This window comes from Triticum urartu, chromosome 2A (genome assembly GCF_056163025.1).
Source record: "Triticum urartu cultivar PI428250 chromosome 2A, HENAU_Tu73, whole genome shotgun sequence".
NCBI lineage: Eukaryota > Viridiplantae > Streptophyta > Magnoliopsida > Poales > Poaceae > Triticum > Triticum urartu.
The window spans coordinates 680,423,043-680,495,131 of NC_141874.1; the positions used below are offsets into that span (position 1 = coordinate 680,423,043).

The following is a 72,089-nucleotide window of genomic DNA, read 5'->3' on the forward strand; positions in this document are numbered from 1 at the left end:
CCGCCGGAATTCGCCGAGCACAAGTTACATGTCCGATCTGATGCAAAGCCGGTCAGGCAGCCCCTGCGCCGCCTATCAGAAGAGAAGAGAAGAGTTGTCGGAGAAGAGATAGCCCGACTCCTAGCAGCCGGCTTCATTATGGAAGTGTTCTTTCCAGAATGGCTAGCAAATCCGGTCCTGGTACTGAAGAAGAACAAGCAGTGGCGAATGTGTATTGACTACACGAGCCTCAACAAGGCCTGCCCCAAGGACCCATTTGCTCTACCAAGAATCGATCAGGTGATAGACTCCACAGCCGGATGTGAGCTGTTGAGTTTTTTGGATGCATACTCAGGATATCACCAAATCAAGCTGAACCCGGCTGACAGACTGAAGACCGCCTTCATTACACCGTTTGGAGCCTTCTGCTACCTCACCATGACGTTCGGCTTGAGGAATGCCGGCGCCACCTTTCAGCGTTGCATGCAAAAGTGCCTCCTCAAGCAGCTCGGCAGGAACGTCCATGTCTACGTAGACGACGTGGTGGTGAAGACGGAAAAGCGTGGAACGCTGCTGGAAGACCTCAAGGAGACCTTTGAGAACCTACGCCGATTCCAGATCAAGCTCAATCCCAAGAAATGTGTCTTCGGAGTACCAGCCGGCCAGCTCCTTGGCTTCCTGGTCTCTGAACGCGGCATAGAATGCAACCCAGTAAAGATCAAGGCCATTGAGAGAATGGAGGTACCCAGCCGACTGCTGGATGTGCAAAGGTTCACCGGCTGCTTGGCGTCCATTAGCCGATTCATCAGTCGGCTGGGCGAGAAAGCTCTCCCCTTATACCAACTCATGAAGAAGACCACTTTTTTCGAGTGGAACCACAAGGCAAACGAAGCTTTTCTCCAGTTGAAGAAAATGCTGACTACTCCACCCGTCCTGGCGGCTCCGACTCCCAAGGAACCTATGCTCCTGTACATCGCCGCCACCAGCCGGGTGGTCAGCACGGTCATTGTAGTGGAACGCAAGGAGGAAGGCAAGGCACTACCTATCCAGAGACCGGTATATTACCTGAGCGAAGTACTGTCGACCTCCAAGCAGAACTACCCCCACTACCAGAAGATGTGCTATGATGTACACTTTACGGCCAAGAAATTGAAGCCTTACTTTCAAGAGCATCCAATCACGGTGGTCTGCACGGCCCCGCTTGCCGAGATCATTGGTAGCCGAGATGCTTCTAGCCGAGTGGCCAAGTGGGCCATAGAGCTGGCTCCCTACACCATCCACTACCAGCCCCGCACCGCTATCAAGTCACAAGAACTGGTCGACTTCCTCGTCGACTGGGCCGAGACCCAGTACCTACCTCCAGCGCCTGACTCCACCCATTGGCGGATGCATTTCGACGGCTCCAAGATGCGCACCGGCTTGGGAGCCGGCGTCGTCCTCACCTCTCCTAAAGGCGACAAGCTCAAATACGCACTACAAATCCATTTTGCCACCTCCAACAACGTCGCCGAGTATGAGGCGCTCATTCACGGGCTCCAGCTTGCCAAAGAACTTGGCATCCGCTGGATCTTGTGTTATGGCGACTCGGACTTAGTGGTCCAGCAGTCATCTGGCAACTAGGACGCGAAAGATGCAAACATGGTGAGTTACTGTTTCCTCATGCAGCAACTCAACGGGTATTTCGAAGAGTGCGAGTTCCTCCATGTGCCAAGAAACGACAACGACCAAGCAGACGCCTTGGCACGAATCGGCTCTACCCGCCAAGAAATACCATCCGGCGTCGCCCTTCAACGCCTCCTCAAGCCGTCTGTCAAGCCTTCACCAGAATCAGACTCCATTTTTGTGTCGGCTCCTCCCGAAGACGTCGGATCCGACTCCAGAGCCCCGGTAGTCGGTACGGGGATTTTGGCAGATAGCTCCAAAGCCGCCACAGTCGAGCCCGGCCCGGGGACTACGGCGGCGGACTCGAAGATTCCAGAACTCGACCCAAGGGCCGCGCCAGCCGGCCTGGGGACTTCATTAACCCAGCAAGCGGTTGTCGACTCCAACCCGCCGCCTCCCAGCCCAACCGCCCTCGTCCAAGTCGCAGTTCTGGCAGTCAAAGAAATAGCAGCACCCTCATGGGCCCAGCCCATCCTCAAATTTCTGGTGAGCAAAGAGCTGTCAACTGATGAGACCTCAGCTCGGCAAGTACAATGCCAGGCGGCAGCCTACACCATAGTCAACAGAGAGCTGGTCAGGCGAAGCATCACTGGTGTCTACCAGCGCTGCGTAGAGCCAGAGCAAGGCCAAGCAATTCTCAAAGACATCCATCAAGGCGAGTGCGGCCACCATGCGGCTTCAAGAGCGCTCGTTGCAAAAGCCTGTCGACACGGTTTCTTCTGGCCGACTGCCTTAGAAGAAGCCAAGGAATTGGTCCAAAATGCAAAGGGTGCCAGAAGTTCAGCTCCAAGCCGCACTAGCCGGCTTCTGCACTCAAGACCATCCCCATTGCCCGGCCTTTCGCAGTTTGGGGTCTAGACATGGTGGGACCATTCAAGATAGCACGAGGTGGCCTAACTCACTTACTCGTCGCAGTAGACAAGTTCACCAAGTGGATAGAAGCAAAGCCAATCAAGAAGCTGAACGGTCCGACTGCCGTAACATTCATCTCCGATATCACAATTCGGTACGGCATACCACACAGCATCATCATCGACAACGGCACAAATTTTTCCAAAGGCGCCTTGGCCCGTTTTTGCCCAACACAGGGCATCCGACTGGACCTATCATCCATCGCCCACCCACAGTCAAACGGCCAGGTGGAGCGAGCAAATGGCCTCATCCTGTCCGGCATCAAACCCCGGCTGATCGAGCCTCTGGAGCGCTCGGCTGGCTGCTGGCTCGACGAGCTACCAGCCGTCCTCTGGAGTCTGTGCACGACTCCAAACAAGTCAACCGGCTTCACACCTTTCTTCCTCGTCTACGGTGCCAAAGCAGTCATCACAACGGACATAGTGTTCGACTCCCCACGAGTCACCATGTACACCGAGGAGGAAGCAAAAGAAGCACGACAAGACAGCGTCGATCTGCTGGAAGAGGGCCGGCTGTTGGCACTCAGCCGGTCCAGCATCTACCAGCAGAGCCTGCGCCGATACCACAACAGGAAGGTCAAGCCAAGATCTTTCCAAGAAGGCGACCTTGTGCTCCGGCTGATCCAGCGAACAGCCGGCCAGCACAAGCTGTCGGCGGCTTGGGAAGGCCCTTTCATCATCAGCAAAGTACTGGGCAACGACTCCTACTACCTGATTGACGCTCAGAAGCCCCGAGCACGCAAGAGGGACGACTCCGGCAAGGAGACAGAGCGGCCATGGAATGCAAATCTCCTCCGAAGATTTTACAGTTGATGCAGTATGTACCACGCTACCTTTTGTATTAAAGTACCAAGACTTCGGGCCCCCCAAGACGAGCTCGGGGACTGCCCTCTTTTGTCTGTATGATAAAAATTATGCCTACAAGTATGTTACTCTTTTTTATGCTGTTTGGCACCGGGCTCGACAAGTCGGCCCGGGGACTTGCCGCCTTGCACTATGAAATGCTTCCTGCAGTCGGACAAGTAGTGTGTAAACGCCTAAACCGTCTCCTCTCAGAAGCCGAAGCTCGTAGAGCGACTGTACGGTGGGCAGAAGTAAGGTAGAATGGGCATTCGCATGAAAAATGGCTAAGGACTCAAAGCATAAAGCATAGTTCAAGACGGCTTCCAGCCTTTTTGCAAACCGACCCTCGAGTAGTCGGATTGCCGCCTTCTATCCAACTTGCTCAAAAACTCTTAAAAACGGCTAAGTACTTGCCTTCCCAAAGTAGCCAAGCATTTGATCTAGCGGCAGTCCGTAGAGCGGCTGTCCGATTGGCAAGGCAAGCAACTAAGAGAAAGCGGCAAAGGAAAAAAGCCAAAAGAGCAATGAGCAAGAAAAAGATAGAACTCGGATAAATATATTTACATAGCATAGGCCCTTGTCCGAATCTTCGAGCAGAAGTTCAAAATACACCCCGCGGGTGGAATTGTGCGAATTAACAAGTTCTTCAAAGACTAGTGAAGCAGATAAAATAAAGGTAAAGCGGCAGCTTAGGAAGCAGCAGACGGATTTGGAGGGTCGGAGGAGGCGGCAGCATCAGGCGTCGGGGCGGCCGACTGGCTAGTCTCGGCTTGATCGCCTCCGGCGGCAGTCGGGTCGGTCGCACGCGACTCGTTGCTGGAGGCGCGGTCGAGCTGAGGCTGGCCGTCTGCTCCATCTTTTGGTGCCTCCGTCTCGCCTCCGTCCTCCGCCTCGCCTTCCTCCTCGACGCTGGAGCCAATCACCTCCGCGGAGTCCTCGCCGTAGTCTGGGTTCATCCCAAACCACTCCAGCGGTACCTCCTCACCGTCTTCAGACCGCTCAGGGACGAAGATGCTGGTGTCGGTGTACTCGGCAATCGCCGCGGCATGCTTGACGAGGGCGTCTTCTGCAGCTGCCAGCTCCGGCTGGGCCTCCGACCGAAGTGTGGCTAGCCGGTCTAGATCCAGCCCCAGATACCACGCCTTGACGAACTCCAAGGCCCGGCGCGCTCCAGCTCGGGCCGAAGAACCCTTCCAGGCCTCAAGACGACCAGCCACGACCTCTAGCCAGTCGGCTGTCAGGCTGGGGGTGCACGGAGCCTGCATGTCCGGCCACAGGGCGGCAATTGCCTGGGCACCGACACGCTGAAGCCGGTGCGGCATCCGGTGAGTCGGCCGAAGGCGAGCCTCGATGCTCAGGATGTGCTCGTCAAGGGTTCGGGGGGCGTCGGCGGCAATCTCTGCGCACTCCGCCCTCCGACCTTCACGATCAGCCTCGATGGCTTGGATGGCGGCCTGCGAGTGCCCAGGAAAGAAGTCTGCCAAGATGGAAGAAACAAAGAAGCAAGTCAAAAACCAGGAGTCGGCACGACTTATAATCGGCAGCTCGAAGAAAGAATGTAAAGAAACTCACCATCAACGATGTCTTCAACCTCATGAAAGCCGGAGGCCAGCATCGCCTCCTTGTCAGACCAGGAGGAGCACTCGCTCGCGAACTCGGCCAGGAGGGCGGTCTCCGTCTCTTCCGCCTCCCTCTGCGTCTTCACAAGCGGCTCCTTCTGCTCTGCCAATTGAGTGGCCAGCAGATCGTGCTCCGTGGCGAGCTTGCTGCACTCCTCCCCTTTGGCGCACAATGCGGAGTTGGCTTCGCTCAGCTACTGTTGAAGAGCAGCGTTGGCTCCTGAAAAGAAGGAAGAAAGAAGGCATTAAGTCATCAATAAAGAGGATCGCCGGGGAGATCCGGCCCGACTGCTTAGCAGTCGGCCCGAATCTCGGGGACTACAGCCCGCGGGTGCGCCAGCGCGCCCCCGGAGAGAAGAAAAAGGACTTACTCCGGCTCTCCGACAAATCGGCGGTCCGCTTGCCCAGCTCTTCAACGTTACGGTTGAAGGCAGTGACGCGGAGGTTGTGGTAATCCTGCGTCAAGCGTTTCAGACAAAAAGTCAATACCCAGAGTTCATCAATTGGAGTTCCGGGCCGCCTGCTCAGCAGCCAGCCCGAAACTCAGGGACTACACCCAGTGGGTGCGCTGGCACGCCCCCACGGAGAGGAACAAGGAAACAAGGACCAAAGGAAAAAAACATACCCGGACGGCTGCCCGCGACGCCAGGTACGCCTTGGTGCAAGTCTGGAGAGCGTCGCCCGCAGCATGAAGCTTTGCCTGGACGTCTAGAAGTGCCTGGTTCAGCGGCCCTGTGCCGCCTCCTCCCACCCACCCAATGGGCGCGGTGCTCGTCGCTTCGGCGTCTGGGATCGCCGAGCTGGCAGTGCCGGCCTCCAGGGGGCGGGGTGCCGAAGTCGCCTTCTCCAGACGGCGGCGCGTCGGCGAGCCGACTTGGAGGAGTAACCTCGCCACGGCCTCGTCTTCGGTCGGCGGCACCGGAGGGTCCGCTGGCTACTTGCCTTGCGCACTCTCAGACGGCGGCGGAGGCAGCGGCGGAACGATCACGTCCGACGTAGAGGGGTCGCCGCCTTCCCTCTCCACGATGGGGTTCTCGCCGCCGGCTTCCCCAGACTGCCCCGTGAACTTCGGAGGCTTCGGCGCAGAGTTTAGTGGGGTGACAAACCCCGCCGATTGGCGGCGTGCGGCCTCCTCAGCCTGCCGCTTCGTCGCGGCGGCGGCTTCGGCCTTCGCCAGTTTTTTCTTGGCGGAGGCCTCCGCCCTATCGGCCTCCGCCTTCTCCAGGGAAACGGCCTCTTCTTCATTGCGCTTCTCCTGCGCATTCCGCTCTATTGCCTCCCGGAGGTCAGCAGCGGGCTCAATCCGCCGAGTGGTGGCGGACGTCTCCGCTGACCCCATGACGGAGGCGGCGGTGACCATCTCAAGAGTGAGGGGAGCCCTGAAGAAAGGGAAGCAAGCAAAAGACTCAGGCAAAGCCACAAAGAAAGAATAAAAGCATTGAGACAGAATACTCACGCGGAGACCAATGGCGGCTTCTTCACTTTCTTACGGAAGAGGATGGCCTTCGCAGCCGCCTCGTCCCGCTGGGTCGCCGCAGCCGAACCCTTGGGCTTCTTCGGCCGACTGCCGAACAAGGTCGGCACGGCCCTGCGCTTCTTCCCGCCGCCTGGAGCACCCGGCGCGGCAGAAGAGCCCGCGCCAGGCTGGCTGGCTCCTGGTCGATGGCGGGGGGCGACTTCTCCCTCGGCGTCGTCATCAGGCCAGTCGGCGAAAGTGGCCGAAGGCCTGAAGTCGCCTGCTGCTCCTCCTACTCCCTCGGTGTCGTCCTCCAGAGCCGCCGCCCCCAGATCGGGGTCGTCGACGTCGCTCTCCGCCCGGTCGGCGAGGAACTCGCGGGCCGGCCCCGAGGTGCCGGCTGGCGGGTGGAGGCGGGGATTCTGACCAAAGCCGACTGGTCAAAACAAACTCGGCAAGAAAGAAGACAATCCAAAGAAAGAAAGGAAAGGTAACTCACCACGGGCGGGGGGTCGCACGGGAGTATGGCTCCTTGCCGAACCGCCAATCTTCCAGAAGCTTGTTGTCCGAGAGGTAGTTTACCATGAAGGCCACCTCCTCGTGAGGCATGTCCTTGGTGCACATCCGACTCGGGTCGCGGTGCCCGCTCATTTCGCATATCATATGGAGGCGACCTTGGAGCGGGAGAACTCGGCGCGCCACGAAGGCGGCCAGCAGGTCTGGACCAGTCAAGCCCTCCGACTGCGTCAGCACTCAGAGTCGCGCGATGGCGCCGGCTCCCGCAGGCGTCAGCGAATTGGCCCGGTACGACCAGTTGGACAGTCTCCCAGCCGGCGGGCCGGCTTCGAAAGCCGGCAGGTTGACCCAGTCGCCCCTCATGGAGATGCTCCTGACGTAGAAGTACGATCTCTGCCACATCTTCACCGCCTTTATCAGCAAGATGGAGGGGAAGGGGTTGTCGGCCCCCGACCTTCGCACGGCGATGAAAGCGCCGCATTGAGCCGGCACGCCTGCAGCCTGGGTGCCGAGCTTGGAGAAGAAGAACTCCCCCCAGAGCTCGAGGGTGGGGAGGACTCCGAGGAAGCCTTCGCACAAGGCCACTAAGGCGGACAGCAGCACCACCATGTTGGGGGTGAGGTGGTGCGGCTGGAGGCCGTAGAACTCCAGGAAGGATCGGAAGAAACTGCTCGCCGGCAGCCCCAACCCGCGCAAGCAGTGCGAGCGGAAGATGCCCGCTCGCCCTCTTGCGGCGCGGGGGAAATCTCCCCGTTCGGTGCAAGATGCACCCGCACGTGATCCTCGCCTGGGAGCCGATAAGTCCGGTGGAGGAACTCAATGTGGTCGTCGTGAACTTCGGAGCCGTCCCAAGTGCCGGAGCGCACCGGGGGAGGCGCGGTGGCAGAGGAAGAACTCATCGCGAGCTGACCGCCGCGGCATTCGTTGGAGCTTGGGCGCGCGGCGGAGCGAAGAATAAGAAGGAGGAGAGTGAGGAGCAGTGAGAAGGAGGAGAGCGAGGAGTGGTGGGAAGGAGGCGCGCGCGTGCCCCCCTCTTTTCCCTACTTATAGCCTCGTGGGCTGCGAAGCCGAGGGGGCGGTCGTGGGATTTACTGCGCCCACGGCCCCACGACCCCCACGTTCCACGACAAAGTTACTGCGCGCAGTAACTCCACAGGAATCCCAACCGTCCGCCGGGGCCGCGGCGGATCCGCTCGGGCGCCGAGGCGCGGTAGTGGCGGGCCCCGCCTATGGGCCTGTCCCGTCGCACGCATAGGCTGGCAGAATGGCCCAGCCACGTGTCATCGCATGACAGGCCTAGAACGGGCGGCGGCCCGGAGGCTTAGCAAGCACGCTACTTGAATCCCGCCGCGACGTTCGAAATCTTGTGCGAGTCAGAGTTGGGCGAATCCGACTCCTTCTAGCCGGCGCGGCGGAAGTCAACCAAGAGCCATGTGTTGAGCAGCCGGAAAGAGAAACTGCTGAGGCTTCTTGACCGATCGTCCGCGGCGCCTCACCAGCTTCGGGGACTACTGTCGGAGTAATGGGCCACGGGTATCTCCGTGCGGCATGGCACTGTTGCCATACCGGCCCTAACATCAGCACCACAGGATCGAGTCCTGTACCCACGACGGCTTGTCTGTACGGCCCAAAGGCAGTGGGTCCTACCAGTCAGTGAGACCCCAGGAAACGGCAAGAGGACCACCAGTCGGACCCGTCGGAAGTCGGCCCCAGGGAGTCGGCCGAGCCCTCCCTCGGGGTCCATGCGCCATTAATCAAGATGTGATGGAGAGTGGCAATAGTGATCGCCCACCAGGCGGCGGGGCTGTCGCCACGACCCCATGATCAAGCCCGCGTCATCAGAAGCACGGCTACAGTAATCAGCAGCCGGCAAGACCCGCCCGCGACGGACGTGGCATGTCGGCTCCATACCAGGCCAGTCGGCGGGGCCCACCAGTCGGCGGGCCCAAGCGGTCGGCGGGGAAGACGGAGGCCAGAGGCGTTGACGGCTGGGCCCGCATCTAGCCGGATTACCATTGTACCCCTGGAGGGGTAGGCCTATATAAACCCCCAGGGCACCCATGCAAAAGTTTGGAACCCATTAGCTCTAGACCAGATCATATAGGAGGGAGAGAGCTAGCCTTGCCCTCTCCTACCTCCAGGAAACAGCTCAAGGAGCAATCGTGTAAACACTTTGCCATATTGATCATGCGGAGACCCCGCAGAGCAGCGGTAGGGGTATTATCTCCCCGGAGAGCCCTAAAGCTGGGTAAGATTCTCCGGCGTGCATGTCTTCGCCTCATCCCATTTCCAGGCACCGGTGATGTTCTACTCGCCCCCACCATGATAAGCCATCCTTTGGCATATGTCGCACCTAACCCCCGACACAGCCGCACGGTCTTCCGCGCGCAAGGAGCGCTCAATATTTCCATTTACTGTAATGATGCCACGTGGACCGGGCATCTTAAGTATGAGAGAAGCGTAATGCGGTATTGCTTAAAGCGAGCGAAAGCTTCGCGTCCGAGTAGTGCTTGATAGCCACTTTGGAACGGAGCGATGTGGAAGGTTAACTTTTCGCTGCGGAAGTTATCGGGAAAGCCGAATATAACCTCTAGTAGCAGGGAGCCCGTACAATGGGCTTCTGGGCCTGGCGTTACTCCTTTAAAGGTAGTATTGCTATGACTGATTTTTGTTGGGTCTATCCCCATTTTGTGGACTGTGTCCTTATATATCAGGTTTAAACTACTGTCGCCGTCCATCAGGACTCATGTGAAGTGGTATCCGTTAATTATCGGGTCTAACACCAAGGCAGCCCATCCTGCATGCCGGATACTTGCCGAGTAATCCCGATGGTCAAAGCTGATCGGTTTGGACGACCAGTGGCAGAACTCTGTGGTGATAGGCCCTGGGGCATGTGTCTCTATAGGAGTGCCGCTTTGTTTCTTCCCTTCATCACGTGTAACACGTTTACTGTTTTGACTTCTGGTGGGAATTTCTTCTGTTCCCCAGTGCTTTGCTTGCGAGGCTCGTCCTCGTCTTCGCTTGGCATATCCTGCCCCTTGTGTTCGGCATTGAGTTTGCCGGACTGCTTGAAGACCCAACATTCTCTATGGGTATGATTTGCAGGTTTATCGGGGGTGCTGTGGATCTGACATAGTTTGTCCAGAATCTTGTTCAGGCTGGATAGTTCATCTCTGTTGCCTTTGGAGGGCAGCTTTTGCTGACCTGGCCGGGAGCTTCTGAATCTGGCGTTTACCGTCATGCTCTTCGGGCTATCTTCTTTATTCCGGCGCTTGTTTTTGCTGCGTCGTGGCTTCCCGTTTCCGTCCCTAACTTCGGATGTACTTGGGTCGCTAGTGCTGCATCAGGCTAACCAGCTGTCCTCGCCCGCGCAAAAGCGGGTCATGAGGCTTGTTAATGCTGCCATTGTTCTCGGCTTTTCTTGGACGAGGTGTCTGGCAAGCCATTCGTCTCTAACGCTGTGCTTGAAAGCTGCTAAGGCTTCGGCGTCCGGACAGTCAACTATTTGGTTCTTTTTAGTGAGAAACCTGTTCCAAAGCTTTCGGGATGACTCTCCGGGCTGTTGAGTTACATGACTTAAATCTTCTGCATCCGGTGGTCGGACATAGGTCCCTTGAAAATTTGCCCGAAAAGCGTCTTCGAGCTCTTCCCAGCTTCCAATGGAATTTTCGGGGAGGCTTTTAAGCCAGTGCCGAGCTGGCCCTTTGAGCTTGAGGGGTAAGTACTTGATGGCGTGAAGATCGTCTCCTCGAGCCATGTGGATATGGAGGATGCAGTCCTAAATCCAGACCCCAGGGTCTGTCGTTCCGTCGTACGCCTCTATGTTTACGGGTTTGAATCCCTATGGAAATTCATGGTCCCGTACCTCGTCGGTGAAACATAGGGGGTGTGCGGCACCCCTGTATTTGGGTGTACCGTGGTGTTCGGATGTTTGTTGTGTTGCATTGTGTGCTGGAGCGCGCTTGCTTGGCCCGTAGATGGATCTGGTTGCACCGTCCTTTTGATGTGAGCCCTCACGTGGATCGCGTATTGGCTTGTGTGCAGCGTCGTTTGCCGCTCTATGTTGGCCACGAGGTCGTCTATCCGATCGGATGGCTGTTTTGTTTTTTGATTGCGGGGGATCTAAGGCCTCCTCATCAAATTCAGGTGGCAGCTTTCGCTTCGGGTAGCTTTTGTGTGGCGACTACCGCCGTACTTTGCTGCAGTGTTGAGTACTGCACTCCATCTAATTCTGAGTGTGTCTTGTGCAGCCCTGAGCCTTTACTTTTGCTTTTTCAGACTCCTCACAGTGGCAACAAGCCTTTGGTGGGTATTCTGTTGCTCCGGGTGCCTGTCCGGTGTGATGTCGTCCGGACTGTTATCTTCGATGGAGTCGGGCTGTTCGGTTTGATTCCCCGTGTTGCCGTGGTCGGACGATGGTTCACCCTACTCTATCGCTGGGTCTATATGATCACTGTTTCTGCCGAGGTGGGATTTGGAGCGGCGCTTACGCCGCCGCTTTGACTGCTTCTCGAGGGAACAACCCTTCGTTGTGTCCTTCCATTCCTCGTCGTCGTTTTCTTTGGGTGTGTCCACCATGTATACATCATATGATGAAGTGGGCGTCCAGTGCCCTGTGGGCAGTGGTTCCTGTTCGTCTCCTGCATCGTCGTCCATACCGTCGATGTCCTCGAGGTTGAAGTCGAGCATGTCGATCAAATCGTCGACAGTGGCTACTAAGTAGGTGGTGGGTGGGCGGCGAATTTCTTCGTCATCCGCATCCAAATCCTACCGGACATAGTTCGGCCAGGACTCTCCTGACAAGGAGAGAGACCTTAATAAGTTCAGTATGTCGCCGAAGGGCGAGTGCTGAAAGATATCCGCGGAGGTGAACTCCATGATCGGCGCCTAGTCGGATTCGATAGGCACGGGCGCAGGCGGCTCGGAGTCCGTGGCCGGGGAAGAATCCGGCAGTTTGGCATCACGGCTCTTGTGAAGGGTAAGGTCGATACTCGGCTCAATCGCCGATGATAATGCGGCCTCTGTGGCGGGGTCTATCCACCTGTCCCTAGATGGCGCAATTGGCTCCGAATTGAGGGTCGGAGCAGTCGCCGGTGCGATCTCCCGAACACTGTCCGATGGTAGAGGTAAATCATGCTCATCGTGACCGTGCGGCACACTCGGCAAGGGCTCGAGTCCGTCGAAGATCAAGTCTACGTGAACGTCGGCTGTGTAGTTCAAGTTTCCAAATCTAACCTGATGGCCAGGGGCGTAGCTCTCGATCTGCTCCATATGGCCAAGCGAGTTGGCCCGTAGTGCAAAGCCGTCGAATACAAAGATCCATCCGGGGAGAAAAGTCTCACCCTGGACTGCATCGCTATCGATGATTGAAGGAGCCATCAAGCCTAACGATGACGACATAGAGGAACTCTCAATGAAAGCACCAATGTTGGTGTCAAAACCGGCGGATCTCGGGTAGGGGTCCCGAACTGTGCGTCTAAGGCGGATGGTAACAGGAGGCAGGGGACACGATGTTTACCCAGGTTCGGGCCCTCTTGATGGAGGTAATACCCTATGTCCTGCTTGATAGTTCTTGATAATATGAGTAGTACAAGAGTTGATCTACCACGAGATCGAAGAGGCTAAACCCTAGAAGCTAGCCTATGGTATGATTGTTGTTGTCCATCCTACGGACTAAACCCTCTGGTTTATATAGACACCGGAGGGGGCTAGGGTTACACAGAGTCGGTTACAAGGAAGGAGATCTACATATCCGTATTGCCAAGCTTGCCTTCCACGCCAAGGAGTGTCCCATCCGGACACGGGACGAAGTCTTCAATCTTGTATCTTCATAGTCCAACAGTCCTGCCAAAGGATATAATCCGGCTGTCCGGATACCCCCTAATCCGGGACTCCCTCAATATACTAGTTCCTTACAACTTCCTGTGAGTCACACTGTCTTGGACTACAAATTCTGTTTTTGCTTACTAGCTAGCTAGATGTTAATAATTAAGTGTATAGGGTTTATGCTAGTTGATTAGTGTTGTGCACATGCCCGCTTAATTAAGACATGCAAACGTGTGCGCATGCAGTTTCCACTGGATCTTGTTAATCATTAAAGTTGATAAAGGAAAAGTTGAAGTACTGGACTCACTACTTAAGGAAGAAAGTGACTTCGCCATCTTGAAGGGGATAGTCGGCAGGTAATTTAAATCATTATTAACTATATCTCGGCCTATTTAATTAGTTCGTCATTTCCTGATATCAACTATTTAATAACCCCTTTATTCATTTTCTTTGCTGGTGGGCAGGGCTTGTGCAAAGTTCATCAAGGTGACTCCAGGCAAATGGCGACAAAAAATGTTTTGGTTTCGACCCAAGGTAAGTAATTAAGTATTACTAGCTAGCTTACCATCTCTTTAATTATTGTTTCAATACCATTAATTAATTATCATGTTTGATTAATTATTATCTGATTAAATTCCATTCTTGTAAAGGCCCTGAGGCTGGCTCCGGGGACTAATCTGTGTGCATACTACGTTTGCGTGAACATTCGCATGATGGCGTCCGAAAGGAGCAAATCTCAAAGAAAGGAATGGGTACGTTTGCCAGAACACTATTCACAATATCTACATCATTATCGATATCTAGTCACACAACTAATACACATGCATATTGATCTCCTTCTTAACAGTTCAAAGAGGTGCGGGAGAAGCTCCTAACAATGGAGCGCATACTAGCACTTCAAGAGGAAATAGCGGGATTTTTGCTCGACCAGGTCATAGATCCCAAAGGAGAATACTATTACCCGCTACCGCTCCCATGAACCACTTGTCATCGTGCTCCGAAGGCACCAAGGCAACATGTAGGAAAAAATGTATATATATACATGTGTATGTGTGAATAATTAATGGTGGTTGTGAGACATTCAATGATATATATATAGTAGCACTATTTTGATCCTGGGATCATAATAGTTATTTGGATCACGGTGCTCTATATAGATCCCGGTGGATATGTTCCCGAACTGCGGAACCCGCGGACAAGAAAAAAGAAACCCTCACCCCCCACGACCCGAACAGATCGACCCACCACTTACCAATCCCGATCCCCGCCTTCCCCCGATCCCATCGCCGCTGGACCTCCGCCTGAATCGGACGCCACCACCGCACAACCCGCCAGTCCCGACGACCTCCGCTGCCGCCTACGACCACCGCAGGCACCGCCCCGACCACCTCCTGCACCGCCCTCCACCTCGACCACCTTCATCGCCGTCCTCCACCCCAACCACCTCTGCCACTCCGACGCGACCTTCCCTCCCTTCCTACGCGACCTGCGCCGCACCGCTGCCTGCATCTCGTATTTGTTACGTGCCGCAGAGATCCCACCTGCGATCTGCACCCTCCGCCTCCCCGAGGATGCCGCCGGCAGAGCTCAGGCACCACTCCCCCTGTCGCGTGCAGGTAGACGCGGACCACCTCGCGTGCCATGCTGGCCACACCGCAACAGCGAGGCAATTTTTGGTTCCTCATCAAGCAGCAGCCGTCGCCCCCCTAGAAGTTCAATTCTGATGGCGACGTCCAACTCCGGCGAGTAGCACAGCACGCCCACGGCTCCCTGGTATCCTCTCTGTGAACCTGTTTTTACCTGTATAATCGCCACTGTGATGTGCTGGACTTGTTACAATTTTGAGGAGCTTACTACTGAATCGCCTGTATATTTTTTTGTTCTACAACAGTTCAGAAGTCCACACTGACAACACCGAAGCAGAGCTCTCATCCCGTCCATAGAACGGCCAGCGCCGTGGCGTGATGATACGCGTCCGCTGCAAAGTGCAAAGCCACCGGAGGAGAAAGCTTGGTGCAGCTTTGCACTTGTGACTTGTTGAGCCATGGAGTTCAAGCACCTGTGCCTGGTAAGGTTCAAGGAGGGCGTGGTGGTGGACGACATCATTGAGGAGCTCACCAAGCTTGCCGGGGAGCTCGACACCGTCAAATTCTTCGGGTGGTATGCATTTGCATTTCATTTGTTTTGTTCCAAAAAAGGGATTCCATCTTTACTGCACGGTACACTTCAAAATGTCTGCTACATCTTTACTGCACCAGTGAACAAAAACTATGTCAGATTTTAATTGAGCAACAACAGATCAGGATTAGGCATCGCCATTCAGAAGTGTTTCTATCTAGAGTTAGGTTGATTGCTCCTTATGTTGGGTTGTAGGGGAAAAGACGTGTTGAACCAGGAGGCGCTCACGCATGGCTTCACCCACGTCTTCTCCATGAGCTTCGCCAGCGCCGAGGACCTGGTGGCGTACATGGGCCACGAGAAGCACTCTGCTTTCGCCTGCCACGCTGGCCACACCGACAACAGCGAGGCAGTTTTTGGTTCCTCATCAAGCAGCAGCCACCGCCCCCTAGAAGTTCAGAATTCTAATGGCGACGTCCAACTTCGGCGAGTAGCACAGCAATACCACGGCTCCCGGTATCCTCTCTGTGAACTTGTTTTTACCTGTATAATCGCCACTATGATGTGCTAGACTTGTTACAATTTTGAGGAGCTTGCGGCTGAATCACCTGTATATTTTTTTTGTTCTACAATAGTTCAGAATTCCATGTTATTCCCCCGAGCGAACGTGCACCCTCAAGGCCTCAACTCTGTAGTGCTTGAGAAGCCACATGGGTAAACGGCTTAGGCAGAGATGGAGAAGGGGCGCAAGAAGCTACACGCCAGGGATGCACCTAACTTCTTTCAGCAGGTCATGTTGGAGCAGCTCCTACTCACGTTCCCTCATTCCGCTCGGCCTGTTCCACACATGGATTGTTCTTGGTGGAATTGGTCAACATGAAGGAGCTAATACTACACGCGTTAGAACTAGTCCCTTCAACTTGTAGTCGCTTGCTTTTGCAAAAAGTATTCATCTTTATTCTATTTACATGAGTAGCTTTCAGTGGTGGTGGCTCTGATTTTCTATGGGAGGTGGATGAGAACAAAGGTGTGTGCGTAGTAGAAAAATGATACCCGGACATTGCATTTCTCTTTGTATATAATGTGGTCATTTTGTTACTATTTGGAATATCATTGGATTGCTCTGATTCTAAACATGCGGTGTAATATCTTTGGACTACTCTTATTTTAAAAACAGTTTATAAAAAATGGAATTGCCCATTTTTAAAGAAAAACTAGTAGTTCGAGTATAAATCACGAAAAGGTCTCTATGTTTACCAGAAAATTATGATTTTCCCGTTACAGAAAAAACCAAGAAGCTCAAATTAAAAATATAGAGCAGAACAAAAATAACAGAGCACTTTGAAGCGGATATTTCACCGTTTCTAAATTAAAAAAATTATGACTGAAGCGACGATTGAATCCAACCTTCCCAGGCATCACCATTCTTCCTTCTCGCCTAGCCAACAACGCGCCGCCGTCCACTTGTGAGGCTCCACCCACTAGTATAAGAGACAAGACAATTTTGTACATGAGAACTTCATCTATTACTGCTCAAAATTAAGGGGAGTTCGATTGTTTATGCTTGTGGGGCTGTAACCTTTTTCATTTGACTACCAAAAAATGTGTGGATGTGATGTGTGTGTGTGCTTAGTACACAAAATGAGAAAAACTATATTTTCTCATGTAGAACGAAGAAAACAACCGAGAAAGAGAAGGAACTTCGATGTTTACTACAAATTATTGAGATTTTTTCATTACTAAAAGGAAAATAAAACTTAAAAAGGTGATTGTCTCGTTAAAAAAACTAGAAGTCCAAATACATATAATAGAGTGGTTCAATGCTTATTACTACATTAGGATTTTTTCTGTTACTAAAGAATAACACAATAAGGCCAAATTAAAAAAATAGAGCAACTCAAAATTTATAGAGAAAATGGAATTTCCCCATTCTACAAAAAACCTAGAGGTTCAAATTTAAATAATGGGGAAGTTCAATGTTTATTACAATATCAAGAAGGTCAAATTAAAATAAACCCGAGCAATTCAAAAAGTTTAGAAAAACTGATTTTTTTTTTCCTTCTTTTAGAAATAAGACATAGAAGTTCAACTTTACGTAATTGAGCGGTTTGATATTTATTACATAACCAGGACTTTTCCCCTTACTAATGAATAACACCAAGATGTCCAAAATTAAAAAATATGAAGTTGTTTGATGTTTATAAAAACTTAGATTTTCCCCAATGCTAAAGATTAAAACCAAGAAGTTCAATTTCAAAAAATGGAGTAGTTCAATGTATTTAAAAAACTCATGTTTTTCATGTTACTAGAGAATAAAAGTAAGAAATTCAATTGGAAAAAGCGGACCATTTTGATATTTATTATAAAAACTAGATTTTTCTAGTTACTAAAGAATAAAACCAATAAGTTTAATTCCAAAACAACGAAGAAGTTTGATGTTTCAAAAAAACCCTATAATTTCCACATTTCTAAAAATACAAAAATAAAGTTCAAATAAAAAAAGGTAGAGTGGTTCAATATCTATACAAAACTCAGATATTTTCACGTAACCGAGAGAAGTTCAGTTTGATAACTGCCAGAAGTTCACGTACTACGCGGTGTGCATGAAATTTTTGTATGAAAGAATTTTCAATGTATGAAAAAAATGAATGAAAAAGCAAAGGCCGAAAGTTTTGTTGCTAGAAGTTCAACTGCTCGGCGTGAGACAGTTCAAAAATTCTCGTGAGAGAGGTTGAATAAAAATACGTGACAGAAGTTAAAGGTGAAAACAGCAGTAAGTTCAACTACTACACAAAATGCGTTTCAGACAAGAATATAAGAATAGAAAACAAAAAACTTAAAAGGTTTGTTGAAAAAAGTTCAAGGGCTCTGTCCAGGGAAGTTCAAAAATTCTTGCGAGCGAGGTTCACCTTGTATTTCGATGTCGATTTATTTGTATAAAAATCAAATATAATTCTTTACTCAAAATATAAAAAGGTGAAGTTCAAATTGAAATAACAGAGAAGTTCGGAGTTTATTAAAACCTAGGATTTACCTATTCAAAAAATAAAAAACACAACACCATTTTTTGCACTTTTAAAAACAACTCATAAACGAAAAAAATGGTTGAGAAGTTCAAGTGCTCAGCGAGGAAAAGTTCAAAAAATTCTTGTGAGAGAGGTTCACCGTGTATTTAGATGTCCAAAATACATAAAAAAATATGTTGTTTTTTGTGTTTTAAAATAATTCTCTCAAACTAGAGAGAGGTTCAAAGTGATAAACAACCAGAAGTTCAGGTACTAAATGGTGTGTATTTCATATAAAGAAAAATACAAATAAAGTTAAACAGGGTGAAGTTCAACTACTTCACGAAGTGAAAAAAACAGCAAAACAGAGTGATGTTCAAAAAGACATGCCCGCGAAGTTTAACTACTTCACGCAGTGCATTTCCATTCGCGATGAAGGCAGAAATCATGATCTTGTCATTTTCTAATTTACTTCAAAACAACAGGAATATCATTTGTGTAAGTTCAAGCCCCCGGTCGGAGGAAGTTAAAAAAATTATTGTGAGAAGGGTTTGTACAAAAGGAAAATCATTTGTGTAACACTATCGAATGGATGAGGTAAATTACAAACGAAAATACGTCACAGAAGTTCAACGTGAAAACAGCAGGAAGTTCAACTACTACACTGAATGAATTTCACATGAAAATCTTTTAAAACTGTCACGAGTATGAAAAAATGATCAACACGAGAAACTTGCGTGTTTACAGCAGCTTTCCATCGGTATATCACCTGCTCAATTCCAGTGAATTGGATGGAGAGCTACTTGCAGTGGATGGAGATCTACGAGCAAGAAAAGAACGTGAAAAAACAGAGTGAAGTTCAGGTACACGCGCCGAGAAGTTCAGGTTCTTCACGCAGTGCATTTTTGAAGAATCTGTTTCGCGATAAAGGAAGAACACATGATCCCGCCGTTTTTGAAATTACTTGAAAACGGCCAGGATTCAGAGAAAACCATCAACATCAAAAAGTTTCGCATTTTCCGTAGCTTTTCAGCGGTATATTATTTGCCCCATTCCGATAAAGTTTGTAGAAATTACGGCAAAAATATGTTTCTAACCATTTTCAAAACTGACATAAAACCGTAATGAATTAGGAGAAACAATATATACAAAAAAAAGTTTCGCATTTCTTCAAGCTTTCCAACGCCATATCATTTGCTGCATTTGGACGTACGGTTAAAAAATTAGCTCGAAAATACGAACTCGGTGAAACTTGTACCGTTTTTGAAATTACTTTTAAACCCTTCAAAATTAGAAAAAACTTTTAACATAAAAAAGTAGAGCATTTTCATAAGCTTTCCAACGCCATATTATTTGCCTCAATTGGATTAGCCGTTTAGAAATGGCGTCAAAAATACGAACTCGGGTGTTCGGTTTGTGAAATTTTACGATTTTCTGAATTACTCTTTAACCGTAGGGAATTAGAGAAAACTTTCAACATGTGGAAGGAGCGATTTTGCAGCAGCTTTCCAACGCCATATTACTTGCCTCATTCCGATAAACGGTTTAAAAATGCGGTCGAAAATACGATTCACGTTTTTTTGTGAAGAAAAAACGGTTTTCAAAACTGCTCTTAAACCGCTTACATTTTGCCAAAAATTTAACTTGGGTCATGAAACTGATGTTCATAGCTATCCAACGGTATATCGCAAGCCCCATTTGGACACCTTTTAGCTGAAGTTCAACTTAGTACTCGGGGAAGGTCAGGCGCGTTACTCGGGAAGTTCATGTTGTGATCAGAATATTATTCTGATCCCGTGATCAGAATAGTGTTTATGTATATATATATATATGCATAACGTGTACAATACGTAGTATCGTAAAATACCAGCAAACAAAAAATAATTAAATGGAAAACACAAAATTAATGGGAAATAAAAAATAAAACCAAAACGACCCCAAACATTTAGTGCCGGTTGGTGTTACCAACCGGTACTAATGTCCTACACGCACCCGGGCCTGGCTCGTGCCACGTGGTGGCACTTTAGCGCCGGTTCGTGATGAACCGGTACTAAAGGGGGGGACCTTTAGTCCCACTCTTTAGTGTCGGTTCTGGAACCGGCACTAAAGGCCCTTACGAACCGGCGCTAAAGCCCAGTTCCGCACTAGTGTACTGATGTGGTCCTTTGTATGTTCCGCTAATGTTTGTTGTGTACATTCTAGTGCTGCTAAGGTCAAGTGTGTGATCATTGTACTTTTTTATCCTGTTGATGACATGGAGTACACCTCTGTACTTTCCCTTGCCATAACGGAAAAAAGGGATGTCTAGCCTACCGGGACAATATCATGTGCTATCATGCTACCATTTTTCCAAAAACACATTTAAATGTTTCAAAAAATTCGAAAAAAGCGTGAGTGTTCACAAGCAATGGATCTATAAATTGTAAAAATATTCAAATCAAAATTCAAAAGACAAGGAGAAACAACAAAAATAAATTCAACATGAATAGTGTCACAAAAAGGCAAAAGGCAAAATGACACCATTCAGTTGTGTGTGTTTTGACCGTTAGATCTCACATCCACAGTTGAACTCGGCCTGCAGCACATGAGCTTTGTAGCTCCCGTAGCACCTGATATTCTCCCTAGCTTCCTTAGTGTCCCTTCATATTAGTAAATTTGTATATTTTAAACTTTGTCACAACAATACAACTTCTTGGTAACAAACTAAGATTTCGTTTGTTATGCTTGAATTTTACTATGCTCATGCTCCAAAGGAAGGCACTCTCACTCTATCCTTCTTGGTTTGAGTAAATTGCTCAAACCACCGTATTTGTGGCTAGGCTAATGGTTGCCACTGTTTTTGTCAAAAAATCTCAATAAACCACCACTTTCGTGGCAAGTGAGTAACAAATCACACTAATTCGGAACTGAGTTGCGTCTAACAGCGGAACTGACCTGTTGGCCCCACATGTCAGGCTGGTCTGGAATGCCTACATGGACAATATGCTAAGGTGGAAGATGGCCCCACTAGTTATCCCCTCATCTCTTTTCATGTTTTTTCTTCTTTTTCCACAGTCATGATAGTCACTTATGTCGTGCCTCCTCCGTCGACCTTCAATGTCCGCCGCCCGTGCGGTGGAGCACACGCTCGGCCAAGCTCCTGCCGCTTCCCCTGTTGGCCGAGCGTCAGCCACGACGGTTCCTATGCTGCCCTATCCGCCCTTCCCAAGCTTGCAACTATGGATGTGCCCATGCTCCCGAAGGATGTAGGGAAGGCTGGTTGGAGGCTCGATGGTCACGGCGGCTGGAGGCGACGGCATTGCTGCCGCAGGTCGACACGACGGTGGGCTGGACGAGCGGGAGCTCCATAGTATCGGGCGGCCCGACTAGGAGCAAGTGGCGGCGGCGTTGCAAGGTGGGTTTGCCAGCGGGCACAGGGCGATGGCGCTGCAAGGCGGACTTTCCGGCGGCACGGCATTATGGCGCTGGAAGATGGGATTGCGGGGGGTCATGCGAGCCGCGGCGCGACGATGGGTGAGAAAGGAGCTGAGAGGTGGGCTCCCGTCCACCTCAGCGCACAGTCCATGTGTACCTACCATATCACCCTGATGTGTTGGCCATATTATTCAGTCCCCCTGTTTTAGATCGCGGCTCGGTTCGGAATTAGTGTGATTTGTTTACTCACTTGCCGCATAAGTGGTGATCTTTTATGATTTTTGACACAAACAATGACAATCCGTTACCCTTGGTTTTGAGCAATGTAATCTCCTAGTTTCATCTACATAGTAACGGTTCGCATCAACTATACGTGGCCAACCGCTTGGAGTGGGTTGTTACCTGTCTCAAAAACAATTCAACGACTTAAGTACTTTGCCAAATTTAAGTACGATGCTAAGCAATTATCGAAGAGAAGAAAACGAAGCAAGATTTAGTGTTTGTGAAGTGAGTAAGCAAAACGCTAGATCCGAGAAAAATATCACACATTCCCACGTCATTGGCAGAGCACACATCCGTAATCTGTTTGTTTCGCTTTTTTTCTGTACGTCTCTCTCACACGACTCATGGCTGAGTCAGACGAATGAGGAGATGATTCATCATGGCTTTGGCGCGTTGGTTGGTGTGGTGTGTCGACATACGAGATACGACCAATGATGTGCGCCGTCACCGCTTTGTAGCCCGTGACTCGGCGAGTACGGCCTCTTTTTGGTTGTTGGAAGCAAGGCCAATACTCCACACTCTGTAGCCAAGGTTTGTTGTGGTCGGCAGTCGCCCGCGAGTGCTTCCAAGAGATACTCTCAAGTTTCACTCCCCAGCTGAAGGTAGATGTCGATCTCCTCCCGATGTTTGCACACCCCGATGATTACGTCCGATGCGTCAGTGTTATACTCGGTAAAAGGTGTGCCCCAGGAGGAGACCTGCCTGCCTCGACGCCAGGAAAGACCGGTGTACTACGAGGTGAGTGCCAATGGAATCTTTGAGTTGATCCCTTCAACGCTCAACGGCAACACCAGCTGCAAGCCTGGTATGATCCCCGAGCTAGCTAAACAAACCTGGCTGGCAACCTACTTGGCTAGTTAAACAGCTGAATAATCTCGTATTTTTTTATCTAGCTGCATCCTTGAGCTTGAAGTTTTAAAGGCTGCAAATGGCTGCACGCGCAAACAAGATCAAGATTGCCCTCCCGTACGGCACTTAATTGCTGCTCTGTATTTTCTTTTCTTCATCTTGTGTCTGAGAAAAATATCACGTAGGCTAACCATGTGGGGTACCTATCTCGTATGTTGGCAAAAGGCCTGGCGCGCTAACAATCAGCACTAAGCATTAGCGCTATTTTAAGCAAAGCTCTGCCTAATCTTATACTCACACAAGTACAGCCGGAATATATTTCAAGTATTTTTGAGAGTTTTCAAATACGGCTACATTTCTGGCCTTCACAAAATATCACAACCTACATTATTCAGGACCTGGTCAACCTCGCCCGGACATAGCACGATCGCCGTCGTTTTCCTGAGACCTCCACTCCTTTCTTCACACAACTCGCTCGCTCTCCTCGCAGCACCAAAAGCAGCAAGCAACCAAGCTCACCACCAAAATCTCTGCTCAGCATTTTGCTCGAAAGCCACCTACACACACATACCAATATACCATGGTGCCATCAGTGGCCTGCTCCTTCTTCTTCGACGACGAGCTGCTCGGCGAGCCCGGCATGCCGGCGATGGACGCGTGCGCGCTCTGCGCCAAGCCGCTGTCGCGCGACCACGACGTCTTCATGTACAGAGGGGACACGCCCTACTGCAGCGAGGAGTGCCGCCACGAGCAGATGCACCTCGACGCCGTCTGCGCCAAGCAGGCCGCGCGGAGGCAGCAGCGGTTCTCGGCGGAGACGGAGTCCCACCGTGGGCAGCGGCAGTCCAGGAAGGTGTCGGTCGCAAGCTAACCGGCTGGCCGTTGAAAGTTTTGCTTGGATCGACAAGATCTAAATTCAGAAGAATACAACACCTGTTCCTTCAAAAAAGAATACAGCGTCTGTATTCGGAAGAATCGTCGTCGTCTCCGTCTCTCGGCCGGTGCTGTAGCCTGGTCCGGTGGAGGCACCAGAGACGACTTGGCGCCGCCTATCGGAGGCAAGGTAGCGCAGCAGCATCAGGCGGCATGAAGCATGTGTCCATGGCAAGCTAATTAGGCTGCCCAGATGGGAGGAAATTGTATACTTTGTTCTCGGTCGAAAACAGAAAAGTAATCGCCATGGATCTGATGAGAGCAATCAAACATGATTAACATTTTGTTTTGACTTCTACTCCCTCGCTTGTTTAGTTTGCCTTTAATGATTGGATCTGTTTGGTTTTGGGTACCACGTCCACATGCAAGAGCAGTGTCACTCTAAATACTCCTTCCGTCTAGGTGCGTAAGTCATCTTACGAAAATCAAATAGTCCCAAAATACTTAGACGTGGTGCATTGACTTCTACACCGTTTCTTGTTTCTTGACACATCAACCAATAAGAGATGAGGGGTGTGTATGCTTCTAACGGCTTGAGATTACCAAACACGACATGCAGTGGTTAGTTCATTGCATGCAATGTTATTAATTAGCAAATAAACATTAAAATCTCTCGTTTTCCCCTCCTCCTTGGTCACGATGCACAACCTAAGATGACTTACTCGCCTATAAATTATCTTGCCCCTAAATTTTGTTATGCTTTTCAGATTTATAGCATCTCTAATGTTTCTACTGATATGCCAATACGATTTGAGGCGACATTTTATCTGTATGATTTTATGATACTTTGCTAAATCATAATCTTTTGAGATTTTCTACTCCCTTTGTTCACAAATATAAGTTGTTCTAATTTTGTTTGAATTGAATATATACAGCACGCTTTAATTTGTTTGTTCACTCAGTTCGGTCTATATATGTACGAATATCCAATTCCGAGCTCGGGCTCATCTGCACCCGCTCAAGAAACACTTCATAAAAAAGGTAGATAATTTTGTGCGTGAGGTGCGCTCCAAATTTCACAGCATTTGGACATTTGAGTAGCTCCCGGCAAAAAAAAAACAAATTGAGTCAGAACAGTATATGAACAGTACACTATTTTACAGACTCTAAATTTTTCTTTTTTGCCGAGAGCTATTCAGATGTCCAAATGATTTCAAATTTGGACCGGACATCACGCATCAAATTATCTACCATGCCAAAACAAAATTGAAATTTTTTGAATTTTTTTTATATTTTTTTTGATTTTTTATTGAGCGCGGGTGCAGATGATCCTGGGAGCCAAAACGCCTCACTCGTTTATATAGTAAAATATTCAAAACCTCTTATATTTATGAACGGAGGGAGTAATTATGTGCAAGTGAATTGGCCTTTGGAGTCTCTGCCTTCAGCTTCCCACATGGTGAACCTTAAGTTTTACTATATCTTGAGGATATTTCCCAAAAATTTATACCATTGTGATAATTTTCTTTTCTTTTGAAATATATGTCAAGCTTACCCAATTTGGGTGCAATAATTCATCACAATATCGATTTTCAGAATGAGAATGATCTTGTCATTCCTAGGCTACACGTCAAACATTTTCACAATGATTTGTCTTTCTTTATGGGTTGACAATGCCTAGAACTGCTTCACATAGGCTCTTGCTTCTCCCTCCGACCTTTGTTGTTGGTTCCCCTCTTCTCCACCCAACAGTGTGGATGTCTGGGTGGTTTTAGCTCAAGTTTACAAAAATTAACCAAATTTTGTTAAGTTTTAAGATTTGATTTTTTTTCTCATAAACTAGACCAATTGCCTTTCTCCAATGGAAATTACAAAAATGGTTGCCCACTAACGAGGTTCCTAAAAAATAGATTTGAGCCGGTGAAGTCTAACCTTGATCTACTTGCAGTTGAATTAGTGCACTTTGAGGCAGAATAAGTCAAAGGAAATGACGAAGCCTGTCATCGCCAAATCAACTTAACCATATATTGGTTTCGTTGTAATATCGACTCAGTGGAGAAGGAAGGCAAAGTTTGGGGTTACACACTGGCCACATGAGCAAAGTTTTCGATGCTTAAAAAACAATGAACATCCAATATGGCACACTTAGGTTGCCATGTTCAGATTTACCAGTGGCGTACAGTTGTGACGTAGGCATGAGGTCGCCCAAGCTTTCCCAATTAGAGATTTTTGTGGTCCATTCTCTCGACATTTCATCTGTGAATTGTGGACGTGTTGACATATGCTATTTTCTTCAAAGACGACTCTTGGTGTTTGGACTGCCTGCTTGGTGTTTGCATGATTTCGGTTTGCATTGCATGCACTTACATCATATTTGTTGTGTCAGCATTATTTTTACTATGAGTTCTAGGGAGAACAAATCCACGACCTTGCAACTTTATTTAATATACATGGAACGGTACATAGTATACAACCTCTAATGAGGAGAAATGAAAAGGAGCGAAGATTACAGCACAACTTACCATTTAAGGTGGGACTCTCCTGCGGAGAACCTACGGTACAACTAACCATAATATACAACCTCTGATGAGGAGAACTCTCATGTGGTGCAATGGCAGGCACACATTGTCGTGAACCTACCCACCCGGGTTCTAGGACTCGCTTCTACCTAACAACGTAAAGTTCAAGGAGGGAGCTTCCCCCTTTGACCACATTTACCATTTAAGGTGGGAGGTAAGATACCCATTACAACAAATCATCCCTGGACCTAGGCTTAATTACACGCGCCAACAACGTTGTGTGATGCACAAATCGTCCCTGAACCTAGAGCCCGAGACACACATCACACATGTAGTTCCGCCAGCATCATTCCAACCATTGGGTCAACAATTGCTCGATGCGGATCATCATTGTTCTTTTCTTTTCTTGTCTAAGCATACCATCGGCTATGTATAACTTTTTTTACCGGTTCGAGGACTCACCCGGGTTCGAGGACTCACTTCTACCTAACAACGTAAAGTTCAAGGAGGGAGCTTCCCCTTTAAGCACACTTACCATTTAAGGTGAGAGCTAAGAAACCCATTTCAATAAATCGTCCCTGAACCTATGCTCAATTATACACGCCAACAGGGTTGTGTGATGCACAAATCGTCCTTGAACCTAGAGTTAAAACAACACATCACACAGGTAGTTCCATCAGCACCATTCCAACGTTGGGTCAACTGTTGCTCGATGTGGATCGTCATTGCTCTTTTATTTTCTCGTGTAAGAAGACCATCGACCATGTGTAACTTAATTTTTTTTACAGGTGTGGTCCTTTGCATCTTCCGTTAATGTTTGTTGTTTACATTCTAGTGCTGCAGAAACTGATGTTGTGTCTTTTTGAACAATTGTCGGGACTAAAAATAAATTTTCACAAGAGCGAATTGTTTTTCTTTGGGAGGGCCAAAGAGGAACAAGATGCATATCGACAGTTGTTCGGATGTGAATTGGGATCTCCGCCTTTCAGTTACCTGGGCATTGGTGTCTGCTAGAACTATATCGGTATTTCCTCAAAGAGGAAGGGATGATGCAGCACAACGACGGTAGTTTTTTCACTCAGTGATGAGACCAAGGTTATCGAACCAGTAGGTGAACCAAGCAACACTACGTAAACAGCACCTGCACACAAATAACAAATACTCGCAACCCGGCGTATTAAAGGAGTTGTCAATCCCTTTCGGGTAGTGGTGCCACAAATTGACAAACAAACATGAGAGAGTTGTAAATATTTATAGATCGAACGTCAAATAAAATAAATTGCAGTAAGGTATTTATAAATCGAATGTCAAATAAAATAAATACGTAAACAACACCTGCATACAAATAACTACGGACCCGAAGGTCTACAAAGAACTACTCACGCATCATCGGAGAGGCACCAATGAAAGTGGTGAACCCTTCTGTGATGGTATCTAGATTGGATCTGGTGGTTCTGGGCTCTGCGGCGGCTGGAATTGATTTTCGTCGACTCCCCTATGGTTTCTGGAATATTGAGATATTTATAGAGCAAAGAGGCGGTCCGGGGGGCACTCGAGGTGGGCACAACCCACCAGGTCGCGCCTGGGCCTCCAGGTGCCCTAGTGGGTTGTGCTCCCATCATAGCACCCCCAGACGCTTCTCCGGACCATTGGATATCTTCTAGTAAAAAAGACACACAAAAAGTTTCATTGCATTTGGACTTCGTTTGATATTGATTACGTTCAATGTAAAAAACATGCAAAAAACAACAACTGACACTTGGCACTATGTCAATAGGTTAGTACCAAAAAATGGTATAAAATAACTATAAAATGATTATAAAACATTCAATAATGACAATATAACAGCACAGAACAATCAAAAATTATAGATACGTTGGAGACGTATCAGGCATCCGATTCATCATCGTAAACTTACTAATAAAGAGTGAAAATGCATCGAAGATCGATTTGAAAAAAAAAACTAAGCTGGCGGAAGGGCAAGCTAGTGTCTTATGGAGGTCATTTGGTGCTCATTAATTCAGTTCTAACTAGTATGTTGATGTTCCCGTTATCATTCTTTGAAGTACCTTAAGGGGTACGGAATAGACTTGATTTTTATCGATCTCGATTTTTTTGGCAGTCAGATGATGTTAAGACAAAATGTCGACTGGCAAGATGGGATATCATTTGCTGATCCAAGGACCAGGGGATCTCGAAATTGAGAACCTAGAAATTAAAAATAAATGCCTAATGAGTAATTGGCTATATAGGTTATCAGTAAAGACTGATGGTATGTGGGCACCGATATTACCAAGCAAATATTTACAATCTAAATATCTGGCCCAAGTTACCGCAAGACCTAACGATTCGCCATCCTGGAAGGGACTTATGAGAACGAAAGATATGTTCTTTCGTAGGGCCAAATTCTTTGTAGGCAATGGGATGACAGCAAGATTTTGAAAGGATACGTGGTTAGGGGAGACGCCTTTAGCCCTACAGTACCCCATCTTATATAATAGTATTGTACAACGTAAGAAGGATTACGTGGCTACTGTACTACATGAGGTGCCCTTAAATATACAGTTTAGGAGATCTTTAGTTGGGGAGCGCTGAAACTCCTAACTACACTTGGTGCATAGGTTGATGAAGATTCAACTATCTGACCAACCTGATTTCTTTCATTGGAAATTAACCAGAAGCGGTGTGTTTACGGTCAAATCTATGTATATGAATCTAATTAATTTTGGTCCAATCCAAGATCGGTACATATTTGAAAAATTAAGGTTCTCTTGTGTATCAAAATTTTCATGTGTTTTGTCCAAGAGCAAGTGATTCTCACCAAAAATAATTTACTAAAGCGATGTTGAGTAAATAGTGCATGATGACAGATTGGCTGAACACACATATCTGTAATCTGTCTGTTTCACTTTTTCTGTACGTCCCTCTCACGACTCATCGCTGAGTCAGACGCATCAAGTGATGATTCATCATGCCTTGACGCGTTGGTTGGTGAGTGTCGGCATACAACCAACGATGTGCCCTGTTACCGCTTTGCAGCCCGTGACTTGTAGAGTATGCAGCAACAACTATCGTGCACGGCCACCTTTTTGTTCCTGAAGTCGACCGCGAGTACTTCTAAGAGGGAGATCGCCGTGCGTGCCATTATTACGTAGTCAGATAACTACTCCCAAGTTTCACTCTTGTCCCAGCGAAGATGTCGACCTTCCCCGACGTTCGCGTACTCCAATGATTGCGTCCTATGCATCAGTGTCACTGCTCGCGGAAGCCGTAAAAACAAGTTGCACGCAGATCTCGAGAAAAGCTGCGCCCCAGTACGAGGCCTGCCTGCCTCGTCGGCAAGAAAGACCGATGGACTGCGAGGTGAGTGCCAATGGAATCTTTGGGTTGATCCCTTCAACGCTCAACGGCAACAGCAGCTGCAAGCCCAACCGCAAAAAAAACAGCTCAATAATCTCTTATTTTTCTCTAGCTGCATCCTTGAGCCTCAAGTTTTCAAAAATAATCTCTTATTTTTGTGAAGCCCATCAAGGAGGACGTCTCCTGTTTTGCCTCCATCTTAGACGCCTTTGGTGAGGTCACGGGCCTGATCACCAACTGCACTAAAAGCCTCGTCGCCCCAATTCGGTGTGCCGGCCTTGATCTTCCTGACATCATGCAACTTTCCCCCGCCAAACTCACAACCTTCCCCATGACGTACTTGGGGCTGCCACTCTCGGTCAAGAGGCTCAAGGCTGTACACTTCTTGCCTCTGGAAGACAAAGTTGCGCGCAGGCTTACCCCTTGGATTGGCCACCTCATGGCCGCCCCTGGGAGGGTTGTGCTGGTCAAAGCGGTTCTCACTGCCATCACTATCTACAGTATTACTTCGCTGGTCTTGCCGACCGAGGTGATGAAGCGTATTGATGCCTTGCAACGTGCATTTCTCTGGGCAGGTTGCGACAAAGTCACCGGGGCCAAGTGTAAAATCAATTGGGAGCGAGTCTGTAGCCCTAAATCAATTGGACAAATTCGCCGCTGCTCTCCGCTTGAGGTGGCTTTGGAACGCGTGGGCAGACCCGCCAAAGCCGTGGTTTGGACTGGGCACTCCTTGCACCGAGGCCGACGGGGACCTTTTCGCGGCTGCTACGAAGGTCGTGGTTGGCAATGGGGCCAAGGCTTGCTTCTGGACATCTCCCTGGCTTGATGGCCTAAGCCCGATGGACATTGCCCCGAAAATTTTTGAGATCTCAAAAAAGAAAGGCTCCTCTGTGAGGAAGGCACTCACTGATAATTTGTGGATATCATAAATTGACATGACAAATGGCATTACCGCAGGACATATACATGACTTTGTCACCCTTTGGGAGAAGTTGGATGGGATAATCCTGGATCATGACACGCAAGATACGATCACATGGAAGCTTACAGAAAGCGGAACTTACTCCACTTCTTCAGCCTATTCGCTACAGTTCGAGGGACGCACCTCAACACCACTCCTAAAGACCGTTTGGAAAGTCTGGGCAACTCCGAAATGCAAGCTCTTCGCTTGGTTAATCATTTACAACAGAGTATGGACGGCTGACAGGCTACAACGAAGAGGGTGGCCGAACTGCGGCTTGTGTCCTCTTTGCAGCCAAGTTCAGGTGTCTGCAGCGCACCTCCTTTTCCAATGCCGATTTTCGGTTGCGGTTTGGAACGCGGTAAAGGCGAAGATCGGGCTGAGCAATATTGTCACGGCGGACTGGTCGGCTATGCGAAGTGTCAGACTTTGGTGGATCGAGATTGCGCTCGCGCGCTCACCAAATGGGAAAGGGATGGCCTCCCTACTCATGCTTATCTCTTGAGAACTTTGGAAGGAGAGGAATGCTAGGGTCTTTCAGAACGTCTCCGCGCCCACGACGATTATTGTGGAAAAAATCATGGATGAGGCGACAATGTGGACGCTTGCAGGTGCCAAAAGGCTGGGTGTAATTTTACATCGCGAGTAGTTGCTTTATCTTCGCCTTTGTTTGGCTGTGGTCCTCGGACCTTGTTGCAACTCTCTCTTAATTAATGAAATGGCAAACATTTTGCCTCATTTAAAAAAAAGTTTTAAAGGCTGCACGCGCAAACAAGATCTGCAAGTGCGCGCGCGAGTCCACGGTTCACGGATGCGCCACAGCTCAAGATTTTTTAATTTCTGGTGTCTGAGAAAAATATCAGCACTAATTATCAGGCACTTGTGTCTATTATTGGCGTGGGCTAACCATGTGGGGCATCTGTCTCGTATGTTGGCAAAAAGCCTGGCGCGCTAATTATCAGCACTAAGCATTAGCGCTGTTTTAAGCAAAGCTGCCTAATCTTATACTCACACGAGTACAGCCGGAATATATTTCAAGTATTTTTGAGAGTTTTCAAATACGGCTTCATTTCAGGCCTTCACAAAATATCACAACTTACATTATTCAGGACCTGGTCGACCTCGCCCGGACATAGCACGATCGCCGTCGTTTTCCTCTCGGTAGAGCCCGACCGCGCACCATATATACCTGAGATCTCCACTCCTTTCTTCACACAACTCGCTCGCTCTCCTCGCAGCAACCAAGCTCACCACCAAGATCTCTGCTCAGCATTTTGCTCGAAAGCCACCTACACACACATACCAATATACCATGGCGCCATCACTGGCCTGCTCCTTCTTCTTCGACGACGAGCTGCTCGGCGAGCCCGGCATGCCGGCGATGGACGCGTGCGCGCTCTGCGCCAAGCCGCTGGCGCGCGACAGCGACGTCTTCATGTACAGAGGGGACACGCCCTTCTGCAGCGAGGAGTGCCGCCACGAGCAGATGCACCTCGACGCCGTCTGCGCCAAGCAGGCCGCGCGGAGGCAGCAGCGGTTCTCGGCGGAGACGGAGTCCCACCGTGGGCAGCGGCAGTCCAGGAAGGTGTCGGTCGCAAGCTAACCGGCTGGCCGCTGAAAGTTTTGTTTGGATCAAGAAGATCTGAATTCTGAAGAATACAACATATGTAGTATTCGGAAGAACCATCCATATCTCTTTCTCTTGGGAGGCGTCTGATGTCTCCGCCTCTCCGGCCGGTGCTCTAGCATGGACCGGTCGAGGTAGCAGATGCACCTCTGGCGCCGCATCAGGTCGTAGGTGACCGTAGCTTCCCATATGTGTCCATGGCATGCTAATTAAGCTACCCGGATGGGAGGAAATCTGTACTTGTTCTCGGTCTGTCTATGCTGTGCCGATGAATTTGATTTGATTCGAAACGAAATGGCCAAGGATCTGAAGAAAGCAATCAAACATGATGCAGGTTTTGTTTTAACTTCTACTGTATTTGGGTCGCTCTTCTGCGCCTCCTCTCTTGTTTTGTTTCCCTTAATGATTGGATCCTGTTTGGTTTTGGTAATGCTAGGGACACTGTTCAAAGCACTGTCACTGTAAAAACATCATGGCAATCGACCTACACATTATTGTGCTCCTAAATTTTGTTATGCTTTTCGGATTTATCGCGTCTCTATTGTTTCTAGTGACATGCCAATATGATTTTACCTGGGATTTTATCCATATGATTTTTTTTTGCTAAATCTGAATCTTTTGAGATTTTGTAATTATGTGTGAATAAATTGGCCTGTTTGGTGCCTCTGCCTTGAGCTTCCCACATATGGGTGAACCTTACAATATTACTATATCTCAAGAAAATTTCCGCAAAATTTATACCATTGTGATATTTATTTTTCTTTTGAAATATATGTCAAACTTACCTAATTTCGGTGCAATAATTCATCATAAAATATTTAAGGATGAGAACGATATTGTCATGCCTAAGCTACACCGTTAAAAGATTTTCACGGTGATTTGTCTTTCTTGATGGGTCGAAAAGGCCAAGAACCGCTTCACATCGGCACTTGCTTCTCCCTCCGACATGTGTTGTCAACACATCTACAACGGCGAGTAGCTAATTCAATGCCATAAACTTCTGTGGACATGTCCGTGGATCGTGACTGGCCATTCCAAATTTTACTGTCTTTATAACCGTCTTCCTCATATCCGAATTAATCTATGCAATAAATGAACATAATTCATATACTAGCAAACAAATAGAGTCATCAGACAACCAAAAGATCAAAGTTCATCGCCAAACAATGCTAACTAAAAATTAAAAAAACTAGAATGAATGGGCAGGCGGAGAAGGGCAGACGAAATCATCATTTCCTCACCGGCCCCTTTGCCCTGCGGTCGCCAGTGCGGTTGTACCCCTCAGTGTAGGCCTCAGCGGAGCTGGAGCAATCAGTGAGGTCCGAGTAGTCAAAGGAGGAGATGTAGCTGGTCCTACCCCTTCGCCTTGGCCACCGCCTTCGCCATAGCTTCACGCTCCGACTGTTTGATGGCGAGCCAGAGCACTTTGGCAGTTTTTGCAGTGGAGCCATCGTGTGTCCGTCTCCGCCGTCGTGAGGGAGCGCCAGAGGACCGTCGCGATGATCTGGTCCTCTGGATCCACAGGGGTGCACAATTGCTCGACGTATTACCAACGCCTCCCCCTGTTGGGGAACGTTGCAGAAAACAAAAAATTTCCTGCGGTTTCACCAAGATCCATCTAGGAGTTCATCTAACAACGAGTGATCGGATTGCATCTACATACCTTTGTAGATCACGCGCGGAAGCGTTCAAAGAACGGGGATGAGGAAGGCGTACTCGACGTGATCCAAAATCACCGGAGATCCTAGCGCCGAACGGACGGCATCTCCGTGTTCAACACACGTACGGTCAGCGTGACGTCTCCTCCTTCTTGATCCAGCAAGGGGAAGGAGAGGTTGAGGAAGATGGCTCCAGCAGCAGCACGACGGCGTGGTGGTGGTGGAGCTGCAGTACTCCGTCAGGGCTTCGCCAAGCTCTACGGAGGAGGAGGAGGTGTTGGAGAGGGAGAGGGAGGCGCCAGGGCTTAGGTGTGGCTGCCCTCCCTCCCCCCCACTATATATATGGCCAAGGGAGAGGGGGGCGCAGCCTTGGCCCTTCCTCCAAGGAAGGGTGCGGCCAGGGAGGAGTCCATCCTCCCCAAGGCACCTAGGAGGTGCCTTCCCCCTTTAGGACTCTTCCTTTCCCTCATCTCTTGGTGCATGGGCCTCTTGGGGCTGGTGCCCTTGGCCCATATAGGCCAAGGTGTTGGTGTAACACCCCGGATGTAAATTTCCCTATTTGTACTCCAACTCTTGCCGTTTTCGGCGTTAAGTTATATTTATTCCTCGGGTTCGGGTTTCGTCTCCGTGTGTTGTTGTCGTTGTCATGCATCTCATATCATGTCATCATGTGCATTGCATTTGCATACGTGTTCGTCTCATGCATTCGAACATTTTCCCCGTTGTCCGTTTTGCATTCCGGCGCTTCGTTCTCCTCCGGTGGCCATTTCTAACTTTCTTTCGTGTGTGGGGATTAAACATTTCCGGATTGTACCAAGACTTGCCAAGCGGCCTTGGTTTACTACCGGTAGACCGCCTGTCAAGTTTCGTACCATTTGGACTTCGTTTGGTACTCCAACAGTTAACCGAGGGACCGAAAAGGCCTCATGTGTGTTGCAGCCCAACACCCCTCCAATTTGGCCCAAAACCCACCAAACTCTACTCCATGTCCTAGAGCGTTCGATCATGATCGCGTGGCCGAAAACCGCACCTCATTTGGACTCTCCTAGCTCCACTTATGCCTATAAATAGACCCCCCGTTTTTCGGATCTCTCCCTCTCCCCGAAACCCTAAAATTCCCCCGCCACCGACGGACATGTCCGCCACCTGACCGGACGCGTCCGCCTCGCCGCGCCCAGCCAACCACGACGTGCCACGTGGCCGTCAGCCGCATCCACCGCCGCCGGCCCGCCAGGCCCGAGGCCGGCCCCCGACGCCGCGCTCCCGGGCCGACCCCGCGCCGCGGCCCCGCCTTCGTCCTCCACGCCGCGCGCCGCCCACCGGCCGCCGCGCCACCGCGGCTTCACGCCGGAGCCCGGGCCCCGACGCCGGCCGGCGCCGCCGCCATCCGCACCCGCCGCTGCGGACCTCCGCCACCACGCCGCCCGAGCCGGCGCCGCCCCTCGCCAACTCCGGCGCCGCCCCTCCCCACGTACGGCCTCCTCTTCTTCCTCTCCGGCAAGAACTCCGGCGAGCTTCAAGTTCCTCTCCGGCGTGCCTCGGTTCCCGTGCGATCCAGATCTGAGATCCAATCTCACCTCGGTTGACTTTTTATCCTCGAACCATAATTTTTCGTGCATACTTTGACCGGTGATATCTCCGCATCCGTAGCTCCGTTTTGGACATATAGTATATCAAAATGTTCGTCTCGATGATTACATCATTTCATTCCATTGCATCATTTTCATTTGAGCTCATCTTGATGCCCGAAATGCTGTTAGAAGGAGGCTTCGTGAGTTAATTGTCAGATCTGCTAGTTCATCTTAGACTTTTGTCATTTTTGCCATGATTATTGTGTGCATGATATGCCTGTGAGTCCTTCATATGTTTTGTTAAAGATTTTGTCTTCTTTCCAGAAGTGCAACCCATGCATTTTTAGGATGTGTGTGGTGACTTGTGCAAACTTGCAAAGAGAGGCACCCGGTAAATCTGTTTTCAAAGACTTAGTTGTTTTCACTAAGTCTGGGATTATTTAGTTCATGATGCCATATGTTCAGCTTGTTTCCTAGTGATCCGTGCCTCTTTTGAGGATGATCAGTAAAGGAGTTTTGTTAATCATGTCATGCTCTATCCATCCATATCTTTGTTTGCAATTATGGAGCAACCTATCTTGAGTCAACCAAGCTCTACTTTTGCTTCGTGGTGAATCTGGGCAAATCGTCAACTTGTTTGCGATTTTGCCGTTGTTATTGTAGTTGACCCGTGCATGCTATGCCATTGTTCTTGCCATGTCTAGCTTGTATTATGTGCCTTCTTAAAGGATGTATGCTTTTATTGCCATGACTTACACCGTGGTGAGTGCATCGAGCTCGTTTACATGCCTTCGTGAGTTATATTTCAGCATGTCTCAGTTTTCTCTAAGTCTGAAAACTGATTGTGTTTCAGCTATGTTCGTGTGCCCGTTAGTATGTTTTGTGAACCCTTTTGGCCCCAGGTCACTTTGGGTCTTTTGTTAAGCTTGTTGAGTAGCTCCATGCCATGTTCTTATTTGTCATAATCAGGTCATGTATCATGTTGTTTTGCTGCTCCGAAGAGGGCTTCGTGATCTGAAATTTCAGACAAGTGTTAATTTCACTAAGTCTGGAATCTGTTTTGCATTTGCGTTTTTGCCATGCTTGTTTGAACCTCATAATGGATGAATTGGCCGTGGCTCAGTGCTAGTCTTTTGTTAAGCATCTTGTGTGCATCCCTGCCATGTATTTTGTGGTCATGTTTGGATGCTGTAGCATGTTCATTTCATTGCATTTAGATGCCTACTTGCTGTTAATCGCAGACCGGTGTCGTTTTTGAAATGCTTGTCATTTCCAAACCGTAACTCCGATTCCGATGATCTTTATATCATTTTCAAGAGATTTCATCTCATATTTTCAGTGGCACCCTTGGAATTCCAAGTTGAGGCCAGGTTCATGCTTTTCCTGTCATATCTTGCGTTTTGCATCCCGCATCGCATCCTGCATTGCATATCATCTTTGCATCGTATCGCTTGATCCTTGCGCGTGGTTGATTGTATCCTTGTTGATTGTTTGTCTTATTTGGGTAGAGCCGGGAGACGAGTTTGCTAACGAGGAGCCCGTTGAGTTTGCTCTTGAGGATCCAGTCAACTCTGACAACTGTGCAGGCAAATGATCATACCCTCGAAATCACTACTTTCTTTGCTATGCTAGTTTGCTCGCTTTTTGCTATGCCAATGCTACGATGCCTACCATTTGCTTGTCAGCCTCCCAATTGCCATGTCAAACCTCTAACCCACCTTGTCCTAGCAAACCGTTGATTGGCTATGTTACCGCTTTGCTCAGCCCCTCTTATAGCGTTGCTAGTTGCAGGTGAAGATTGGAGGTCGTTCCTTGTTGGAACATTTATTTACTTGTTGGGATATCATTATATTGCTATGTTATCTTAATGCATCTATATACTTGGTAAAGGGTGGAAGGCTCGGCCTCTCGCCTAGTGTTTTGTTCCACTCTTGCCGCCCTAGTTTCCGTCATATCGGTGCTATGTTCCCGGATTTTGCGTTCCTTACGCGGTTGGGTTATAATGGGAACCCCTTGATAGTTCGCCTTGATTAAAGCTTTTCCAGCAATGCCCAACATTGGTCTTACCATTCGCCACCTAGCCTTTTCTTTCCCTTGGGTTCTGCAGACTCAAGGGTCATCTTATTTTAACCCCCCTCCCCGGGCCAGTGCTCCTCTGAGTGTTGGTCCAACCGAGCGATGTCCGGGGCTACCAAGGGCAACTCTGGGCTGGCCTACCCGACGTCTTGCTCATCTGAGTGTGCCCTGAGAAAGAGATATGTGCAGCTCCTATCGGGATTTGTCGGCACATTCGGGCGGTGTTGCTGGTCTTGTTTTAACCTGTCGAAGTGTCTTGAGTTACCGAGATACCGAGTCTGATCGGAACGTCTTGGGAGGAGGTCTATTCCTTCGTTGACCGTGAGAGCTTGTCATGGGCTAAGTTGGGACTCCCCTGCAGGGATTGAACTTTCGAAAGCCGTGCCCGCGGTTAAGGGCAGATGGGAATTTGTTAATGTCCGGTTGTAGATAACTTGAACCTTAATTAATTGAAATGAATCAACTGAGTGTGTTACCGTGATGGCCTCTTCTCGGCGGAGTCCGGGAAGTGGACACGGTGTTGGAGTAATATTTGCGCAGGTTGTTCTCTAGCTTCTCGCTCGTGCTTTGCCTCATCTTCTCGCTCTCTTTTGCGAATAAGTTAGCCACCATACTTGCTAGTCGCTTGCTGCAGCTCCACTCATATTTTGCCTTACCCTTCCTATAAGCTTAAATAGTCTTGATCGCGAGGGTGCGAGATTGCTGAGTCCCTGTGGCTCACAGATTCCTACCATACCAGATGCAGGTCCAGGTGATTCCGCTCCAGGTGACGAGTACGAGCTCAAGTGGGAGTTCGACGAGGACTCTCAGCGATACTACGTGTCTTTTCCTGATGATCAGTAGTGGTGCCCAGTTGGGGTTTGATTGGGACCGTTGTCGCATGTTGGGTTTTCTTCTATTTTGGCGCCGTAGTCGGGCCATGAGTGTTTGGACGATGTATGTTATTTATGTACTCTGATGTGACGTGACGAGTGTAAGCCAACTATGTTCTCCCCTTTATTATTCATATTACATGGGATGTTGTGAAGATTGCCTAACTTGCGACATATGCCTTCAATGCGATTATGTCTCTAAGTCGTGCCTCGACACGTGGGAGCTATAGTCGCATCGAGGGTGTTATAAGTTGGTAATCAGAGGCTTCCCCGACCTTAGGAGCCCCATTGCTTGATCGTTTTTAGCAGACGAGTTGTGTCTAGAAAAATGTTTTGAGTCATTTAGGAATTATATATCGGAGAGCTTTGGAATTCTTTTTTCTTCCCAGTCTCCTCATCGCTCTGGTAAGGCATCCTGACGTAGAGTTTTGACTCTTCTCTTCTCAAATTTCACTAAAAAAAAATTTTAGGATCACGCGAGTATCTTGGTATCGTTCCGATGTCTTATGATGAGAACATTGACTTGGTGCCTCCTGTCAGGGGTTTAGTGGAAGTGTCCCGGGGAGTTGAGCTCTGAGGTGTTGTCATCATAATTTTATCGTTGCAATTCTGGAATACTTGAGATATGTTCGCCGACATCGAAAATCTCTTTTATGCAGTTCGTTGGTGAGATAACCTCGACGCCACCCAGTACTGGGGCGGGAGTTCGGGAGTATCGCCATAACTTGTATAACGGATGCTTTTCGAAGGTTGAGGTAGATGGTTTCCGAAGTTTTTCTTGGTTATGTGTTGAAGGATGGATACAGCTAGATGTAGGATTTGCTAGTTTGGGTGAGATATTATGCTTCCCCTGTATCCCCAACACCTGATTGCATAACCGGAAAGGTTCGGGAGTTTCATAGGTGGGAATTCTAGTAGCTCTAGTTCTTCTTCCACGAATATTGGTTTGAGATTGGAATTTCTTACCGATTATTCGTTCTTGATCCGTACCTTGTTGATTTATTTCTCTACCTTAATTCTACGTGGCTTCTCAATTTATGGATATGTGACCATTTGAAGAGGAATGCATTCGTTCATTTTGTTCGGATGTGAAGACTATATGTTGCAATTTTCATTCCATTGGATTTAGCTTCAATATTTATCTATCAATGTGCTAATGGTGGTCAACCTCTTCAGGATGGCTCCTCCAACGCGCACGACTCCGAATCCTGATCCGCCACCACCTCCACCTCCTCCAGAGGCATGGCAAGCTGTGATGGCCGCAACCAATGCAAACACACAGCTGATCATGCAAATTCTTCAAGAGTGCAATCAAGGCAGTCAAGGGAATCAAGGCAGCAATCAGAGTCACTTTGCGACACTAAACCAGTTCCTTGCTAACGGGCCAAAGACTTTCAGCAATTGTGTTAAGGCAACCGATGCTGACGATTGGCTTGTGGATCTGTGTAAGCATTTCGAGTGCAGTAACGTCAGGCCTGAGGACTTTGTTAAGTTCGCTTCCTTCCAACTCAAAGATCAAGCTGCATAATGGTTCCAGCAGTACAAGGACTCCAGAGGTGGACGTGTTATCACTTGGGATGATTTCCGTCGAGATTTCCGAGCTCATCATATTCCGCAGAGCGTGGTTGAAAGCAAGCGTGAGGAATTCCGCAATCTGAAGCAAGGCTCTTTGTCTGTCTATGACTACAACAAGTCGTTCCAGAAGCTCGCCCGCTTTACCAAGCAGGACGTGCCTGATGAGAAGAGCATGATATACCAGTTCAGGGCTGGTCTCAGAGAAGATATTCAGCTTGCTCTTGTTCTCTTCGAGCCCTTGAGATACGATGAGTTCTACAACATGGCACTGAAGCAAGAGGCTGCTCAGTTGAGGTAGATGCTTCCAGGAAGCGAGTCAGAGATGTTACTCCTTCTTCCTCTACTCAAGTGGCCAAGCAGCAGAAGTTTTGGCTTCCTCCTCCTCCGTTCCGTCAGCCGTTTCAGCAGAAGAGTAAAGGTGGCAGTGGTTCTTCCCACCCACCCAACCCTGGCTTTCAGAACAAGACTTCGTCTCAAGCTCCAAGATCGAGTGCTCCGTATCCCCGTCCGCTTTCAGAGGTCACGTGCAACAAGTGCCAACAGAAGGGTCACTATGCCAACAAGTGTCTCAACCAGAGGCGTCTTCCTCCTCCTCCTGTGAGATCGGCAAGTACAGCTGTGGTCAAGCATAACCCCAAGTCCGCCAAGGTCAACTTGCTGAATGCAGCTCAGGCAGAGGAATCACCAGATGTGATCATGGGTAACCTTCCTGTTAATGACATTCCCGCAAGAGTTCTTTTTGACACTGGTGCATCTTTATCATTTTTGTCGAAGCCTTTTGCATCCATGCATGATGTGCATACTATTGATTTGCCTAAGCCGATAGCGGTTTCTTCTCCGGGTTTGTTCATGAACACCAAAATGATGGCTCCGGATGTTACTATCACATTGGGCGACTACAAGTTCCTTTCTTCTCCTATGGTGCTTGGTAACTCGGATATTGATCTTATTCTTGGAATGGATTGGCTTTCTAAGCACAAGGCTCAGCTTGATTGTGCAGCCAGGCAGATTCAATTGACTCATTCGTTTGAGGATGTAATTGTCTTTGCCGCTCGGGATAATACCATCCGCCTGTTTTCTCTCAATGAGAAGGGTGAATTGGATGCCATCTCTCAAATTCCAGTCGTTTGCGAATATTAAGACGTCTTTCCAGAAGAGCTCCCAGGAATGCCTCCGCACCGGCCAGTTGAATTCGTTATTGAACTTGAGCCTGGCACGGAACCTGTGTGCAAACGTCCTTACAAGCTCGGACCTGAAGAGTTGAAGGAGCTGAAGAAGCAACTCGATGAGCAAGAAAGAATGGGTCTCATCCGGCCTAGTTCTTCTCCGTGGGGTTGTGGTGTTCTTTTTGTGAAGAATAAGGATGGAACAAACCGACTTTGTGTTGATTACCGTCCAGTGAACAAGAAGACCATCAAGAACAAATACCCACTTCCCAACATCAATGAGCTGTTCGAACAACTCAAAGGTGCTCAAGTATTCTCCAAGCTTGATCTCTGTATGGGTTATCACCAGATTCGCATTCGTGAAGAAGATATTCCCAAGACAGCATTCAGAACAAGCTTTGGTTCATATGAATAAACGGTCATGTCTTTTGGCCTCGCCAACGCTCCTCCGACGTTCTCTCGCGTGATGAATTTCATCTTCAATGCCTACACCAATGACTTCGTTTTGGTCTATCTCGACGACATTCTGGTTTTCTCGAAGAACAAGGAAGATCATGCCAAGCACTTGCTTTTGGTTCTTGATAAGCTCAGGGAACATCAGTTCTACGCCAAGTTCTCCAAGTGTGAATTTTGGCTTCATGAGGTTCTTTATCTTGGTCATATCATCTCTGCCAAGGGCATTGCCGTGAATCCTGAGAAGGTGTCCGCAATTGTGAATTGGGAACCTCCTCAGAATGTGAAGCAACTCCACAGTTTCCTCGGTCTCGCAAGCTATTGCAGGAGGTTCGTTGAAAACTTTTCTAAGATCGTGAAGCCTCTCTCTAATCTTCTCCAGAAGCACGTCAAGTACGTTTGGCCTCCGGAGTGTGATATTGCTTTCAACACTTTGAAAGAGAAATTGATCACTGCTCTAGTTCTGACTCCGCCTGATGAATCCAAGCCGTACGAGGTCTTTTGTGATGCCTCTCTCCAAGGTCTTGGCGCAGTTTTGATGCAAGAGAAGAAAGTTGTTGCTTATACATCTCGCCAGTTGAAGCCTAATGAGAAGAACTACCCCACTCATGATCTCGAGTTGGCGGCAGTTGTGCATGCTCTGTTGACTTGGAGACATCTTCTATTGGGAAGAAAAGTGGACATTTTCACTGATCACAAGAGTCTCAAGTACATCTTCACGCAGCCTAATCTCAACCTCAGGCAAACTCGATGGGTCGAAATGATTCAAGAGTATAATCCGAGTATTGAGTATACTCCAGGCAAGGCCAATGTGATTGCTGACGCTTTGAGCAGAAAGTCCTACTGCAACAGTCTGATTCTTAAGTCTTATCAACCCGAGCTTTGTGAAGCTTTCCGCAAACTTAATCTGCAAGTTGTTCCTCAAGGTTTCCTCGCCAACCTTCAAGTCTCTCCTACCTTAGAAGACCAGATTCGCCAAGCCCAGCTTCTTGATGCTATGGTGAAAAAGGTGAAGATTGGGATTGCCAAGAGTCAGTCCAAGTATAAGTGCTACCGCCTTGATGACAAGGACACTCTCTTCTTCGAGGATCGTATTGTTGTGCCCAAAGGTGAACTCCGTAAAGTGATCATGAATGAGGCTCACAATTCTCTCCTCTCCATCCACCCTGGGAGCACGAAGATGTATCAGGATCTCAAGCAAGCTTATTGGTGGACTCGAATGAAGCGCGAGATCGCTCAATTCGTGAATGAATGTGATGTCTGCAGAAGAGTGAAGGCAGAACACCAAAGACCAGCAGGTCTCCTCCAACCTCTTGCCATTCCAGAATGGAAGTTTGACCACATTGAGATGGACTTCGTGACTGGGTTTCCAAAGTCCAAGTGTGGCAATGATGCTATATTCGTTGTCATCGACAAGCTCACCAAAGTGGCTCATTTTCTGCCTATCAAAGAGTCGATCACTGCAGCTCAATTGGCGGAACTCTATACCTCTCGAATTGACTCTCTGCACGGTATTCCTCAAGTGATATCTTCAGACCGTGGCAGCATCTTTACCTCCAAGTTTTGGGATTCTTTTCAGAAGGCCATGGGCACTAACATCCGCTTCAGCACTGCTTTCCATCCTCAAACAAGCAGTCAAGTCGAACGTGTCAACCAGATTCTTGAAAATATGCTCAGGGCTTGTGTGATCTCCTTCGGCATGAAATGGGAGGATTGTCTTTCCTTATGCTGAATTCTCCTACAATAACAGTTTTCAAGCAAGTTCGGGCAAGGCCCCATTTGAAATTCTATATGGCAGGAAGTGCCGTACCCCTCTCAACTGGTCTGAAACCGGTGAACGTCAACTTTTGGGTAATGACTTAATCACAGAAGCAGAAAAAATGTGCAAAGTCATTCGTGATAACCCCAAAGCAGCCCAATCCCGCCAGAAGAGCTACTATGATTGTAAGCACCGTGATTTGGCTTTCAAGATCGGAGATCATGTTTACCTCCGTGTCTCTCCTATGAAAGGTACTCGTCACTTCGGTATCAAAGGGAAGCTTGCCCCTAGATACGTGGGACCTTTCAAGATTGTCAGCAAAAGAGGCGACCTCGCCTATCAACACGAGCTTCCTTCAAACTTTGCAAATGTTCATGACGTGTTCCATGTCTCTCAGCTTCGGAAGTGCTTCAAGACTCCTGACCGCACCGTCAACTTCGAGGACATTGAGCTCCAAGAAGATCTCTCTTATCATGAGCACCCAGTTGCTATTCTTGAAGAGACTGAATGCAAGACTCGCAACAAGTCGATCAAATTTCTCAAAGTCAAGTGGTCACACCATTCCGACTGTGAAGCTACCTGGGAACACGAGGATCACCTCCGTTCTGAGTACCCGGAGTTCTTTCAGTCCTAGATCTCGGGACGAGATCCTTTCGTAGTGGTGGAGTGTTGTAACACCCCGGATGTAACTTTCCCTATTTGTACTCCAACTCTTGCCGTTTCCGGCGTTAAGTTATATTTATTCCGCGGGTTCGGGTTTCGTCTCCGTGTGTTGTTGTCGTTGTCATGCATCTCATATTATGTCATCATGTGCATTGCATTTGCATACGTGATCGTCTCATGCATTCGAGCATTTTCCCCGTTGTCCGTTTTGCATTCCGGCGCTTCGTTCTCCTCCGGTGGCCATTTCTAACTTTCTTTCGTGTGTGGGGATTAAACATTTCCGGATTGGACCGAGACTTGCCAAGCGGCCTTGGTTTACTACCGGTAGACCGCCTGTCAAGTTTCGTACCATTTGGACTTCGTTTGGTACTCCAACGGTTAACCGAGGGACCGAAAAGGCCTCGTGTGTGTTGCAGCCCAACACCCCTCCAATTTGGCCCAAAACCCACCAAACTCTGCTCCATGTCCTAGAGCGTTCGATCAAGATCGCGTGGCCGAAAATCGCACCTCATTTGGACTCTCCTAGCTCCACTTATGCCTATAAATAGACCCCCCGTTTTTCGGATCTCTCCCTCTCCCCGAAACCCTAAAATTCCCCCGCCACCGACGGACATGTCCGCCGCCTGACCAGACGTGTCCGCCCCGCCGCGCCCAGCCAACCACGACGCGCCACGTGGCCGTCAGCCGCATCCACCGCCGCCGGCCCGCCAAGCCTGAGGCCGGCCCCCGACGCCGCGCTCCCGGGCCGACCCCGCGCCGCCGCCCCGCCTTCGTCCTCTATGCCGCGCGCCGCCCACCGGCCGCCGCGCCACCGCGGCTCCACGCCGGAGCCCGCGCCCCGACGCCGGCCGGCGCCGCCGCCATCTGCGCCCACCGCCGCGGACCTCCGCCACCACGCCGCCCGAGCCGGCGCCGCCCCTCCCCACGTCCGGCCTCCTCTTCTTCCTCTCCGGCAAGAACTCCGGCGAGCTTCAAGTTCCTCTCCGGCGTGCCTCGGTTCCCGTGCGATCCAGATCTGAGATCCAATCTCACCTCGGTTGACTTTTTATCCCCGAACCCTAATTTTTCATGCATACTTTGACCGGTGATATCTCCGCATCCGTAGCTCCGTTTTGGACATATAGTATATCAAAATGTTCGTCTCGACGAGTACATCATTTCATTCCATTGCATCATTTTCATTTGAGCTCATCTTTATGCCCGAAATGCTGTTAGAAGGAGGCTTCGTGAGTTAATTGTCAGATCTGCTAGTTCATCTTAGACTTTTGTCATTTTTGCCATGATTATTGTGTGCATGATATGCCTGTGAGTCCTTCATAAGTTTTGTTAAGGATTTTGTCTTCTTTCCAGAGGTGCAACCCATGCATTTTTAGGATCTGTATGGTGACTTGTGCAAGCTTGCAAAGAGAGGCGCCCGGTAAATCTGTTTTCAGAGACTTAGTTGTTTTCACTAAGTCTGGGATTATTTAGTTCACGATGCCATATGTTCAGCTTGTTTCCTAGTGATCCGTGCCTCTTTTGAGGATGATCTGTAAAGGAGTTTTGTTAATCATGTTATGCTCTATCCATCCATGTCTTTGTTTGCAATTATGGAGCACCCTAGCATGCGTCAATCGAGCTCTACTTTTGCTTCGTGGTGAATCTGGGTAGATCATCAACTTGTTTGCGATTTTGTCGTTGTTATTGTAGTTGACCCGTGCATGCTATGCCATTGTTCTTGCCATGTATAGCTTGTATTCTGTGCCTTCTTAAAGGATGTATGATTTTATTGCTATGACTTGCACCGTGGTGAGTGCATCGAGCTCGTTTACATGCCTTCGTGAGATATATTTCAGCATGTCTCAGTTTTCTCCAAGTCTGAAAACTGATTGTGTTTTAGCTATGTTCGTGTGCCCGTTAGTATATTTTGTGAACCCTTTTGGCCCCAGGTCACTTTGGGTCTTTTGTTAAGCTTGTTGAGTAGCTCCATGCCATGTTCTTATTTGTCATAATCAGGTCATGTATCATGTTGTTTTGCTGCTCCGAAGAGGGCTTCGTGATCTGAAATTTCAGACAAGTGTTAATTTCACTAAGTCTGGAATCTGTTTTGCATTTGCGTTTTTGCCATGCTTGTTTGAACCTCATAATGGATGAATTGGCCGTGGCTCAGTGCTAGTCTTTTGTTAAGCATCTTGTGTGCATCCCTGCCATGTATTTTGTGGTCATGTTTGGATGTTGTAGCATGTTCATTTCATTGCATTTAGATGCCTACTTGCTGTTAATCGCAGACCGGTGTCGTTTTTGAAATGCTTGTCATTTCCAAACCGTAACTACGATTCCGATGATCTTTATATCGTTTTCAAGCGATTTCATCTCATCTTTCCAGTGGCACCCTTGGAATTCCAAGTTCAGGCCAGGTTCATGCTTTTCCTGTCATATCTTGCATTTTGCATCCCGCATCGCATCCCGCATAACATATCATCTTTGCATCGTATCGCTTGATCCTTGCGCGTGGTTGATTGTATCCTTGTTGCTTGTTTGTCTTGTTTGGATAGAGCCGGGAGACGAGTTCGCTAACGAGGAGACCGTTGAGTTTGCTCTTGAGGATCCAGTCAACTCTGACAACTATGCAGGCAAGATGATCATACCCTCGAAATCACTACTATCTTTGCTATGCTAGTTTGCTCACTCTTTGCTATGCCAATGCTATGATGCCTACCATTTTCTTGTCAGCCTCCCAATTGCCATGTCAAACCTCTAACCCACCTTGTCCTAGCAAACCGTTGATTGGCCATGTTACCGCTTTGCTCAGCCCCTCTTATAGCGTTGCTAGTTGCAGGTGAAGATTGGAGGCCGTTCCTTGTTGGAACATTTACTTACTTGTTGGGATATCATTATATTGCTATGTTATCTTAATGCATCTATATACTTGGTAAAGGGTGGAAGGCTCGGCCTCTCGCCTAGTGTTTTGTTCCACTCTTGCCGCCCTAGTTTCCGTCATATCGGTGTTATGTTCCTGGATTTTGCGTTCCTTACGCGGTTGGGTTATAATGGGAACCCCTTGATAGTTCGCCTTGATTAAAGCTTTTCCAGCAATGCCCAACATTGGTCTTACCATTCGCCACCTAGCCTTTTCTTTCCCTTGGGTTCTGCAGACTCAAGGGTCATCTTATTTTAACCCCCCCCCCCCGGGGCCAGTACTCCTCTGAGTGTAGGTCCAACCGAGCGATGTCCGGGGCTACCAAGGGCAACTCTGGGCTGGCCTACCCGACGTCTTGCTCATCTGAGTGTGCCCTGAGAAAGAGATATGTGCAGCTCCTATCGGGATTTGTCGGCACATTCGGGCGGTGTTGCTGGTCTTGTTTTAACCTGTCGAAGTGTCTTGATTTACTGAGATACCGAGTCTGATCGGAACGTCTTGGGAGGAGGTCTATTCCTTCATTGACCGTGAGAGCTTGTCATGGGCTAAGTTGGGACTCCCCTGCAGGGATTGAACTTTCGAAAGCCATGCCCGCGGTTAAGGGCAGATGGGAATTTGTTAATGTCCGGTTGTAGATAACTTGAACCTTAATTAATTGAAATGAATCAACTGAGTGTGTTACCGTGATGGCCTCTTCTCGGGGGAGTCCGGGAAGTGGACACGGTGTTGGAGTAATGTCTGCGCAGGTTGTTCTCTAGCTTCTCGCTCGTGCTTTGCCTCCTCTTCTCGCTCTCTTTTGCGAATAAGTTAGCCACCATACTTGCTAGTCGCTTGCTGCAGCTCCACTCATATTTTGCCTTACCCTTCCTATAAGCTTAAATAGTCTTGATCGCGAGGGTGCGAGATTGCTGAGTCCCTGTGGCTCACAGATTCCTACCATACGAGATGCAGGTCCAGGTGATTCCGCTCCAGGTGACGAGTACGAGCTCAAGTGGGAGTTCGACGAGGACTCTCAGCGATACTACGTGTCTTTTCCTGATGATCAGTAGTGGTGCCCAGTTGGGGTTTGATTGGGACCGTTGTCGCATGTTGGGTTTTCTTCTATTTTGGCGCCGTAGTCGGGCCATGAGTGTTTGGATGATGTATGTTATTTTATGTACTCTGATGTGACGTGGCGAGTGTAATCCAACTATGTTCTCCCCTTTATTATTCATATTACATGGGATGTTGTGAAGATTGCCTAACTTGTTACATATGCCTTCAATGTGATTATGTCTCTAAGTCGTGGGAGCTATAGTTGCATCGAGGGTGTTATAGTTGGGTTTCGTAGTAATTTCAAAAAATTTCCTACGCACACACAAGATCATGTGATGCATAGCAACGAGAGGGGGAGTGTGATCTACATACCTAGTAGATCGACAACAGAAGCGTTTGGTTGATGTAGTCGTACGTCTTCACGATCCGACCGATCAAGCACCGAAACTACGGCACCTCCGAGTTCTAGCACACGTTCAGCTCGATGACGATCCCCGGACTCCGATCCAGCAAAGTGTCGGGGAAGAGTTCCGTCAGCACGACGGTGGGGTGACGATCTTGATGTACTACTGCCGCAGGGCTTCGCCTGAGCACCGCTACAATATTATCGAGGACTATGGTGGCTGGGGCGCCGCACACGGCTAAGAGAAAGATCACGTGGATCAACTTGTGTTCATGGGGTGCCCCTTGCCTCAGTATATAAAGGATGGAGGAGGAGGAGGCCGGCCAAGGCAATAGGTGCGGCCAGGATGTGGAGTCCTACTAGGACTCCAAGTCCTAGTAGGAGTCCACCAAGAGGGGAGGAAGGGAGAAGGAAGTGGAGGAGAAGGAGAGGTGGCCGGCCCCCTTTTCCCTAGTCCAATTCGGACTAGAGGGGGGGCGCAGCAGCCCCTTGTCCCTTTCTCCTCTTCCCACTAAAGCCCATCAAGGCCCATTGCTTCTCCCGTAACTACCCGGTACTCCAAAAAATACCCGAATCACTCGGAACCTTTCCGATGTCCGAATATAGTCATCCAATATATTAATCTTTACGACTCGACCATTTCGAGACTCCTTGTCATGTCCCCGATCTCATCCGGGACTCCGAACTCCTTCGGTACATCAAAACTCATAAACTCATAATATAACTGTCATCGAAACCTTAAGCGTGCGGACCCTACGGGTTCGAGAACAATGTAGACATGACCGAGACACGTCTCCAGTCAATAACCAATAGCGGGACCTGGATGCCCATATTGGCTCCTACATATTCTACGAAGATCTTTATCGGTCAGACCGCATAACAAGCCAGTATGGGCATCCAGGTCCCGCTATTGGTTATTGACCGGAGACATGTCTCGGTCATGTCTACATTGTTCTCGAACCCGTAGGGTCCGCACGCTTAAGGTTACGATGACAGTTACGTTATGAGTTTATGCATTTTGATGTACCGAAGGTTGTTCGTAATCCCGGATGTGATCACGGACATGACGAGGAGTCTCGAAATGGTCGAGACGTAAAGATTGATATATTGGAAGCCTATGTTTGGACATCGGAAATGTTCCGGGTGAAATCGGGATTTTACCGGAGTACCGGGAGGGTTACTGGAACCCCCCGGGAGCCATATGGGCCTTCATGGGCCTTAGTGGAAAAGGAGAAAGGGGCAGCCCAAGGTGGCTGCGCCACTTCCCCCTCCCCTAGTCCTATTAGGACTAGGAGAAGGTGGCCGGCCCCCCTCTCTCCCTTCCCCTCCGAGGAATCCTAGTTGGACTAGGATTGGGGGGAGGAATCCTACTCCCAGAGGGAGTAGGACTCTCCTGCGCCTCCTCTCCTTGGCCGGCCAGCCCTCCCCCTTGGCTCCTTTATATACGGAGGCAGGGGGCACCTCTAGACACACAAGTTGATCCACGTGATCTATTCCTTAGCCGTGTGCGGTGCCCCCTGCCACCATATTCCTCGATAATACTGTAGCGGAGTTTAGGCGAAGCCCTGCTGCTGTAGTTCATCAAGATCGTCACCATGCCGTCGTGCTGACGAAACTCTTCCCCGACACTTTGCTGGATCGGAGTCCGGGGATCGTCATCGAGCTGAACGTGTGCTCGAACTCGGAGGTGCCGTAGTTTCGGTGCTTGATCGGTTGGATCGTGAAGACATACGACTACTTCCTCTACGTCGTGTCATCGCTTCCGCAGTCGGTCTGCGTTGGGTACGTAGACAACACTCTCCCCCTCGTTGCTATGCATCACATGATCTTGCGTGTGCGTAGGAAATTTTTTGAAATTACTACGAAACCCAACAGTGGCATCCGAGCCTAGGTTATTTATGTTGATGTTATATGCACGAGTAGAACACAAGTGAGTTGTGGATGATACAAGTCATACTGCCTACCAGCATGTCATACTTTGGTTCGGCGATATTGTTGGACGAGACGACCCGGACCAACATTACGCGTATGCTTACGCGAGACCGGTTCTCCCGACGTGCTTTGCACACAGGTGGCTTGCGGGCGACTGTCTCTCCAACTTTAGTTGAACCAAGTATGGCTATGCCCGGTCCTTGTGAAGGTTAAAACGGAGTCTATTTGACAAACTATCGTTGTGGTTTTGATGCGTAGGTGAGATTGGTTCTTACTTAAGCCCGTAGCAGCCACGTAAAACATGCAACAACAAAGTAGAGGACGTCTAACTTGTTTTTGCAGGGCATGTTGTGATGTGATATGGTCAAGGCATGATGCTGAATTTTATTGTATGAGATGATCATGTTTTGTAACCAAGTTATCGGCAACTGGCAGGAGCCATATGGTTGTCGCTTTATTGTATGCAATGCAATCGCGATGTAATGCTTTACTTTATTACTAAACGGTAGTGATAGTCGTGGAAGCATAAGATTGGCGAGACGACAACGATGCTACGATGGAGATCAAGGTGTCGCGCCGGTGATGATGGTGATCGTGACGGTGCTTCAGGAGATGGAGATCACAAGCACAAGATGATGATGGCCATATCATATCACTTATATTGATTGCATGTGATGTTTATCTTTTTATGCATCTTATCTTGCTTTGATTGACGGTAGCATTATAAGATGATCTCTCACTAAATTATCAAGAAGTGTTCTCCCTGAGTATGCACCGTTGCGAAAGTTCTTCGTGCTGAGACACCACGTGATGATCGGGTGTGATAGGCTCTACGTTCAAATACAACGGGTGCAAAATAGTTGCACACGCGGAATACTCAGGTTATACTTGACGAGCCAAGCATATACAGATATGGCCTCGGAACACGGAGACTGAAAGGTCGAGCGTGAATCATATAGTAGATATGATCAACATAATGATTTTCACCGATGAAACTACTCCATCTCACGTGATGATCGGACATGGTTTAGTTGATTTGGATCACGTGATCACTTAGAGGATTAGAGGGATGTCTATCTAAGTGGGAGTTCTTAAGTAATATGATTAATTGAACTTAAATTTATCATGAACTTAGTACCTGATAGTATCTTGCTTGTTTATGTTGATTGTAGATAGATGGCTCGTGCTGTTGTTCCGTTGAATTTTAATGCGTTCCTTGAGAAAGCAAAGTTGAAAGATGATGGTAGCAATTACACGGACTGGGTCCGTAACTTGAGGATTATCCTCATTGCTGCACAGAAGAATTACGTCCTGGAAGCACCGCTGGGTGCCAGGCCTGCTGCTGGAGCAACACCAAATGTTATGAACGTCTGGCAGAGCAAAGCTGATGACTACTCGATAGTTCAGTGTGCCATGCTTTACGGCTTAGAATCGGGACTTCAACGACGTTTTGAACGTCATGGAGCATATGAGATGTTCCAGGAGTTGAAGTTAATATTTCAAGCAAATGCCCGAATTGAGAGATATGAAGTCTCCAATAAGTTCTATAGCTGCAAGATGGAGGAGAACAGTTCTGTCAGTGAGCATATACTCAAAATGTCTGGGTATAATAATCACTTGATTCAATTGGGAGTTAATCTTCCAGATGATTGCGTCATTGACAGAATTCTCCAATCACTGCCACCAAGCTACAAGAGCTTCATGATGAACTATAATATGCAAGGGATGAACAAGACTTTTCCCGAGCTCTTCGCAATGCTGAAAGCTGCGGGGGTAGAAATCAAAAAGGAGCATCAAGTGTTGATGGTTAACAAAACCACTAGTTTCAAGAAAAAGGGCAAAGGGAAGAAGAAGGGGAACTTCAAGAAGAACGGCAAACAAGTTGCTGCTCAGGAGAAGAAACCCAAGTCTGGACCTAAGCCTGAAACTGAGTGCTTCTACTGCAAGCAGACTGGTCACTGGAAGCGGAACTGCCCCAAGTATTTGGCGGATAAGAAGGATGGCAAGGTGAACAAAGGTATATGTGATATACATGTTATTGATGTGTACCTTACTAATGCTCGCAGTAGCACCTGGGTATTTGATACTGGTTCTGTTGCTAATATTTGCAACTCGAAACAGGGGCTACGGATTAAGCGAAGATTGGCTAAGGACGAGGTGACGATGCGCGTGGGAAACGGTTCCAAAGTCGATGTGATCGCGGTCGGCACGCTACCTCTACATCTACCTTCGGGATTAATATTAGACCTTAATAATTGTTATTTGGTGCCAGCGTTGAGCATGAACATTATATCTGGATCTTGTTTAATGCGAGACGGTTATTCATTTAAATCAGAGAATAATGGTTGTTCTATTTATATGAGTAATATCTTTTATGGTCATGCACCCTTGAAGAGTGGTCTGTTTTTATTGAATCTCGATAGTAGTAATACACATATTCATAATGTTGAAGCCAAAAGATGCAGAGTTGATAATGAAAGTGCAACTTATTTGTGGCACTGTCGTTTAGGTCATATCGGTGTAAAGCGCATGAAGAAACTCCATACTGATGGACTTTTGGAACCACTTGATTATGAATCACTTGGTACTTGCGAACCGTGCCTCATGGGCAAGATGACTAAAACACCGTTCTCCGGTACTATGGAGAGAGCAACAAATTTGTTGGAAATCATACATACCGATGTATGTGGTCCGATGAATATTGAGGCTCGTGGCGGATATCGTTATTTTCTCACCTTCACAGATGATTTGAGCAGATATGGATATATCTACTTAATGAAACATAAGTCTGAAACATTTGAAAAGTTCAAAGAATTTCAGAGTGAAGTTGAAAATCATCGTAACAAGAAAATAAAGTTTCTACGATCTGATCGTGGAGGAGAATATTTGAGTTACGAGTTTGGTGTACATTTGAAAAACTGTGGAATAGTTTCGCAACTCACGCCACCCGGAACACCACAGCGTAATGGTGTGTCCGAACGTCGTAATCGTACTTTACTAGATATGGTGCGATCTATGATATCTCTTACTGATTTACCGCTATCATTTTGGGGATACGCTCTAGAGACGGCCGCATTCACGTTAAATAGGGCACCATCAAAATCCGTTGAGACGACGCCTTATGAACTGTGGTTTGGCAAGAAACCAAAGTTGTCATTTCTTAAAGTTTGGGGCTGCGATGCTTATGTGAAAAAGCTTCAACCTGATAAGCTCGAACCCAAATCGGAGAAATGTGTCTTCATAGGATATCCAAAGGAAACTATTGGATACACCTTCTATCACAGATCCGAAGGCAAGACTTTTGTTGCTAAATTCGGAAACTTTCTTGAGAAGGAGTTTCTCTCGAAAGAAGTGAGTGGGAGGAAAGTAGAACTTGACGAGGTAACTGTACCTGCTCCCTTATTGGAAAGTAGTACATCATAGAAAACTGTTTCTGCGACACTTACACCAATAAGTGAGGAAGTTAATGATAATGATCATGAAACTTCAGAACAAGATACTACTGAACCTCGTAGATCAACCAGAGTAAGATCCGCACCAGAGTGGTACGGTAATCCTGTTCTGGAAGTCATGCTACTAGATCATGATGAACCTACGAACTATGAAGAAGCGATGGTGAGCCCAGATTCCGCAAAGTGGCTTGAAGCCATGAAATCTGAGATGGGATCCATGTATGAGAACAAAGTATGGACTTTGGTTGACTTGCCCGATGATCGGCAAGCAATTGAGAATAAATGGATCTTTAAGAAGAAGACTGACGCAGATGGTAATATTACTGTCTACAAAGCTCGACTTGTCGCAAAAGGTTTTCGACAAGTTCAAGGGATTGACTACGATGAGACCTTCTCACCCGTAGCGATGCTTAAGTCCGTCCGAATCATGTTAGCGATTGCCGCATTTTATGATTATGAAATTTGGCAGATGGATGTCAAAACTGCATTCCTGAATGGATTTCTGGAAGAAGAGTTGTATATGATGCAACCGGAAGGTTTTGTCGATCCAAAGGGAGCTAACAAAGTGTGCAAGCTCCAGCGATCCATTTATGGACTGGTGCAAGCCTCTCGGAGTTGGAATAAACGCTTTGATAGTGTGATCAAAGCATTTGGTTTTATACAGACTTTCGGAGAAGCCTGTATTTACAAGAAAGTGGGTGGGAGCTCTGTAGCATTTCTAATATTATATCTGGATGACATATTGCTGATTGGAAATGATATAGAATTTCTGGATAGCATAAAGGGATACTTGAATAAGAGTTTTTCAATGAATGACCTCGGTGAAGCTGCTTACATATTAGGCATTAAGATCTATAGAGATAGATCAAGACGCTTGATTGGACTTTCACAAAGCACATACCTTGACAAGATTTTGAAGAAATTCAAAATGGATCAAGCAAAGAAAGGATTCTTGCCTGTGTTACAAGGTGTGAAGTTGAGTAAGACTCAATGCCCGACCACTGCACAAGATAGAGAGAATATGAAAGATGTTCCCTATGCATCAGCCATAGGCTCTATCATGTATGCAATGCTGTGTACCAGACCTGATGTGTGCCTTGCTATAAGTTTAGCAGGGAGGTACCAAAGTAATCCAGGAGTGGATCACTGGACAGCGGTCAAGAACATCCTGAAATACCTGAAAAGGACTAAGGATATGTTTCTCGTATATGGAGGTGACAAAGAGCTCATCGTAAAAGGTTACGTTGATGCAAGCTTTGACACTGATCCGGACGATTCTAAATTGCAAACCGGATATGTGTTTACATTAAACGGTGGAGCTGTCAGTTGGTGCAGTTCTAAACAAAGCGTCGTAGCGGGATCTACATGTGAAGCGGAGTACATAGCTGCTTCGGAAGCAGCGAACGAAGGAGTCTGGATGAAAGAGTTCATGTCCGATCTAGGTGTCATACCTAATGCATCGGGTCCAATGAAAATCTTTTGTGACAATACTGGTGCAATTGCCTTGGCAAAGGAATCCAGATTTCACAAAAGGACCAAACACATCAAGAGACGCTTCAACTCCATCCGGGATCTAGTCCAGGTGGGAGACATAGAGATTTGCAAGATACATACGGATCTGAATGTTGCAGACCCGTTGACTAAGCCTCTTCCACGAGCAAGACATGATCAGCACCAAGGCTCCATGGGTGTTAGATTCATTACAGTGTAATCTTGATTATTGACTCTAGTGCAAGTGGGAGACTGAAGGAAATATGCCCTAGAGGCAATAATAAAGTTATTATGTATTTCCTTATAATCATGATAAATGTTTATTATTCATGCTAGAATTGTATTAACCGGAAACATAATACATGTGTGAATACATAGACAAACAAAGTGTCACTAGTATGCCTCTACTTGACTAGCTCGTTAATCAAAGATGGTTATGTTTCCTGACCATGAACAATGAGTTGTTATTTGATTAATGAGGTCACATCATTAGTTGAATGATCTGATTGACATGACCCATTCCATTAGCTTAGCACCCGATCATTTAGTATGTTGCTATTGCTTTCTTCATGACTTATACATGTTCCTATGACTATGAGATTATGCAACTCCCGTTTGCCGGAGGAACACTTTGGGTGCTACCAAACGTCACAACGTAACTAGGTGATTATAAAGGAGCATTACAGGTGTCTCCAAAGGTAGATGTTGGGTTGGCGTATTTCGAGATTAGGATTTGTCACTCCGATTGTCGGAGAGGTATCTCTGGGCCCTCTCGGTAATACACATCACATAAGCCTTGCAAGCATTACAACTAATATGTTAGTTGTGAGATGATGTATTACGGAACGAGTAAAGAGACTTGCCGGTAACGAGATTGAACTAGGTATTGGATACCGACGATCGAATCTCGGGCAAGTAACATACCGATGACAAAGGGAACAACGTATGTTGTTATGCGGTCTGACCGGTAAAGATCTTCGTAGAATATGTAGGAGCCAATATGGGAATCCAGGTCCCGCTATTGGTTATTGACCGGAGACATGTCTCGGTCATGTCTACATTGTTCTCGAACCCGTAGGGTCCGCACGCTTAAGGTTACGATGACAGTTACATTATGAGTTTATGCATTTTGATGTACCGAAGGTTGTTCGGAATCCCGGATGTGATCACGGACATGACGAGGAGTCTCGAAATGGTCGAGACGTAAAGATTGATATATTGGAAGCCTATGTTTGGACATCGGAAATGTTCCGGGTGAAATCGGGATTTTACCGGAGTACCGGGAGGGTTACCGGAACCCCCTGGGAGCCATATGGGCCTTCATGGGCCTTAGTGGAAAAGGAGAAAGGGGCAGCCCAAGGTGGCTGCGCCACTTCCCCCTCCCCTAGTCCTAATCCTATTAGGACTAGGAGAAGGTGGCCGGCCCCCCTCTCTCCCTTCCCCTCCGAGGAATCCTAGTTGGACTAGGATTGGGGGGAGGAATCCTACTCCCAGAGGGAGTAGGACTCTCCTGCGCCTCCTCTCCTTGGCCGGCCAGCCCTCCCCCTTGGCTCCTTTATATACGGAGGCAGGGGGCACCTCTAGACACACAAGTTGATCCACGTGATCTATTCCTTAGCCGTGTGCGGTGCCCCCTGCCACCATATTCCTCGATAATACTGTAGCGGAGTTTAGGCGAAGCCCTGCTGCTGTAGTTCATCAAGATCGTCACCACGCCGTCGTGCTGACGAAACTCTTCCCCGACACTTTGCTGGATCGGAGTCCGGGGATCGTCATCGAGCTGAACGTGTGCTCGAACTCGGAGGTGCCGTAGTTTCGGTGCTTGATCGGTTGGATCGTGAAGACGTACGACTACTTCCTCTACGTCGTGTCATCGCTTCCGCAGTCGGTCTGCGTTGGGTACGTAGACAACACTCTCCCCCTCGTTGCTATGCATCACATGATCTTGCGTGTGCGTAGGAAAATTTTTGAAATTACTACGAAACCCAACAATTCTAGCATGAATAATAAACATTTATCATGATATAAGGAAATAAATAATAACTTTATTATTGCCTCTAGGGCATATTTCCTTCAGTCTCCCACTTGCACTAGAGTCAATAATCTAGTTCACATTGCCATGTGATTTAACAACAATAGTTCACATCACCATGTGATTAACACCCATAGTTCACATCGATATGTGATCAACACCCAAAGGGTTTACTAGAGTCAGTAATCTAGTTCACATCGCTATGTGATTAACACCCAAAGAGTACTAAGGTGTGATCATGTTTTGCTTGTGAGATAATTTTAGTCAACGGGTCTGTCACATTCAGATCCGTAAGTATTTCGCGAATTTCTATGTCAACAATGCTCTGCACGGAGCTACTCTAGCTTATTGCTCCCACTTTCAATATGTATCTAGATCGAGACTTAGAGTCATCCAGATCTGTGTCAAAACTTGCATCGACGTAACCTTTTACGACGAACCTTTTTTGTCACCTCCATAATTGAGAAATATTTCCTTATTCTACTAAGGATAATTTTGACCGCTGTCCAGTGATCTACTCTTAGATCACTATTGTACTCCCTTGCTTAACACAGTGTAGGGTATACAATAGATCTGGTACACAGCATGGCATACTTTATAGAACCTATGGCTGAGGCATAGGGAATGATATTCATTCTATTTCTATCTTCTGCCATGGTCGGGCTTTGAGTCTTACTCAATTTCACACCTTGCAACACAGGCAAGAACTCTTTCTTTGACTTTCCATTTTGAACTACTTCAAAATCTTGTCAAGGTATGTACTCATTGAAAAAACTTATCAAGCGTCTTGATCTATCTCTATAGATCTTGATGCTCAATATGTAAGCAGCTTTACCGAGGTCTTTCTTTGAAAAATTCCTTTCAAACACTCCTTTATGCTTTGCAGAATAATTCTACATTATTTCCGATCAACAATATGTCATTCACATATACTTATCAGAAATGTTGTAGTGCTCCCACTCACTTTCTTGTAAATACAGGCTTCATCGCAAGTCTGTATAAAACTATATGCTTTGATCAACTTATCAAAGCGTATATTCCAACTCCGAGATGCTTGCACCAGTCCATAGATGGATCGCTGGAGCTTGCATATTTTGTTAGCACCTTTAGGATTGACAAAACCTTCTGGTTGTATCATATACAACTCTTCTTTAATAAATCTATTAAGGAATGCAGTTTGGTTTATCCATTTGCCAGATTTCATAAAATGCTGCAATTGCTAACATGATTCGTACAGACTTAAGCATAGATACGAGTGAGAAACTCTCATCGTAGTCAACACCTTGAACTTGTCGAAAACCTTTTGCGACAATTCTAGCTTTGTAGATAGTAACACTACTATCAGTGTCCGTCTTCCTCTTGAAGATCCATTTATTCTCAATTGCTTGCCGATCATCGGGCAAGTCAACCAAAGTCCATACTTTGTTCTCATACATGGATCCCATCTTAGATTTCATGGCCTCAAGCCATTTTGCGGAATCTGGGCTCACCATCGCTTCTTCATAGTTCGTAGGTTCATCATGGTCAAGTAGCATGACCTCCAGAACAAGATTACCGTACCACTCTGGTGCGGATCTCACTCTGGTTTACCTACGAGATTCGGTAGTAACTTGATCTGAAGTTTACATGATCATCATCATTAGCTTCCTCACTAATTGGTGTAGTAGCCACAGGAACAGATTTCTGTGATGAACTACTTTCCAATAAGGGAGAAGGTACAATTACCTTATCAAGTTCTACTTTCCTCCCACTCACTTCTTTCGAGGGAAACTCCTTCTCTGGAAAGGATCCATTCTAAGCAACGAATATCTTGCCTTCGGATCTATGATAGAAGGTGTACCCAACATTTTCTTTTGGGTATCCTATGAAGACGCACTTCTCCGATTTGAGTTTGAGCTTATCAGGATGAAACTTTTTCATATAAGCATCGCAACCCCAAACTTTAAGAAACGACAACTTTGGTTTCTTGCCAAACCATAGTTCATACGGTGTCGTCTCAACAGATTTAGATGGTGCCCTTTTAACGTGAATGCAGCTGTCTCTAATGCATAACCCCAAAATGATAGTGGTAGATCGGTAAGAGACATCATAGATCGCACCATATCTAATAAAGTACGGTTATGACGTTCGGACACACCATTACATTGTGGTGTTCCAGGTGGCGTGAGTAGTGAAACTATTTCACAATGTTTTTAACTGAAGGCCAAACTCGTAACTCAAATACTTTTCTCTATGATCAGATCGTAGAAACTTTATTTTCTTGTTACGATGATTTTTCACTTCACTCTGAAATTCTTTGAACTTTTCAAATGTTTCAGACTTATGTTTCATCAAGTAGATATACTCATATCTGCTCAAATCATCTGTGAAGATCAGAAAATAATGATACTTGTCGCGAGCCTCAATATTCATCGGACCACATACATCAGTATGTATGATTTCCAACAAATCTGTTGCTCGCTCCACTGTTTCGAAGAACAGAGTCTTAGCCATTTTGCCCATGAGGCATGGTTCACAAGCATCAACTGATTCATAATCAAGTGATTCCAAAAGCCCATCAGCATGGAGTTTCTTCATGCGCTTTACACCAATATGACCTAAACGGTAGTGCCACAAATAAGTTGCACCATCATTATTAACTTTGCATCTTTTGGTTTCAATATTATGATTATGTGTATCACTACGATCGAGATCCAACGAACTATTTTCATTGGGTGTGTAACCATATAAGGTTTTATTCATGTAAACAGAACAACAATTTATTCTCTTACTTAAATGAATAACCGTATTACAATAAACATGATCAAATCATATTCATGCTTAACGCAAACACCAAATAACACTTATTCAGGTTCAACACTAATCCCGAAAGTATAGGGAGTGTGCGATGATGATCATATCAATCTTGGAACCACTTCCAACACACATCGTCACTTCACCCTTAACTAGTCTCTGTTTATTCTGCAACTCCCGTTTCGAGTTACTAATCTTAGCAACTGAACTAGTATCAAATACTGAGGGGTTGCTATAAACACTAGTAAAGTACACATCAATAACATGTATATCAAATATACTTATGTTCACTTTGCCATTCTTCTTATCTGCCAATCACTTGGGGTAGTTCCGCTTCCAGTGACCAGTCCCTTTGCAGTAGAAACACTTAGTCTCAGGCTTAGGACCAGACTTGGGCTTCTTCACTTGAGCAGCAACTTGCTTGTTGTTCTTCTTGAAGTTCCCCTTCTTCCCTCTGCCCTTTTCTTGAAACTAGTGGTCTTGTCTACCATCAACACTTGATGTTTTTCTCGATTTCTACCTTCGTCAATTTCCGCATTACGAAGAGCTTGGGAACCGTTACCGTTATCCCTTGCATATCATAGTTCATCACGAAGTTCTACTAACTTGGTGATGGTGACTAGAGAATTCTGTCAATCACTATCTTATCTGGAAGATTAACTCCCACTTGATTCAAGCGATTGTAGTACTCAGACAATCTGAGCATATGCTCACTAGTTGAGCGATTCTCCTCCATCTTTTAGCTATAGAACTTGTTGGAGACTTCATATCTCCCAACTCGGGTATTTGCTTGAAATATTAACTTCAACTCCTGGGACATCTCATATGCTCCATGACGTTCAAAACGTCTTTGAAGTCCCGATTCTAAGCCATTAAGCATGGTGCACAAAACTATGAAGTAGTCATCATATTGAGCTAGCCAAACGTTCATAACGTCTGCATCTGCTCCTGCAATAGGTCCGTCACCTAGCGGTGCATCAAGGACATAATTCTTGTGTGCAGCAATGAGGATAAACCTCAGATCACGGATCCAATCCGCATCATTGCTACTAACATCTTTCAACACAATTTTCTCTAGGAACATATCAAAATAAACACAGGGAAACAACAACGCGAGCTATTGATCTACAACATAATTTGCAAAATACTACCAGGACTAAGTTCATGATAAATTTAAGTTCAATTAATCATATTACTTAAGAATTCCCACTTAGATAGACATCCCTCTAATCCTCTAAGTGATTACGTGATCCAAATCAACTAAACCATGTCCGATCATCACATGAGATGGAGTAGTTTCATTGGTGAACATCATTATGTTGATCATATCTACTATATGATTCACGCTCGACCTTTCGGTCTCCGTGTTCCGAGGCCATATCTGTATATGCTTGGCTCGTCAAGTATAACCTGAGTATTCCGCGTGTGTAACTGTTTTGCACCCGTTGTATTTGAACGTAGAACCTGTCACACCCGATCATCACGTGGTGTCTCAGCACGAAGAACTTTCGCGATGGTGCATACTCAGGGAGAACACTTCTTGATAATTAGTGAGAGATCATCTTATAATGCTACCGTCAATCAAAGCAAGATAAGATGCATAAAATATAAACATCACATGCAATCAATATAAGTGATATGATATGGCCATCATCATCTTGTGCTTGTGATCTCCATCTTAGAAGCACCGTCAGCACGACGGTGTGGTGACGATCTTGATGTACTACTGCCGCAGGGCTTCGCCTGAGCACCGCTACAATATTATCGAGGACTATGGTGGCTGGGGCGCCGCACACGGCTAAGAGAAAGATCACGTGGATCAACTTGTGTTCATGGGGTGCCCCTTGCCTCAGTATATAAAGGATGGAGGAGGAGGAGGCCGGCCAAGGCAATAGGTGCGGCCAGGATGTGGAGTCCTACTAGGACTCCAAGTCCTAGTAGGAGTCCACCAAGAGGGGAGGAAGGGAGAAGGAAGTGGAGGAGAAGGAGAGGTGGCCGGCCCCCTTTTCCCTAGTCCAATTCGGACTAGAGGGGAGGGGGGGCGCAGCAGCCCCTTGGCCCTTTCTCCTCTTCCCACTAAAGCCCATCAAGGCCCATTGCTTCTCCCGTAACTACCCGGTACTCCGAAAAATACCCGAATCACTCGGAACCTTTCCGATGTCCGAATATAGTCGTCCAATATATCAATCTTTACGTCTCGACCATTTCGAGACTCCTCGTCATGTCCCCGATCTCATCCGGGACTCCGAACTCCTTCGGTACATCAAAACTCATAAACTCATAATATAACTGTCACCGAAATCTTAAGCGTGCGGACCCTACGGGTTCGAGAACAATGTAGACATGACCGAGACACGTCTCCGGTCAATAACCAATAGCGGGACCTGGATGCCCATATTGGCTCCTACATATTCTACGAAGATCTTTATCGGTCAGACCGCATAACAACATACATTGTTCCCTTTGTCATCGGTATGTTACTTGCCCAAGATTCGATCGTCGGTATCCCATACCTAGTTCAATCTCGTTACCGGCAAGTCTCTTTACTCGTTCCGTAATACATCATCTCACAACTAACTCATTAGTTGCAATGATTGCAAGGCTTATGTGATGTGTATTACCGAGAGGGCCCAGAGATACCTCTCCGACAATCGGAGTGACAAATCCTAATCTCGAAATACGCCAACCCAACATGTACCTTTGGAGACACCTGTAGAGCACCTTTATAATCACCCATTTACGTTGTGACGTTTGGTATCACACAAAGTGTTCCTCCGGCAAACGGGAGTTGCATAATCTCATAGTCATAGGAACATGTATAAGCCATGAAGAAAGCAATAGCAACATACTAAACGATCGGGTGCTAAGCTAACGGAATGGGTCATGTCAATCACATCATTCTCCTAATGATGTGATCCCGTTAATCAAATAACAACTCTTTTGTTTATGGTTAGGAAACATAACCATCTTCGATTAACGAGCTAGTCAAGTAGAGGCATACTAGTGACACTTTGTTTGTCTATGTATTCACACATGTATTATGTTTCCGGTTAATACAATTCTAGCATGAATAATAAACATTTATCATGATATAAGGAAATAAATAATAACTTTATGATTGCCTCTAGGGCATATTTCCTTCACAAGGCGCACACCCCTACAGCCCATGTGGCCCCCCGGGGCAGGTGGACCCCCTTGGTGGACCCCCGGACCCCTTTCGGCACTCCCAGTACAATACCGATAATGCGTGAAACCTTTCCGGTGATCAAAACAAGACTTCCCATATATAATTCTTTACCTCCGGACCATTTCGGAACTCCTCGTGACGTCCGGGATCTCATCCGGGACTCCGAACAACATTCGGGTTACTGCATATACAAATCCCTACAACCCTAGCGTCACCGAACCTTAAGTGTGTAGACCCTACGGGTTCGGGAGACATGTAGACATGACCGAGATCGCTCTTCGGTCAATAACCAACAGCGGGATCTGGATACCCATGTTGGCTCCCACATGCTCCTCGATGATCTCATCGGATGAACCACGATGTCGAGGATTCAAGCAACCCCGTATACAATTCCCTTCGTCAATCGGTATGTTACTTACCCGAGATTCGATCGTCGGTATCCCAATACCTCGTTCAATCTCGTTACCGGCAAGTCACTTTACTCGTACCGTAATGCATGATCCCGTGACCAGACACTGGGTCACTTTGAGCTCATTATGATGATGCATTACCGAGTGGGCCCAGTGATACCTCTCCGTCACACGGAGTGACAAATCCCAGTCTTGATCCGTGTCAACCCAACAGACACTTTCGGAGATACCCGTAGTATACCTTTATAGTCACCCAGTTACGTTGTGACGTTTGGTACGCCCAAAGCACTCCTATGGTATCCAGGAGTTACACGATCTCATGGTCTAAGGAAAAGATACTTGACATTGGAAAACTCTAGCAAACGAACTATACGATCTTGTGCTATGTTTAGGATTGGGTCTTGTCCATCACATCATTCTCCTAATGATGTGATCTCGTTATCAATGACATCCAATGTCCATAGTCAGGAAACCATGACTATCTGTTGATCAACGAGCTTGTCACCTAGAGGCTTACTAGGGACATGTTGGTATCTATTATTCACACATGTATTACGATTTTCGGATAACACAATTATAGCATGAATAAAGACAATTATCATGAATAAGGAAATATAATAATAATGCTTTTATTATTGCCTCTAGGGCATATTTCCAACAGTCTCCCACTTGCACTAGAGTCAATAATCTAGTTACATTGTGATGAATCGAACACCCATGGAATTCTGGTGTCGATCATGTTTTGCTCTAGGGAGAGGTTTAGTCAACGGATCTGCTACATTTAGATCCGTATGTACTTTACAAATATCTATGTCTCCATCTTGAACATTTTCACGAATGGAGTTGAAGCGACGCTTGATGTGCCTGGTCTTCTTGTGAAACCTGGGCTCCTTGGCAAGTGCAATAGCTCCAGTGTTGTCACAGAAGAGTTTGATTGGCCCCGGCGCATTGGGTATGACTCCTAGGTCGGTGATGAACTCCTTCACCCAAATTGCTTCATGCGCTGCCTCCGAGGCTGCCATGCACTCCCCTTCACATGTAGATCCCGCCACGACGCTCTGCTTGCAACTGCACCAGCTTACTGCCCCACCATTCAAAATATACACGTATCCGGTTTGTGACTTAGAGTCATCCAGATCTGTGTCGAAGCTAGCGTCGACGTAACCTTTTACGACGAGCTCTTCGTCACCTCCATAAACGAGAAACATTTCCTTAGTCCTTTTCAGGTACTTGAGGATATTCTTGACCGTTGTCCAGTGTTCCTTGCTGGGATTACTTTGGTACCTTCCTACCAAACTTACGGCAAGGTTTGCATCAGGTCTGGTACACAGCATGGCATACATAATAGACCCTATGGCTGAGGCATAGGGGATGACACTCATCTCTTCTATATCTTCTGTCGTGGTCGGACATTGAGCTGAGCTCAATTTCACACCTTGCAATACAGGCAAGAACCCCTTCTTAGACTGGTCCATATTGAACTTCTTCAATATCTTGTCAAGGTATGTGCTTTGTGAAAGACCTATGAGGCGTCTTGATCTATCTCTGTAGATCTTGATGCCTAATATATAAGCAGCTTCTCCAAGGTCCTTCATTGAAAAACTCTTATTCAAGTAGGCCTTAATGCTGTCCAAAAGCTCTATATCATTTCCCATCAAAAGTATGTCATCTACATATAATATGAGAAATGCTACAGAGCTCCCACTCACTTTCTTGTAAACGCAGGCTTCTCCATAAGTCTGCATAAACCCAAACGCTTTGATCATCTCATCAAAGCGAATATTCCAACTCCGAGATGCTTGCACCAGCCCATAAATCGAGCGTTGGAGCTTGCACACCTTGTCAGCATATTTAGGATCGACAAAACCTTCCAGCTGCATCATATACAATTCTTCCTTAAGGAAACCATTAAGGAATGCCGTTTTGATGTCCATTTGCCATATGTCATAATTGTAGAATGCGGCAATTGCTAACATGATTCGGACGGACTTTAGCTTCGCTACCGGTGAGAAAGTCTCATTGTAGTCAACCCCTTGAACTTGTCGATAACCCTTAGCGACAAGCCGAGCTTTACCACATTACCATCCGCGTCTGTCTTCTTCTTAAAGATCCATTTATTTTCTATGGCTCGCCGCTCTACGGGCAAGTCAGTCAAAGTCCATACTTCGTTTTCATACATGGATCCTATCTCGGATTTCATGGCTTCCAGCCATTTGTCGGAATCCGGGCCCGCCATCGCTTCTTCATAGTTCGAAGGTTCACCGTTGTCTAACAACATGATTTCCAAGACAGGGTTGCCGTACCACTCTGGTGCGGAACGTGTCCTTGTGGACCTACGAATTTCAGTAGGAGCTTGATCAGAAGTATCTTGATCATCATCATTAACTTCCTCTCTAGTCGGTGCAGGCACCTCAGGAACATTTTCTTGAGTTGCGCCTTTTTCCGGTTCAAGAGGTAATACTTCATCAAGTTCTACTTTCCTCCCACTTACTTCTTTTGAGAGAAACTCTTTCTCTAGAAAGGATCCATTCTTGGCAACAAAGATCTTGCCTTCGGATCTGAGGTAGAAGGTATACCCAATAGTTTCTTTAGGGTATCCTATGAAGACGCATTTTTCCGACTTGGGTTCGAGCTTTTCAGGTTGAAGTTTCTTGACATAAGCATCGCATCCCCAAACTTTTAGAAACGACAGCTTAGGTTTCTTCCCAAACCATAATTCATACGGTGTCGTCTCAACGGATTTCGACGGAGCCCTATTTAAAGTGAATGCGGCAGTCTCTAAAGCATAGCCCCAAAAAGGTAGCGGTAAATCGGTAAGAGACATCATAGATCGCACCATATCTAATAGAGTGCGATTACGACGTTCGAACACACCATTACGCTGAGGTGTTCCAGGCGGCGTGAGTTGTGAAACTATTCCACATTTTCTTAAGTGTGTGCCAAACTCGTGACTCAAGTATTCTCCTCCACGATCTGATCGCAGGAACTTGATTTTCCTGTCACATTGATTCTCAACCTCACTCTGAAATTCCTTGAACTTTTCAAAGGTCTCAGACTTGTGTTTCATTAAGTAGACATACCCATATCTACTCAAGTCATCAGTGAGGGTGAGAACATAACGATAGCCACCACGAGCCTCAACACTCATTGGACCGCACACATCAGTATGTATGATTTCCAATAAGTTGGTTGCTCGCTCCATTGTTCCTGAGAACGGAGTCTTGGTCATTTTACCCATGAGGCATGGTTCGCACGTGTCAAATGATTCGTAATCAAGAGACTCTAAAAGTCCATCAGCATGGAGCTTCTTCATGCGTTTGACACCTATGTGACCAAGGCGGCAGTGCCACAAGTATGTGGGACTATCATTATCAATCTTACATCTTTTGGTACTCACACTATGAACATGTGTAGCATTACGCTCGAGATTCATTAAGAATAAACCATTCACCATCGGAGCATGACCATAAAACATATCTCTCATATAAATAGAACAACCATTATTCTCGGATTTAAATGAGTAGCCATCTCGAATTAAACGAGATCCTGATACAATGTTCATGCTCAAAGCTGGCACTAAATAACAATTATTAAGGTTTAAAACTAATCCCGAAGGTAAATGTAGAGGTAGCGTGCCGACGGTGATCACATTGACCTTGGAACCATTCCCGACGCGCATCGTCACCTCGTCCTTCGCCAGTCTCCGCTTATTCCGCAGCTCCTGTTTTGAGTTACAAATGTGAGCAATTGCACCGGTATCAAATACCCAGGAGCTACTACGAGTACTGGTAAGGTACACATCAATTACATGTATATCACATATACCTTTCGTTTTGCCGGCCTTCTTGTCCGCTAAGTATTTGGGGCAGTTCCGCTTCCAGTGACCACTTTCCTTGCAATAAAAGCACTCAGTCTCGGGCTTGGGTCCATTCTTTGGCTTCTTCCCGGCAGCTTGCTTGCCTGGCGCGGCAACTCCCTTGCCGTCCTTCTTGAAGTTCTTCTTACCCTTGCCCCTTTTGAACTTAGTGGTTTTATTCACCATCAACACTTGATGTTCCTTTTTGACTTCTACCTCTGCTGATTTCAGCATTGCAAACACTTCAGGAATGGTCTTTTCCATCCCCTGCATATTGAAGTTCATCACAAAGCTCTTGTAGCTCGGTGGAAGCGACTGAAGGAATTTTTCAATGACCGCGTCATCCGGGAGATTAACTCCCAGCTGAGTCAAGCGGTTATGCAACCCAGACATAGTGAGTATGTGCTCACTGACAGAACTGTTTTCCTCCATTTTACAGCTGAAGAACTTGTCAGAGACTTGATATCTCTCGACCCGGGCATGAGCTTGGAAAACCATTTTCAGCTCTTCGAACATCTCATATGCTCCGTGTCTCTCAAAACGCTTTTGGAGCCCCGGCTCTAAGCTGTAAAGCATGCCGCACTGAACGAGGGAGTAGTCATCGGTACGTGCCTGCCAAGCGTTCATAACGTCTTGTTCTGCAGGGAGAACAGGTGCGTCACCTAGCGGTGCTTGTAGGACATAATCTTTCTTGGCAGCTATGAGGATGATCCTCAGGTTCCGGACCCAGTCCGTGTAGTTGCTGCCATCGTCTTTCAGCTTGGTTTTCTCTAGGAACGCGTTGAAGTTGAGGACTACGTTGGCCATTTGATCTACAAGACATATTGTAAAAAAATTAGACTAAGTTCATGATAATTAAGTTCATCTAATCAAATTATTCAATGAACTCCCACTTAGATAGACATCCCTCCAGTAATCTAAGTATAACATGATCCGAGTTAACTAGGTCGTGTCCGATCATCACGTGAGACGGACTAGTCAACATCGGTGAACATCTTCATGTTGATCATATCTTCTATACGACTCATGCTCGACCTTTCGGTCTTCTGTGTTCCGAGGCCATGTCTGTACATGCTAGGCTCGTCAAGTCAACCTAAGTGTTTGCATGTGTAAATCTGTCTTACACCCATTGTATGTGAACGTTGGAATCTAACACCCGATCATCACGTGGTGCTTCGAAACAACGAACTGTCGCCACGGTGCACAGTTAGGGGGAACACTTTCTTGAAATTATTATGAGGGATCATCTTATTTACTACCGTCGTTCTAAGTAAACAAGATGCAAAAACATGATAAACATCACATGCAATCAAATAATAATAGTGACATGATATGGCCAATATCACATAGCTCCTTTGATCTCCATCTTGGGGCTCCATGATCATCTTGTCACCGGCATGACACCATGATCTCGATCATCATGATCTCCATCATCGTGTCTCCATGAAGTCGCTCGCCAATTATTACTTCTACTACTACGGCTAACGCGTTTAGCAATAAAGTAAAGTAATTTACATGGCATTTCTCAATGACACGCAGGTCATGCAAAAAATAAAGACAACTCCTATGGCTCTTGCCGGTTGTCATACTCATCGACATGCAAGTCATGATTCCTATTACAATAGCATGAACATCTCATAGATCACATATATATCATTCATCATTCATCACAACTTTGGCCATATCACATCACAGAACACTTGCTGCAAAAACAAGTTAGACGTCCTCTAATTGTTGTTGCAAGTTTTACGTGGCTGCAAAAGGGTTCTAGCAAGAACGTTTTCTTACCTACGTGAAAGCCACAACGTGATTTGTCAACTTCTATTTACCCTTCATAAGGACCCTTTTCATCGAATCCGCTCCAACTAAAGTGGGAGAGACAAACACCCGCCAGCCACCTTATGCAACTTGTGCATGTTAGTCGGTGGAACCGGTCTCACGTAAGCGTACGTGTAAGGTTGGTCCGGGCCGCTTCATCCCACAATACCGTTGAAGCAAGATAAGACTAGTAGCGGCAAGAAAGTTGACAACATCAACGCCCACAACAAATTGTGTTCTACTCGTGCAAGAGAACTACGCATAGACCTAGCTCATGATGCCACTGTTGGGGAACGTTGCAGAAAACAAAAATTTTCGTACGGTTTCACCAAGATCCATCTAGGAGTTCATCTAGCAACGAGTGATCGGATTGCATCTACATACCTTTGTAGATCACGCGCGGAAGCGTTCAAAGAACGGGGATGAGGAAGGCGTACTCGACGTGATCCAAAATCACCGGAGATCCTAGCGCCGAACGGACGGCACCTCCGTGTTCAACACACGTACGGTCAGCGTGATGTCTCCTCCTTCTTGATCCAGCAAGGGGAAGGAGAGGTTGAGGAAGATGGCTTCAGCAGCAGCACGACGGCGTGGTGGTGGTGGAGCTGCAGTACTCCATCAGGGCTTCGCCAAGCTCTACGGAGGAGGAGGAGGTGTTGGAGAGGGAGAGGGAGGCGCCAGGGCTTAGGTGTGGCTGCCCTCCCTCCCCCCCACTATATATAGGGCCAAGCGAGAGGGGGGCGCAGCCTTGGCCCTTCCTCCAAGGAAGGGTGCGGCCAGGGAGGAGTCCATCCTCCCCAAGGCACCTAGGAGGTGCCTTCCCCCTTTAGGACTCTTCCTTTCCCTCATCTCTTGGCACATGGGCCTCTTGGGGCTGGTGCCCTTGGCCCATATAGGCCAAGGCGCACACTCCTACAGCCCATGTGGCCCCCCGGGGCAGGTGGACCCCCTTGGTGGACCCCCGGACCCCTTTCGGCACTCCCGGTACAATACCGATAATGCGCGAAACCTTTCCGGTGACCAAAACAAGACTTCCCATATATAATTCTTTACCTCCGGACCATTCTGGAACTCCTCGTGACGTTCGGGATCTCATCCGGGACTCCGAACAACATTCGGGTAACTGCATATACATATCCCTACAACCCTAGCGTCACCGAACCTTAAGTGTGTAGACCCTACGGGTTCGGGAGACATGTAGACATGACCGAGATCGCTCTCCGGTCAATAACCAACAGCGGGATCTGGATACCCATGTTGGCTCCCACATGCTCCTCGATGATCTCATCGGATGAACCACGATGTCGAGGATTCAAGCAACCCCGTATATAATTCCCTTCGTCAATCGGTATGTTACTTGCCCGAGATTCGATCGTCGGTATCCCAATACCTCGTTCAATCTCGTTACCGGCAAGTCAGTTTACTCGTACCGTAATGCATGATCCCGTGACCAGACACTGGGTCACTTTGAGCTCATTATGATGATGCATTACCAAGTGGGCCTAGTGATACCTCTCCGTCACACGGAGTGACAAATCCCAATCTTGATCTGTGTCAACCCAACAGACACTTTCGGAGATACCCGTAGTATACCTTTATAGTCACCCAGTTACGTTGTGACGTTTGGTACACCCAAAGCACTCCTACGGTATCCGGGAGTTACACGATCTCATGGTCTAAGGAAAAGATACTTGACATTGGAAAACTCTAGCAAACGAACTATACGATCTTGTGCTACGTTTAGGATTGGGTCTTGTCCATCACATCATTCTCCTAATGATGTGATCTCGTTATCAATGACATCCAATGTCCATAGTCAGGAAACCATGACTATCTGTTGATCAACGAGCTAATCACCTAGAGGCTTACTAGGGACATGTTGGTGTCTATTATTCACACATGTATTACGATTTCCGGATAACACAATTATAGCATGAATAAAGACAATTATCATGAATAAGGAAATATAATAATAATGCTTTTATTATTGCCTCTAGGGCATATTTCCAACACCCCCTCCACTGCCCTCTTCCTTACTCGTTGCCGCTCGCGCCGTGCGGAGTGCACTTTGGATTCGGGCGTCCTCGTACGCGCCAGCGAGGGTACGAGGACCCAACAGTGGCCGAGGACGCCCTCCGGAGCTGGTAGAGCGGGTGGAGAGGGGCGCATGGCGGCGTACCTAGAGGGGTACAAAGCGCCCGGAGCTGCGTGAAGGACGGGAAGGGCAGTACGACGGGGACGGGCAGAACCCGAGCTAGCACTACCTCCTTGGTCCAGCCGCGATCGGAGCAACACGATGTGAAGGGCGATCTCCTCCATGTCATCCGGCTCCGCGTCGCGCAGTAGCGACTCTGAGTCGTCGTCACTATTGGATCCACCATCATACGTGGCGCTGTTGCCGTTGCTTGCAAAATATTGAAAGCAGAGGGGACTTGGAGGTGAGAAGACTGGGAGAGAGTGAAGTGGAGTTTGTTGACTTTCATCCGAAGTGAGGGTTATATGTGGGGTCGGTTGGTCTAGTGTGGGCCGGTCTGATGTGGTAGACGTGTCCGAGCGCGTCTAGGCTTCTCCATACCCACTCTATGGGCTAGGGTTGAGGAGCTGATTCACACGGGATTTCAGGTGCCCATGCTACTCGGGTCAGAGTGTAAGCTAGTGATGCTTTTGAATACTGAACTTTAACCATATAGGATGCGACACTCAAACTTCACCTAGCACCACAACACCCTAAAAAAACACTAGTTGCTTAAATTTAAAATAAAACAATTTTTTCTTGCATCGGATAGAGGCATCATTCGAGGAGTCGGATCTACTTACTTTATTCTTCTTTCCTCGAGTGAGGTCCCTTAAAAGTCTTTAATAAATCTTTGAATTCATCATTATTCGAAGACTCTTATTTCAAAGAGATGCCATACTCCCAGGAAAAAAGCCTGAACAGCCTTCAGCAAAAGGGTACTTGTATGCAAAACGGCAAGGGAATTGATACAGGGAAAGCTTTCTTCATATTATAAGATGTGATTTGGCCGAATCATTCATGTTATGTTTTTCTACATCCTTGGGCCGTGTGTTATCTACAGGATGTTATATGATGAGGTAGAATGTAATGGAAATAGAAACAAGGATAGCGAAAGTGTTACCTACTCCTTAATACTCCTAAGGGTCAAAGCA

The 72,089-nt window shown here is 47.4% G+C and overlaps 3 protein-coding genes and 1 pseudogene across 3 annotated transcripts; all 4 read left to right on the top strand.

The window, feature by feature from the left end:
• Window positions 1–14,856: 14,856 nt before the first annotated feature.
• Window positions 14,857–15,501, top strand: LOC125537834 (stress-response A/B barrel domain-containing protein At5g22580 pseudogene; annotated as a pseudogene).
• A 6,677-nt stretch (window positions 15,502–22,178) lies between these two features.
• Window positions 22,179–24,045, top strand: LOC125534057 (FCS-Like Zinc finger 2-like). Its single transcript, XM_087540120.1, has one exon. The coding sequence runs from the start codon at window positions 23,061–23,063 to the stop codon at window positions 23,349–23,351; it is 291 nt and encodes a 96-aa protein (XP_087396246.1). The 5' UTR covers window positions 22,179–23,060; the 3' UTR covers window positions 23,352–24,045.
• A 5,178-nt stretch (window positions 24,046–29,223) lies between these two features.
• On the top strand, window positions 29,224–30,161 carry LOC147986684 (uncharacterized). Its single transcript, XM_087542112.1, has 3 exons — window positions 29,224–29,235; window positions 29,396–29,707; window positions 29,808–30,161. Exons 1-3 carry the CDS (start codon window positions 29,224–29,226, stop codon window positions 30,159–30,161), a joined length of 678 nt encoding a protein of 225 aa, XP_087398238.1.
• Window positions 30,162–31,400: 1,239 nt separating this feature from the next.
• On the top strand, window positions 31,401–32,166 carry LOC125534058 (FCS-Like Zinc finger 2-like). The gene has a single exon (XM_048697359.2). It carries the CDS (start codon window positions 31,506–31,508, stop codon window positions 31,794–31,796), a length of 291 nt encoding a protein of 96 aa, XP_048553316.1. The 5' UTR covers window positions 31,401–31,505; the 3' UTR covers window positions 31,797–32,166.
• Window positions 32,167–72,089: the final 39,923 nt, after the last annotated feature.

What these genes read in the sequence shown, in the direction of transcription:
- LOC125534058 (XM_048697359.2), top strand. Translation starts at nt 31,506, where the DNA reads ATGGCGCCATCACTGGCCTGCTCCTTCTTCTTCGACGACGAGCTGCTC.
- LOC125534057 (XM_087540120.1), top strand. Translation starts at nt 23,061, where the DNA reads ATGGTGCCATCAGTGGCCTGCTCCTTCTTCTTCGACGACGAGCTGCTC.
- LOC147986684 (XM_087542112.1), top strand. An exon ending in GGGTTGTGCTGGTCAAAGCG is followed by an intron (nt 29,708 to 29,807) that starts GTTCTCACTGCC and finishes TTCTCTGGGCAG; the next exon opens with GTTGCGACAAAGTCACCGGG.